The sequence below is a fragment of the Dreissena polymorpha genome, chromosome 11 (genome assembly GCF_020536995.1).
Source record: "Dreissena polymorpha isolate Duluth1 chromosome 11, UMN_Dpol_1.0, whole genome shotgun sequence".
NCBI lineage: Eukaryota > Metazoa > Mollusca > Bivalvia > Myida > Dreissenidae > Dreissena > Dreissena polymorpha.
The window spans coordinates 29,639,749-29,702,576 of record NC_068365.1 but is presented as its reverse complement, the minus strand read 5'-3'; the positions used below and the strand labels follow the sequence as shown (position 1 = coordinate 29,702,576).

The window sequence follows — 62,828 nt, the reverse complement described above, 5'->3', positions numbered from 1 at the left end:
GCTGCTATATATATGCTTTTTTGACTGAATATACTCAATTGACCAATAATTAATGCCATTTTATTTTGAATGACACTACATAACCCCCATAGACATAGGTTATTTATGTTGTACCACTTGTAAATAGGGGAAATACCGGTTTCCTTACCGAATAACAACTATTATCATGCTTAACAAAGTTAAATGTCTTCTATTATGGCATGAGATTTTCTCCAAATACTAGTATACTCAATTCGATATTGTGCCGTGTCTCTGCATCCGGGCAAAATGCATTTTTTTTGAGAAGTAACATTGTTTTTATTGGATTTTTCTTAAGTGGATTTTGAATTGCACAATCAGAAATAAAGAAAAGGCAAGAAAATTCCTCCAAAGTTTGCCGTTTCATAATTGGACACTATGGGGAATTATTTTATTGAATGTTATCTGACCTTAGTCTTAGATTGGATCGATGTATTTTGGCCTTGAGGTCTTACTTACTACTTTACATGTAAGTGATTTTTTTCTCATATTTATTTTAATCGCCATGCCTTGTATAATATTCATATAATAATTGCAATTTCCAAATCTCTTCTTTATTCACAGTCGTTTGATGCTTTATAGTACATTGTTGATTATGCAGGTGAATTCCAATATCTTTATTTGTAGTGTGTTTTGTTTTTTAAAGTAAGTGGTAATTTGAACATGATTGTGATAAAAATTAAATACAAAATTTACCAACATATCAGTTTTGTTTATTTTAATTATTAAAATGCAATAATTTTACTTATTTGTACCACAAGATTTTGTCGTACGATTTTCAGTTGCTTACATATTTAATTTGATTTTGTATAGTTTAGTGTAACATAAGGACATATTCACAGATTGGAAATTTGAAAAACTATTAACTTTCGTCACAGAATTTGAAAATAAAAAAGTATGTTGCAAAATGAACTTACATGAGGTTAGCTCAAATAATTACAAATCAAATAGGTTTGGAATTATAAGAACTGTAAAAAAATAAAATATTCATGAAGTAAAAGATTTGATTTATCATTAATTGTTCATATTTGCTAATTGCATTTGGAAAAACGAATAAAAGATCCAGTAATAAAAAAAACAGTATAAATTTGATTAAAAATATTTCACAAACAAATCTTTCGAGAAAAGATTTCTGAAAGTTGCTTAACTTAATTCCATATGACATGTCATTGATGTTATGTATTGATACTTTTACTTTTATTGTGCTTTTTATGGCCCTCGAAGGAGGGCATATAGTGATCGGACCGTCTGTCCGTCTGTCTGTCCATCTGTCCTTCCGTCAACACTTTGCGTTAGGTTTCGCGTTTAGGTTTCGAAAAATGCTCATAACTTCTATGTCGCTTCAGATAGCAACTTGATATTTGGGCATGCATGTGTATCTCTTGGAGCACATTTTGAGTGGTGAAAGGTCAAGGTCATACTTCACAAGGTCAAAGGTCAAATATACGACTTCAAAGTGGCGCAGAAGGGGGCATTGTATTTCTGACAAACACATCTCTTGTTTTTAAATAATTTTAAAATGTACGCCTATTAAATATTATGTTACTGTATTAAATGTTTATACAAAATTTTTTGTAAACTTTTCTTTGAGTTGCCTAATGGAAGCCTACAAATGCCTGTTTATGATATTAGTCCAGATTATAAGTCAAAATTACTTGTCCAAATACCAATAATTAAAGATATGTTGGCCAAGAAATCAGATTGCTTCGTAGTTGCCAGGTTTTCATAATGGGGTAACTGTTTAATATAATACATGTTATGTATGAAGTTTAATTTAAAAGACGCCCATGTCAACAAACTTCAAGAGTTTATCATACTTTTTCACAAAATTTCGTTGAACAGGATTTGCTTTGAAATGTCATGATTGTCATACCATATTTTGGTAAATGAATGGCTCGGTGTGTAATGATATTATTTGACTAAGTTGTTCACCTACTAGTATAATGATACAGGATTGGAAAAACATGCTTGTAGCATAAAACCTTTTTTTTCTGTTGACACGCATTTATAAGCCTTATTTGGTTTGAATATTGAATTTGTCCATAATAAAAGATGCTAAGAAATATGAACATTTGTCAGATCCTATAGTTACACAATCTGGAGGACCTTTCATAGAAATAATTTTTTGTTAAATTGATCCAAGGAATCAAGATCACAATGATTTGCATTGCTAGTTAACTAAGGCTCGATTGGTCATTGTAGGCTTTGGTACTACTTAAATGTAACCGTGTACTTTTAAGTAATACTTAAATGTATCCCGGGTACGGAAAATATACTATCACGTACCCCAGACAATTTAGACCATATCCGAGTTTTATTACAGCCCAAGCCGTAAAACTAGCTACGGAATACGAAACATAATTCTCCTTTGAACAAAACCTGCCATCAACATGCTTTATTGAGTGGGAGTTTCGAGGCAATTTTACAGAATATTGGACATAAATATGTACATAATTAAGAATTACCTTATATGTTTTTTTACTTGTAAATCACCAAAAAGATATCTTGCACTGGTTACCTCACCATAAGGGTAATTAACAGCAGACACTGCAAGTAAAATTCTTCCAGATCTGGAAGGATTTCTAGTGTTGTTTTTTCTTACTTATTTTAGAAAGATGGATGTTAATTTCTGCATAATTGAACATTACATATTTGGATGTACATTCAACATGTAGAAATAAAAATACAGACTTAAAATAATAAGGAAAATGATAGATGTGATAGAACTGATAGATAGGCTTGGAACCAGTTATATCTCCGGGCGGAGGTTATTCCAAAGATATCACAACTAGGAATGGCGCGGCAGAGGCCGACGCGTATCCCCACGCCGCACATATGCTATATTAAAAGGCAACTTTGGGTGGTGGCAAGGCCTATGTTGGTGGGGCCCTGTGGTGGGTAATGTGGAATGGATGGTCGAGATAGACCGTGTTGTCATAAGAGAGATTCAGTATAAATTTGAAGACAATTGGTGAATAAATTATAAATAAGTTATGTTAAAACAACATTTTCTGTGGGAGTGGTCTATGTGGGCTGGGCGCCCCAGGGTTGATAATGGGGCCATGCATAGTTGAGATTGACCGTATTGTCATAAGAAAAGTTCAGTATCAATTAGAAGTGAATCGGTGTAGAAATGAAGAAGTTATAGTAAAAGGCAATTTTGGGTGGGTGTGGCCTATGTTTGCGGGGCCCTGGGGGTGGTTAATGTGGACATGGATGGTCAAAATAGACCGTGTTGTCATAAGAGATGGTCAGTATTAATTTGAAGTTTATTGGTGAATAAATGAAGAAGTTATGTAAAAAAAAATGTTGGGTGGGCGTGATCTATGTAGGCGGGGCGCCCCAGGGTTGGTAATGGGGCCAAGCCCATGAATAGTTGAGATTGACCGTATTGTCATAAGAGATGTTCAGTATCAATTTGAAGTAAATCGGTGTAGAAATGAAGAAGTTAATGTAAAATAACCTAAAAAAATGAGCGAAAATCTCTGGCTTAGCCCCATCCCAACCCCCATAACTTTTGATCCAGGGGTCAGATCAAAATTCCAAATAGTGCACTGTCGCACATAAGCTCATAGCTACCGTGTGTTTAGGTTTCAAGGTTCAAGTGCTAATAGTGTAGGATGAGATTGGGGTTAGGGTGGGACCGGGTCAGAGATTTCACTCATTTTTTTAGGTTATTGTACATTAACATGAGACCATTAAAGGCACACGCATGCGGCGCCCTCGTCAACGACGAGTATGAACGATTAATCGTTACAGGTTATTGCTGGGCTGCACGAATTCCAAAACATTTGACAACAACAACAACATCCAAAGATTGCATACACACTAATATTAACTGCTTCTCGGCCAAATATTTTGCAAACTTTATCTGTATATATGTGATATACAGATAAAGTTAGGGCAAAGTACAAATAATTGAATCATCCGATGTTCTATAAATGGAAAAACCAATAGATAAATATCTCAATATTCAATTATCTACATTCACTACACCTTCAATGATGTCATGTCATACAATCACCTGGCATGAATAAACACGTTAAATGTTAGAACGTCCATAGGACATTTTGGGTTATCAACAAAATTTATTGTCGAAACATCTTTGGTCAGATTGTTGACCTTGAATATTTATCTCAAACAAAGATAGCTACACTATGGGATTGAATTTATCAGTTTGGTTACATATGACATACCATAACTTTCAGTGACCTAAAGTAAGTAAGTAAATATTTTATTAAAGTGACATGTGCAAACATATATAGAAATAACAACAGACAATTACAAAAAGGCATGCACCCGGCCCAAACGGGCCTATAAGTCACATAATACATGATAAAAACTTAAGCATGAAAACAGTAAGCGATTCAATGGTCAGTAACATAGTCAGTATATCAAGAATTATCAATATGGTCATATCACAAAGTCAGACGTCAATCAAAAAATATATTCTTCATTCTAATTAGGCAATATATATGTGCTAAATTGTCATTAAGTTAAGTAAATTAGTATTTTCCTGCTAAATCACATTCCATAATATTTCATGTAGCGCCAATAATAGCGGCATGTAAGTTCTGACTTCAATGAAGTTACATTTGTACATAATTTGATTTTAATCAAAACTCATACTTTAAAGTGTATGTAGTGATCAAAATATTCATCATTGTACGAAAATTTAAACTACAAGGATGAAACATGAAAACAATCTAATATTTATTGTAATATTTAAATAAAAGTGTATTCTTAATCGAGCCGAAAGATCAAGATTTACACTTCAAGAAAATAAACAATATCAAGGGATTTAAGTATGCGACTGATGAATTCAGAACATAAAACAGTAACAAAACGCCACATGTATACTATACTAATGTGTTATACATATACTTAACATGAATGAAGTGTAACTGCAACATGCATGTAACGTTCAACGTATCTTATCAATGCTTTAATTAAAATGGTATGGCATCGACATTGATTATGATATGATTTTATAAAAACAGTCATCATTCACAACAAAAATGGCTTATATCAATGGATAAACATTATAATTGATTCATATATGGAATAAATTGCTCCTACGTTTCAAATATGAGGCTACTAAATACTTTGCTAATCTTCTGGGGTGATATTTTACAAGGTTAACAAATTTATCACAGTCTCTCATGTTCATAAATTCATCACTTGTGAGAATTTCACTAAGATAACATAGTCTTTTATCCTGGTATAAGGGACACTTCAATACAAAGTGCATTTCATCTTCAACTGAAGCAGTGTTACATAGTTTACAGAGTCTCTGTTCTGGCGCCTCACCAACATACCGCCCGGTTTCTATGCGGAGTGGCAGAATACCACATCTGAGCTGTGCGAGAAGAGACCGCTCATTTCGCTTTAAATTAAGAGTAAGATACGATTCCTTTTCAAAGTCAGTCTTAAATTGGATGTACGTTCGTAATTTGGAAACCTGAGTAACTTGTAAGCGCCAATCAGTTTTATGAAGTTCAGTGATGGATTGTTTGGCTTCTTCTAGATTTATTGGTTGGCGGCTAGTGAACTGATCATTTAATCCAAGTTTTGTCATAATATCTTTAACTTCACTACACCAGTTATTTTGACAACGGATGTAGTCCATATTGAATACTTGTTTAGTGATTCTATTGTCATCGAGTAGCACGAGTCTATTCCACATTCTTAACATGTTTAACCATCTTCTATAGTTGGTCGGGATCCAGCCACCGGTAATTGCGACTATGGGCGCAAATCTGTGTACGCCCAGATAGTATCTGATCGCACGATGCTGTACGTTGTCCATTGCTTGGTATTTCCTATAACCCCAGACGCCCGAACAGTAATCCATAATTGGCACAACGCAGGATTCAAACAATTTTTGGAATGTATTTAACCCAAATTCTTTAAGGTCTCGTTATTTTACTATTATCTTGCCAAGGGCTCTTCCGGCGCTTTTTCCTAGAATTTCCGCATTTATTGCAAAGTCACCTCTGCAATGGAATGTCACGCCTAGATATTTGTAGCTATCCACCAGTTGTAAAATGTTTTCATCTATTTTAAATGAAACGTCGGTACATGCTGCACGGCCTCTGCGGAAGTGAATGCATTTCAATTTTTCTGTATTTATGAGCACGCGCCAACGTCTACACCAGTCACGTAACGTGTCTAGGATGCATTGTATGTCATCTTCTGTCTTTGCTATACAAACAATATCATCGGCATATAATAATAATGACACCTTTTTCCCGTCTAGTTCAAGGCCAATGTCAAGGTCATTCACCTCTTAAATGAGGTCATTGGCGAATATTGAAAACAGCGTCGGCGACGCCGTATCACCCTGCTAGACTCCGGTCTGGCACGTGAACCAGTCCGTTAACTTGTTATTGACGCGGACACTAGCCGTCGAATGTTGGTAAATGTTTTTAATTGACGTATATATTTTGCCATCAATGCCGTTTAGTAGCAGTTTGTAAAGAAGCATGTCAATGGCGATGAAGTCGAAGCATTTACGCAAGTCAATGAAAGCCGTAAATACCGTCGTATTATTTCGTATGATGCCGTTAAGTGAAAAAACGTGGTCTTCGCATGAACGATTACGCCGGAACCCGTTCTGCTCGTCTTCAAGGATTTCATTTCGTCCATATACCGTGTCAGTCGTTTATTAATGAATCCGGTATAAAGCTTGCTCACACAGGATAGCAGACTTACTCCTCGGTAGTTCAAAGGAATCCGCGGATGAGATAACGGGTCCTTACGGATAGGACAAATAATTGACTTTCTCCAAATAGAGGGAATGATGCCAGTGTCGAAAATTAGCTGAAACAGTTCTTTCAGCGTAGCGATAATTGCGGGGCATTTCAGCACAAAGTATGGTATTTCATCATAGCCGCAGGCGGAACGGGATTTAGCTTTCATTACTAGGTCATTTATCTCATTTAACGTGATATTACCGTTAAGGGTTACGTTCGGCGTGTACAAGGGGTCATTTATGTTGTTTTCTTTTAGTATTTTGTGAATTTTTGCTCGGTTATAATGTTCACTATTAAATTCACTATTGTCCGTGCGTTGTATAAACTTTCAAAGTCTCGCTTCCATTTTCCAAGAACTGCATCTTCGTCACGCACAACGTTACCATTATCATCGATAATTTCACAGGGGATTGTGTTATTACTTCGGGGGCCAAGCTTGTTAATCTTATCCCAAAACTCATTTGGGTTACTTGTTGATATAGATTCTATTTCATCCGCTTTTGCCTTTCTATACGCGCGTTCTGCTTGATGTAAAGATTTGTCGAAATTGTCCCGTGCAAGTATGTATTCTTGTCTCAATGCCGTTTTGACTCGCTGATTATCGCTGCATCTTAAAAAATCACGTTCCCGTTGACGTAATAATTTCCACTGATCGGATAGAGTGTCATTCCAGTACGGTTTCCTGGTTTTATAGCGTTTACTAGTCGATCGCGATTCATATTTTGGTAATGTTCTGTTCATTTCGTCGGTTATTGCTTCACATAGGTTGCTATATATGGTATCCATTTCGTTTTGTGTTTCTCGGCAAGTTTTAATTCTTGTGATACAGTCAATAATTGCCAATCTCGCGATATCGCTATCCATGAAATCATCTGGAACGGTTCTCACTTTGTACCGTTGTCGTCTGACCTCCTGACTAGCAGACGAATGATGACCCTCATTGTTTGTATACACTGTGTGGAATTCCGTTATAATTGCTGAGTGATCAGGTAATCGTGATCTTTCGCCCAGTAGCTCTTGTAATCCGCAATTATCTACAATATCTTGCATTGGTATAACTTTAAATGAAATGCACCTTGTGAATTGGTCGTGTGGAACACAGATATAATCTACTACCGCTCTACCTCGCCGGGAAATTGATGTCCATTTATTATCATGATATCTACCATTTAAAACACAAAATTTAGCATCGTTTAAAAATTCAAGCAAATCATGACCATGTTGGTTTATAGACTTATCCAGCACGTTCCTAGGTGGGATACTGTCAAAATCACCGATTATATCCGACATTGAACCTATTCGAGCATTGAAATCTGCTGCTATGAATATTCCGTCGCTTTCACTATTTATGTAAATTTGCGACAGCAAGTGAGCGTAAAACGTTTGGGCATCACGACCACGAGTTGAGTTTTCTGGTGGCAAAAAAACATGCAAATACAATGAAATCGTAATCTGTACTTTTATGAACAAATTTAACGCCCAGTATTCCATCCAGTGATTTGTCCACGATAGAAATTTCATATTCTTCATACATCCATGATTTGACTAACAGACCCACACCGCCCGACGGTTTTGGTGCATTAACATGTATATCTTGTCTATTGTAACCAATCCACGTGTAACCTGGTACGTTTAATCCATTGCTTCCGCCTAGATGCGTTTCACATTTGATATAATATCACTATTCAGACCATTCACTAGATTAATCCGTAAATCATTATTGCATGGCGTCCAGCCACATACGTTAAGATGGGCAAGACTAATAGATTTGGGTCGGGGTGCATCCTAAAGACCAGCGTCCTGTGCCTGGCCTCTGTCAATCTGTATTGGCTCATGGGTTGACTGTTGCTGTACGCGTGGTTTAATGCGTCCACTGGCGTCAACGCGCAATGAGCGCCCATGAGGTAGATTTCGCAAAACTGCACGTTCGTTCGTCTCCAAGATACGTTCTATTCTAGATTTACTGCTGCGAACCTGTACATGTTTATACTGTTGTATGAATCTTAATTGGGGTTTGTTTCTTAGCAACAACACTTTCTGGTCAAGTGAACCAACACTGAATTTCAAAATTGGTGGTCTGTCATTAAATCTTGAATGTAAACGGATAGCATCGGTAACGGTAACCTGTGACTTGACCTCCTCTCCTAGCAAATTTACAAGTTCCTGTGCTTTTTGGATCAGATTTTCATTGACCGTTACCTGGATTCCGCTAGCTGTCAAGGAGCGATTTGGGTCATGTAAAGGATTACCATGATTAGCGGTGGATTGGTCAGGTATTACGTTTTCTTGTAGGGTTGATCTTTGTTGCTCCAGGGTGTCCAATCGAGACTGCATGAGCTGAATTGTTGTCAATACCCCATTGACCCGGCGGGTTTCTTCTAAAATGCTCTCAGTCAATTTTAATTTCAGTGTTTGTACTTTAGAGTTTATATTTGTAATTAACTCTGATTTCAAATTGTCCAATTTAGCCTCAAATAAAGCTTTCATAAAGTCCTGGCCATCTTTTATCTTAGTTACAGTGCTAACAAGAAATGATAGCTGTTCCATTTCTGTCATGACATGTGGTTGGTGAGAAATTTTACCTGGAGATACAGAGTGAACTCCCGCCATATTTTAACGTCGGCGTCTTCCGTTGGCGACTTGTTGCCGGGTTGTTGCACTGTTTATGCTATATGATCGAAAACTGTATCCTCACATTCACTATATTCCGAATCACTGTCAATGTAACTCTCAATATAACTCTCATATAGAACACTGTGTACTTCACCAAGAATGTCGCTTGGCAATGGTCCGCCGTATTTGAATTGTTTTGATGACCTGTTCTCACTATCGGATTCGCTGCTCTTTTTGCGTTTTTGTCTATCCCTATGCTTTTTTCCACGGCCCATGTATAATATCCAAATCTAACAACATTTAGACACTGTTATTTATAAAAATCTAGGCCGAAAAGTCGCTTGAAATATTTTTAAATCCAATTTTTAACAGGTGTTTATCGAGACATTACCGCCATTGCCCGCTCACGTCACACCTAAAAATGATTTAAGATGTGAATAGAAAACCTTTAATTGTTCACAATTGTTCAGATCACAAGCAATAGAGTATATAATGCAGACTGTTGCTTGCTGACATGGAGTTCACCGCTTGTAACGACAGGCTCTTATGTGCCCAAAAACTGAGAATTATCCGATATAGACATTAAAGAGGTCAAGCAATTTCCATACACATGTATAAACAAGCCTTTTATGTGGTCTAATGACCTCTGAATTGCTACTTTTTACTAAGTTTACCACATACAAGGCCCAATATGACAAAAAGAATTTCTTTCGGAATTCTAAACACCCTGTGTAAGGATACGTGTAGCGCCACAGAGAATAGTTTTCACTTTTGGTGTTATGTTTTGCAAATGCTTGCATTTTGTAAAGCAAAATCTCTGCTTAAATGTGATTACCTGAGTTGTATAAAGAGGTACCCTTGAAAATAAATTGGGCTAAATTCTTGTAGGGAAATGCAATTTTATATGATGCTTTTAATCTTATTTTCCCCCATAAATCTATGTACCAGGGTCATAGTACTTAGTGTTCTTCCTTGAAACATATTATTTGTATGAAATATATTGTTATTATTCAGATTCAAAAGGTAAGTGTTCTCTTAATGGTTACAGATTCTCAAGCACGACGTCCTGACAAAAAGGTTACATGCTGTCAGTTTGATATTAAGCACCCATAGAACGTTTAAACTACAGTTTAAATAATGTGCTTTGGTATACATTAATACCATTTACAAATGTATATATGTAAGAATTAAGGTAATAACTACTTTCTTTGCACTTCATTTTTAGTTCTTCGCGTAGCGAACAGCTCATGTTGTTGCTAAAAATTTCAAGTCGGTTCGCTGCTATCTACGGAAAGCATACTACGCACCACACATGCCGTATCCGCGCGAAAAGCAGTTGTATCATTTATGCAAGAGGTTTGAGTTCTCCAAATAAATTCATTCACAAATCGAAACATTATGTGAATATCGTGTTAAATGGAATCTAATTACGAACGGAGCTAATATAGAAAGAATCAATAAACAATGATTTTATTATACGTGTCGCGGAAGATATTGTTTATGAATGGTTAAAATAGTCCACTTTCTGCTGCGTCTTCATGACATAGTACAGGTCATTCATAATCTGAGGCTATTAATAGATTCGGGAAAACAACGCAATAGTATTAGGTTACGCTTGTTTATATTCTCAATTTATAAACGTTGAACACGAGTTCACCAATAACTTCAGGGATACGATAGACAACAACAAACATGCTTCATAATCGCTAAAACCGAATATACAAACAATTAAATTTAACACGAATGATCTGTTTCGTAACCTCGTTCATGCGTCTACATCGGGGATTTCTGGGAAGCGTTCCTTCGTTCTCGACAGATAGCGGCGATCTTTTGTACTTGCGGGTGCTAGCAACGCAATAATAGAAGGTTAAGCTGGTTTATATCGACAGTTCTCAATTTATAAAACGTTGGACATGAGTTCACCAATTACTACAGGCATACTATAGACAACCTCAAAAATGCTTTATAATCGCTAAAACCGAACACAACTTAATATATCAAGAAATATCTTCAAAAAAATGTAGTCGGCGTAAACGCTGACTTGAATAAAGTTTGTAATTAACTTTTCTAAATACATAAATAAAATGAAAACAAAAGTTTTTTTTACTTTCAAGTTGCATATTCATCGCATGAAATGTGTGTTATCATTGTCAAACCACACATTAGTGTAAGTAGATAAAAACAATATACTACGGTAGTGCACATCATATGTGTCCTCACATGCCTTATTATGAGAATATTTATTCACTGTCGAAAAATATCGTATGTAAATATTTGATTTCAACACAGTTTTCTTTCGACACATTTAAATCACACTTTCATAGCCGCGTCATGCGAAAATGGGTCTTATGCGTTTCGGCCAGCGTTTCTTAAACCCAACATGTGCATTTGCGCAGTCAGGTCAGAGGCGATGTTGTTCGCTATAAAATCACTCAATATGTTATGGTCTCATGTATCTCCTGACCAGACTGAGAGATGCGCAGGCTGAGTGGGCTATATTATATGATGGGCGCATATGGAATAAGTCCATTTTCGCATGGCGAGGGTCATTAAAAATCTAATTGCGAATTGTAAATGGCACGTTTTAGCACAATGGTTTCCGATACATTTTGAATTAAAAATAGCAAACTTGTAAATAAGGGCAGCCTATCCAGGCGTTCAGGAACGATTTCCAGACGTGCTGACCAAGTACGGCAATCATTGTGGTTGGATAATTTAACGATTTTCCTCTTATCGTTACACTATACTATTTGGGTAATGATTGTTTTCTCATCTTGAAAGCAAAAATGAAATTCTTCGAGATGGATTTTAACGCGTTATTGTAACTGGACCATAATTTGTGTCGTTTGAATATACCGAGAGTAGTCCGGAATTCCTTACACTGAACAGTGCTACATCCTTTGCGCTGAGCACAGACACAGTGATGTAGCCAAAGTTCAGAGGTTGTATCTCGAATCAGCCTATAAAATCATCGAAATTATTCATGCGTGTCTGCTGGCGTTATGTAAAAGTCATTAAGATGAAAAGCTGAGAAAAACAGCTATGCCGAAAAATTGCATTAGTGCTCTATGCCTATGTTTAGGTCAGAGTTGTTGACACCGTGTGACCTGTTAGGGTAACAAGTAATGCATAAAAAACAATGTACGGGTCAACAGGGCTGTCTTGATGACTACCTTATTCGTGAGTAAAAAGTATTGCTTTGCTTGCAGATTTGTATGTCCCCCCACTATAGTAGTGGGGGACATATTGTTTTTGCCCTGTCTGTTGGTTGGTTGGTCTGTTGGTTGGTTGGTCTGTTTGCGCCAACTTTAACATTTTGCAATAACTTTTGCTATATTGAATATAGCAACTTGATATTTGGCATGCATGTGTATCTCATGGAGCTGCACATTTTGAGTGGTGAAAGGTCAAGGTCAAGGTCATCCCTCAAGGTCAGAGGTTAAATATAAGTGGCCCAAATCGCTTATTTTATGAATACTTTTGCAATATTGAAGATAGCAACTTGATATTTGGCATGCATGTTTATCTCATGGAGCTGCACATTTTGAGTGGTGAAAGGTCAAGGTCATTCTTCAAGGTCAGAGGTCAAATATATGTGGCCCAATTTGCTTATTTTATGAATACGTTTGCAATATTGAAGATAGCAACTTGATATTTGGCATGCATGTGTATCTCATGGAGCTGCACATTTTAAGTGGTAAGAGGTCAACGTCAAGGTCATCCTTCAAGGTCAAATATATGGGTCAAAATTACTCATGTTATGTCACTTCTGCAATATTAAAGCTAGCAATTTTATATTTGAAATGCATGTGTATCTCATGAAGCTGCACATTTTGAGTGGTGAAGGGTCAAGGTCAAGGTCATCCTTCAAGGTCAAACGTCATATAGGGGGACATTGTGTTTCACGAACACATCTTGTTTTTGATTTTTTTTTATCAATTATCTTATTGTATATTTTGAATTTGTATATGGTGTCAAAAACAGGGAATTTTCATCATGAAATTATATTCTTAGTGAGTTAGGTTTTCGATATTCCAACAATATTCATTTAATATAATGCTGAATGCAAATTGTCTTGTCAAATTGTCAGTTCTCATTACCATTTCCATCATACTTTTTATGCTTTCAGAACGTCCAAAGAGGGCCATGTTGTTGTTATTTTGTCTAAGTTATCTCTATGAAATAAATAGGATGATAAAAAGTTTACACAAAGCTCGACCCGTGCGTTATGACACACTCTTTATAAAATTGAATGGCGTGTGTTCATTTCAACTTGCGATTAATTTTGAAAAATGAATTGCGTCTTAAATTATGCAATAGCGAACACCTTCAGCGCCTTCAGCGCTTTGATTAGTTCTTCGCTTGCGAAGGACTAACGTTATGAATGTGCGTTTCAAGTCAGTCTGCTTTTAGCTACGGTAGGAACGACAACCACCTGAACTACGCTAGGTATGATAATCTGCCTGTTTATACTCTACCAGTCCACTGGTACACTGCAGACAGCAATGTGTGTATGTAATTAATATGTGTTTAACAGCTTGTGGGACGACATTGGCCAGTTTGGCATTGAAATCTATACATGTACATATTGGCTGCTTTCAGGGAAAACGGGGCTTAATGCATGTCAAATAAGTGGTGTCCCAGATTAGCCTGTGCACACTGATATGCCTGTGCACTGCACACAAGCTTATAAAGGAGGACACTTTCTGATTTTATGGTGGTTTTCGTTTAAAGAGAGTCTCTGGTACTGGGATGACAAGTAATGCAATTATGCATTAAGCCCTACTTTTTCCAAAATGAAGCTTAAATTATATTTTCTATTAATGATTTGAAAAACAAAAGATTAAAGTAATAATAGCTTCAAAGTAACCTCGCTGACAAGGAAAATCACTTTTAAATCAAATAAACAACAAATGAGTTCTAAATTGTTACCTTGTGGCGTATTTAAGTAAACATCTAAAAGGGACCTTTTTACAGTTTGTCATTATATCCTTAATATTAATTATGCAAACATTGGATCATAAAAGCTTCATTAATTTTTTTTAGAAACAAAAAAGTAACCCTCAACTGGGCTCGAACCACTGACCCCTGGAATAAAAGTCTATCGTTTAGACCACTCCGCCATCCGTGCTCATACAATGAGAGATGTATTTTATACGTTATATAAACAAAAATCGTAGTATGAAAAAAATATAACGACAATAACAGAACTCTCCAAATGATAAAATCGTTTAATTTTGTCAATTTACCAAAACGTGAAAAGGTCCCTTTAATGTCTTAGGACTTGCAAATTGAATGAGTTCAATACACTGTCAGAATTTACATCATGAATAACTTACATGTTTAGTTGTTGCCTGTTAGCCTGGGGCCAATAGATTTAAGCCCAAGAAACTAAATTTCAAAAGTTGGTTACAGTGGGGCTAAAAAGCAGGGCAACTTTTCAAAGCTTGAACAACTCAATTTAATTAAACATAGAGTACAAATTGGCGACTGTGGATCAATAAGGCCTAGGAAATGATTCAATTCCGGCTCACAACACGACATGATGCATTTAAAGTCTGTCATGTCGGCAAAATTGTTGCTCAATAATTAAAAGAAAATTAATAAAGTTATAGATACACATAACACAACATGAACATAATTCTAGGCTTGTTATTCTTTAGCAAAGCAACCGAAATTCTAAAGATGGTTGCCAGTGCAGCAACCATTTGCGAAAAAAAGAGACAGTATTGTTGTTATTTTGTCTAAGTTATCTCTATTACATAAATATGAGGATAAACAGTGCACACACATCTCGACCTGTGCTTTAAGATATACTCTTTATAAATTTGAATGGGTTGTGTTCATTTCAAACTTGCGATATAAAAGTGTATAACATAATTTTGAAAACCGAGTTGCGTCTAAGATTATGCAACAGCGAAGAACTTCGGTGCCTTCGGCTCTTTGATTACACTTGTTTCTAGCCTTACATCTGTTGGGTTGATTTTTCTTCTTAAAATGGCAGCGTTCATTCCACTGAATACCAGTCTGTAAATTCTAAGATAAATATGTTGAGTTATTATGCATAATATACATGTTAATTAAGCTTACCGGCGCAAAACAAAGGTCATGGTGAGCTTTTATGACCCCCTTTGTCTGTTGTGCGTTGTTTGTCTACAATTTGCCATTTTAACTCAGTAAAGGGCACATTTATTCATAATCTTCATGCAAATTTGTAAGAAAATGTTTCCCAATGAAATCTCGGTCGAGTTCGAAAGCGATAACGGGCTGTTTAAAAACATTGCCCTCAAGGGAGTTGAGCAGTTTCTCTTATATAGTTATATTGAAACATTGTTTTGTTACATACAATGCCCAATCTTAATGAAACTTTTTTCAAAATGTTTGTCTCAAGGTTTTCTCTGCCCATGTTTGTATATGGTTCCAGTCCATTGAAATACTTGGCCACCAGGTGGCGTGACAGTTTTCTTGGTATGCCTATAGTGAAACCTTCTGAACACTCAATAATTGTTTTGCCAATCAGTATGAAACTTGATTACAACATTTGGTCTTATGATATCTCAACTGAGTACAAATGTATATGGTCCATTGGAAATGGCAGTATTTCTTATAATACATTGAAGTAAAAACTTGTGAACACTCTGAAAGTCATTTGCTGAAACTTGGTCGAATTAGTATCCTAGTGATATATTGCTTGAGTGTTAAACTGGGTCACAAAGGCTCAAAAACTATGTAACTATATACTGTGAGTAAAACTTGTATACAGTCTAGTGGCCTCATTTATTTCCAACCTTCATTAAACTTGGCAGCGATGTGTTTCCTTCTGTATAAAGTTCCGGAAAACGGCACGTTCCAAATTGTAAAAAAATGCAAATTCCCAACTGCTGTCCAAAAAAATCCCAATTGCAGGTTTAAAACATTTTATAATGCAACATTTTGTTATTTTCCCTATGCAACCCTATGGATTGAACCAACGTAAATATAATATTGGCAACTTGACAACACTTAGTTATCAATTTAAAAGTATTTGTGAGCAAAAAATCAAATACACAAAATTCCCAATCTGAAGACTTCACGGTGCAGAATTTTCCAATTTCAGGGATTTTTTTTGCACACATTTTTTCCCAATTTGGCTGGTACTGATACTTTTCCCAATTGGGCAAAAAATTCGCTGCTTAGCAGGGGTCGGCATATCGGGCGACTTAGGCAAAAAAAAAATCACCCACGGGAAGCAAACTTCGCTTTTTTAATACATTAGGGAGGAAAAACTTCGCCCTAATTTCAGTGTAACAATTTGCAAACTATAGATAACACGCGCATGATCACAGTAGGGAGCGACTTAGCACGAGGATATTTAAGTGCAAGATATACGTGTCAATGACGCTGGCGAGTCCATAGACTCCGCCCGCTGTAACTGACCTGGATAAATCAGATTTGCCAATACATTGTTAACGTCGCTGATTAGCTAACAGATCGCTATCTATCCAATCAGATCTTTAATAACATACGACATATGGTCTTCTGCAACTTCAATCATTATAAGCGCTCATCCTGTGTAAATAAATCAATTAAAGAATAATAACAAAAACTGATTAGCTTTGAAGTTCGGGTGGGTTCATTGATTGTTATTGAGTAAAGAGTTTTGTCATTTCATTGTTTACTTACTTTTCACACTTAACAATGACTTCTTTTATTTTAGAAAATAATTATCACAAATTGCACCTACTTGTTATTTAATTCGTACTGAACAGAAGAAAACGTGTGAATGTTTCCAATTATCAGTTATTGTAAACAAATAACACCATCAGCGTACATATTAAGAAGGAAAAAATTGTTGACGATCATTTCTCGTTTGTATTTGCAACTTTCAAAAACTCCAAAGCATTGCAGACATGCAAAATGTAAGTATTTTTGTCACCTACCGGTTTCACAGGAGGGGACTTGTGGTTTGCGCTCATTGCGCCTGTCTGTGATATTCTTCATATTTTTAATGAAATTTGAAACATGGTCAGATGGCAATATGTAGATTATGCACGTTTTTTTCATCTTGTTCCTACGTCAAGAATTCTGGTTGCTATGGAAACACATAAAAAATCTGACAATGGTGGAGCCGGTAGGGGACATGTCTTGTTTTTTTTAAACTTTTGCTATTTTTGTGTTGTTTTCAACATTAATTAACTTAAGTTATATAATAAGTTACATACTGGTGGTGTGGGTGATTCCGGCCACTTTTCGATGTTTTACTTTTCAAGATCTTATAAAGTTAAGCACTGTTCCCAATAAAACTATACAACAATAATCATTGGTACAAAATCTCATTGTTGAGGCATTTAAGCCAAACTGGCGGTAATGAAAGTTACACTTGTAATTGAACATAAACGACATTTATCGTGTAGGCTAGAATTTGGTACATTACAAGTATATATATTTCATATTGGAGAATTACTCGAAAAGTGTAAACATAATAACGTATAATCGTGAATCGAGTCTGAATTTTAATACAATCCAATTTCAAGGATATCTAAAATCGCAATGAACAGAACGCGTATTTATTTTACATTTGCATATGCCATGGCCAGCTAAATTTAACGAAAAACGTGTTCATAATTAAAGTGAGGTGGTGTATTTTAACTCACGCGCTGTGACGTTATTTGATGTAAACATGATAACACTTTCACAATGCCGAAAGTTATCTATATATATATGATAGATAATTGTCATTGCGAAAGTGTTATTATTGGAATAAATGCTCACTATTATGTAAGATCCTCTGTTAACTTGTAGCGTTTGTAAACAGTTATATTCTAAACCATATTAATGTCATACTGTTTGAAAAACTCAATCATAACGTATTTCTATTCTTCATTTGTGAGCAGTTGGTGGGAAGGGTGTAGCAGGAATGATTATCAATATGGACTATGAAGCAACAATAAACAATAAAAACAATAAAGATTATGTAATTGTATTTGTATTAATTGGATAAACAAGCGCTGTGTTTGTGAAACACAATGCCCCCTACTGCGCTTTGAAGCCGCACGGCAGCTATTTTAGAAACGAGGTTATAATGTGAATGTAAAGCTCACAGTGACTTTGACCTAGTGACCTTAAACAATGTTTGATTGTAGATCTCTTTGAGATGCATGCACTTTTGAAGTTTAAATGACATACACCCAAGAGTTTTAATTTTATGAGCAAGGTTAAAGTTTTGGGACAGGCACACACATACAATGACAGACAGACAGACAGGCCAAAACAATATACCCCCGATCATTCGATCCGGGGCATAAAAATAAACATATGAAGTACTTCTAGAAGGCATGCATATAACAATTAAATAATACAATAAAAGTCGTGTATAACAAGTCGGAAAATGTCACTTCTCACTTCTCCCTGATCCATACTGACTTCTCCCTAATTTCCTGTCGAGAGAGAAGTGAAATCTCCGTAAAATACGACCCCTGTTACGAAGATAATACAGGAGACCCTCTAAGACAACAACACTTTCATTTTCATTGATGGCAGACCGATCTCGAACTTGAAATTAGCTGATGATATTATTAGCATGGATGGCGCAAGCAACGAACTCCAAGACCTCCTAAGCAGACTCTATGATAGACCAGCATACGAGATGGGGGTCAGCACGGAGAAGTCGATGAATGGATTGCCACGGCGACCACAGCGATGGTCAGACTAAGCAGGTTGTGGAAAAACAGCTTTATCAGATTTCACAACAAGCACATGCTAATAATCAAGCCCTTTGTAGTCTTTATACTACTATACGACTGCGATACCTGGGTACTTCACCAGACATATAGAACGCAAGATGCAGGCATCTGAACACAAGTGTCTACGAAGACTGCTCCGCATCTCATCCATAGAGCATAAGACCAACGAGTATGTCCGGATCATATGATAGATGCATTCGTCGGCACAAGAACCCCGTCTGGCGACCATCAAAAGATGGAAGATGGCTTGGTTTGGACACGTCAACAGGCACGACTCTCTGTGCAAGGCTGTGCTAAAGGGCATGCAAGAGAGAGCTCAACGTCCGGTCATAATAAGAAAAACTGGATGGACAATGTGAAAGAGTGGACTCATGGAAGATATACTAACGGCCACCCCGGTCATTGACGATGACGACGACGACGATGATGATGATGATGATGATTGTTCTAATATTATAGAGTTTACCAGGTTTAAGTCACGTGATGTACATAGCTGACTGTACCTATAAACATGCATACACTGGAGCTCTGCGCTCTCTCTCTCATACCAGCTGTCCATCGTGTTAAATCTATTGTATTAACATACTCTTATATTGGTGCGTATTAAAAGTAATTAGAACACTTCAGTGTCGTTCTTTATTAACACCAACAGACAGATAACAAAACATGGTGTCAGCAGCCTAAATAGCTCGTCAATAAAAATGGATTTAACTGGTGTACCTACTCCGCGGATGGACTGGGATAGTGCGAACCTTTTAGAGGCATTCCGTCGTTTCCGTTAAGTACATTACCCATTAATCATTACATTAACTCTATCGCGTTAACCCGGTGAACATGACCAGAAATATCTGTATTGCAGATATTAGGCGATATAATTATGGTATGTCAATAAAATATTGTTTTCAATAATTCCATGATAAGTAATAGTTTTTATTAATTTAATTAGAATTATTCCACCATAGCGACCAATTTATTGAGCATGAGCGGAGGATTCACGATACAATTAACAATCGAATCAAATAACTAAGTCCGAAAAACCACTACACCATATCTGTTCGGAAAACGCGAGTATTTATATTTTAAATACGTACGGTTGATTCTTGTGTTGCAATTGACTCGTTAATTTTCATTAAATTTCCATTCTTCTTGTGTATTTCTGTTCTATATCTATAGATATATGGGCAATAATATCTAATAATTCGAAATAAGCCACGAAAAGCTGGCGCAACGTAATTGATTCGCATGTGATGCTGTTAAGAACTGCGCAGAAAAAGGCATTTGCTGTCTCATTGGTACTACTCTTTATCTTTCATCAACCACAAGCACAATCAACGCCGTATATCTTTTTAAAGATATTTCTTGTTTCCTCGTGTTTGGATGTACAATCGAAACCTGTTGGCTCAAACTCGCTTCGCTCGAATTTACGGTTGGCTCGAACTCTCATCGGTATCCGGAGAGCCCCCCCCCCCCCGCCGGATAGAAGTGCCCCCGGAGAGGTGATGCCTTATTTTAAAGGGGGCGGAGAGGTGCCCTCCCATCAAATCTGGATGGGCGGATAAGTGCCTCCCTCCTGTCAGAATTAAGTAGGCGAATATCTGCCCCCTCACAATAACTCGTTATCATAGATAAGGATGGTGCGGTAGGCCTCCGGGAATGGAATTGACATGACGCCTTATCAGTTATCGCTCCGCCCACTTAATCACGTGGCTCAGCGGGAAGAAAACCTAGACAAGCTAACACCAAAATGGCTTCTTTGCCTATAGACTGCATATAGATTTACGCGATATTCCGGATGATTTTATGGACTTGTTAAATACCATATTACACTTGTAAAAGGGTTGATGCCATTAAGTTATTCTGCAAATGCAAAAAATATACGATTAAAGAGAACATCAGCTATTTATAACGGGTAAATCGGTACATAAAACACACTCTCAAACGCTTGCGCGCTTACCGAAATCGAACCCGTTATTACGTGTAATGGTGGTATTTGCAATAAATTAACACTTCACCGGTATTTACCCGTGTTATTAACAAAATTATTGCCGAAACATTCCCCACTACCCGTGTATTTGACACGAAATAGCGCTTTATAACTGTGGATTCGGTGAAGTTTAACGCGCTTTCTGACGCCGGGTGGGTACCTCAATCCCACATGTTATTGCGTATAAAAGTGATATTAATAATATTAAACATTGCTTATGGGACATTTATCAATCACTGTAATTGAAAGTGCAAGACAGCACAATAAGTTTGGTCATTGTCATATATAAAGTAGCGCTGTATGAAGGGGAATTCAATAAAGCTACCTGTATCAGACGATGGCGCAGGTACCGACTTCTCCAAAGTTCGGCATTTATTGGTTTTATCAGTAATAATAAATCTTATTATGTGGCATTTATCGATTCGATTCTAGTAAAATGGAAACATATTATCGTTTTCACACACACAAAACTCGATTTATAACGGGGATTTCGTTAAGTTACGCAAAGTTGGTACCAATCTTCTCTATTATTCTACAAGCACACGTGATATAATTCATACTTAATAATGCATAGTTATTTCTAACATAACATTTCCAGTTTTTTAAATAAATAAATGCTCCATAAGGGTGATCTCGGTAATTCTACACATTGAAGCTTCCACTTGCTCTTGTCAAGACCGCATTTCCGCGTTTGAAATGGTATATATTTAATTAATCTAACTTATGGATACCGAATGTCAGAGTTACATAAAACCTATTTACAACATTTTTGCCTTATTTCATTTCCGCGTTTTTTTCGATCAAATCAAACGAAACTCGTTGAAAAAAATGAGAACTAGGCATTCGATCTCAACGGTGGATTAAAAGCGTTCATTGGTGACATCACATGCCTGCACATGTGTAGATACCGTTTTTAATATAATATATCACGTGTCACCTTCTAATAACATGTATAATGGCAATAAAGTGCATTACAGAGTAATTAAACACAGCACAAATTAGGCTTCATGCTGGGTTTCATTTCTCTTTAAGTAATGCAGATGAACCTCGCTTCTGTATATTAATGACCTAGTAACTGATAAAACTATTTTTTTTTAACGTGAAATATTATGTGATAATCAGATCGATAACATAAACTATTAAAATCTGCTAGTATATCCGATAAAAATATATTATAATTGTCTTTGACAGTGTTGACATTCAGTTGTTCGTGGTGACGACCGCATGCATTTATACATCTCTTACACTTCTCAAGATCTCTTTTCGGCTTTGGAAACGATATAAATTAAATGTCACCAACTAATCTTTCAGGAAATCGATTGTCCGAGTTACATAGTCCCCATCGACACCGTTTAACCATTTTTAATCGTTTTTTTAAGAGAAAAACAGATAAACTCATTGGAATAAAAGTGAACCTTAACATGCAGCTTGTCTAGAAAATGGCGGACAGGTTGTTGCTAACAAGTGCGCCCGATTAATCGATCGCTGATTGGTGGATCAATTCTAGTGGGCGGAGCGATCATAGATCAGGCGTCATGTCAATTGGTATGTCCTCGAGTTGCTCAGGGTTCTTTGGTGTCTGCCCTGACTTCTTAGGACGCATATGTCGTTTGATGGTCTCTGTAGTAGCCGCTGCTACTCGGATCTGGAAATAAAATAGACAATAATAACAGCACGAATATTTGTGTATTTATACTCGTGGCGGCAAATTAATTCCTCATAGTAATTAACTAATTATATAAGTATGTTTTACATAGAAATGAAAGATATGTCAGTATAGCTCGCGTGTGTATCATAACTTCAACTTACCTCCACTGGCTGATGTACCAACCACCCACAAATCAATATGTTCTTTATTAATTTGCAATACAAATAAAATAATCAATTTCAGTCAGGTGTTGATCACACATCGTCATCTTTGAATTTCGTTTATTGTCTTTGATCCGGATCCGGTGCGTGATGGCTGTATAATCTGCAACACACTCGAAATACATAATACACAATGGGTAATAAAGTTGATAACAATTAGCACCAGTAATTACTATCCTACCTAAACGAGGTCAACTCATTCCATAAAGCTATTCGCATTTTACAGCAATGTCACGAGTATCGTATACTGTACAACGCTTTGTGTCAAACCCGGATTTATCTGGATACAAAACCGACGATTACGATGGATTTTAATCCCTCATGCCAACGGTAATACAGTCTTCGTTAGGATCTTTAACTCGTCAATCATTCCACTGAAAAATAGACGAAAATAAATGTCTGACGAAAAATAATGGTTTTACAGTATTTGAATTGACAGGACTTTGTCTATGCTGTGTAGTAACTTTGCATTTGTTTATTCGAAACCAACTTGTTTTGATTAGTTAACATGAGATATTAAATACTTAGCCTAAGTCAAAGACCATTTTATATTATTCGAAATGAGCCGTGCTCTGTGAAAAGGGGGTTTAATGCATGTGCGTGTGGCACTTCTACCCTTATGTGAATTGATTAGTGTTCAAAGGTTCGTTTAAGTCGCGTTGTGTACGTTTTTGTTTTGACTTAAATGTTCCAGGTTCGTTTAACTACTCATCAGACTGCGAAGGAAGGCAACAAGTCCTTTTATAGAATATATCGACTTTTATTCTTGGTTAAATGTTCGTATAGATTGTATTGTAAATGTATATAATTCTTATTTGTATTGTAAATGTATATAATTCTTATTAAGTAATTGAAACAAGATAGAAACAAGAAAGAAACAAGATACTCCAACACAAATATAATCCGTCCAAAAAGTAAATGTCCGTCTCCAGCACTTTCCACTGAAGCCTTTTAAATTGGGAAGTATATTGTGCGATTCGCCATCGAAGTGGCTCAAACTTTGAAAACATGCACCTCGTTTTGTACAGAATGGTAACCTTGGGGAAAACACAATGGTTAACCCACTTGCTTTAGGAAGTAAACAGCGTCATCCATCACTTTGACATAAAGTAATAACACTAAACAAAATTGGTATAAACTGATTATAACAATGTCCATCACTTTGCGGTCATTAAATAATTTGGTCCTTTTTAGGCTACTTTAACCTGTTTATCTATGCAGTTCGTGTATAATTAACGCAGGTCTGACCGCTAGATATGGTCGAATGTACGTCATTGTTTTCCACAATTCAGTTCAGATATGACTATGCACAATCCAGTTGTCAGTACAGTGATAACTTAACAGAAAAGTGTTACATGCGTTAAGTGTCGTCCCAGATTAGCCTGTGTCTGTGCAGTACACACAGGCTTATCAGGAACGAGACTTTCCGCTTTATGATATTTTTCGTTTTAAGAAAGTCTCTTCTTAGCAAAAATCAAGTTTAGGCGGACAGTGTTAAGTGACAGTGTAGTCCGCACAGGCTGATCAGGGACGACACTTTACGCACATGCATTAAACCCCCTTTTCATGGAGCACGGCTCAAATGGTTTTTTTATATTAAACGCGTGGTAGTATGAGTAACTTGTTTTAAAGCTCAAAGTCTGATTAAATATGTACATTCATGTATTAACATGTTTTTGATATCTCATTGGGTAATTATGAAGAGCACTTACTTTTCTTGAGTATAGCAGTGACGTGATTATAGGCCTTTCCATACACGACTATCACATTTAAATTAAAGGAATACTATCCAATGACACAATTCTTATACTTTGTACACAAATAGCACGTGCGTTTTCTTTATGATTAAAAAAGAGTATGTGGTTATGTTTGCGATTTTGGATTGATGTAAATAGTTTCTTTATTAAAAGCTTTTGATGATTTTAAAAATTGCGTTGACAATCCTGTTGAAAAAGTAAGCAAATTGTGAAACTTTATTTTCTTTGTCGTAGTCGTTTGAATTTTAAAACTGAATATTTTGTCTTACTGCTTATACAATTTCTTTGCAAAATTTCAAAGCCTGAAACATTATATTCTGCGCGTTTGCAGATGGTGTAATAAGCGTCATCTTGTGCAGGCCGAAATAATTCTGAATATTGAATGATCTAGGGATTTTCGTTAAAGGAGTTTATTTTCGCATTGGCCGAGTTTTAAAATATATTAGACGTTGACTCGTATTTCTTCACCATCGAAATATATCGTATATTAATATTTGATTAACACGCAGTATTTTTTCGACACATTCAAACATTAACATTTTCAAGCCGCGTCATGCAAAAATGGGTCCTTTTGCGTTCCGGCCAACGTAGCTCAAGCACAGCCTGCGCATTTGTGCAGTCTACTCAGAGGCGATGCTGTCCACTATAAAAAAAATCACTCAATGTGTTTATGGTCTCATTATGTATCTCCTGACCAGACTGCAAGATGCGCAGGCTGGATTAGCTATAGCTATGATGGCGCGCATATGAAAGCAAAACTGTGTTTATCGATAGACAATTATGTCTTCCCCTAACGATTTAGTGACCGATTACAGACCCCGAAATTCTGCGAGATGGAATTTAACGCATTATTGTAACTGGGCCACAATTTGTGGTGTCTATGTGTCGTTTGAACATGCATAGAGTACCGCGTAATCCGGAACTGTGCACAGACACAGTGGAGTAGCAAAAGTTCAGGGGATTTCTCTCAAAGCAGCCTATTAAATATTCGAATGTATTCATTTGTGTCTGCTTGATTTATATAAAGGTCATTTATGGTCTTACTGTATATTTTGAATGTGTAAATGTGTCAAAAAAGTTTTGTAAAGGGAATTTCCATCATGGAATTAACATTCTTAGTGTGATAGGTATTCGATATTCCAACAATATTCATATAATATGATGGTTAAAGCAAATTTATTTTATATTGACTGGTTCTCATTATACCATTGTCTTCATATTGTTTATGCTTTCAGAACGTCTAAAAGGACATGCTGATGTTATTTCGACTAAGTTATCTCTATAGCATACATAGGAAGATAAACAGGGCACACACATCACGTCCTATGCGCTAAGACACTCTCTTTATTAATTAAATTTGCCACAAAAGAACAATCGGTGATCATGCAATTGATTATAAATCACAGTTGTCGTATGCCGTCAAATGATTTAATAGAAAAGCAATCATAAGATAAAACTATTCTAGCTATCTTATCCTTTTTGTTTACGGCTCGACCGCTTATTTAATCAAAATAGTTTAAGCTTGTGATAAATTCACCCCCCTCAATACATTCCATCCAATAGAAATCTGGTTACCGGTACTTCGTTTTTACAATCGCCTCAAACTGATAATAATACTGATGGCTTGTATATAAATAGAACAGAAGATAATAATATAAAATTATGTTTGAAACACATACTTGTTCGCAAGGCTAAAGGCATTTAGTGTAATATGTTTTCAAAGATTGGAGATTTTCAGGACATATGCTATAAGGTGGACCCTTGTATAGCAAACTGTCATACATTTGATATGAACGCTTTTCCGAGATATAAATACACAGCTGTCAGGGTAGAGAGTTTTAATCAAAGATTGAAATCTTTAAAACAAGGCGAGTTTTTTCAATACAGCTTTGGAAACGTCAGGCTAGAACTCATTTGCGACGGCTTGAGTCGCAAGTGCAAACAATTTACTGAAAATGCATTTGCTCACATTAAAGCTGTAGAAAGCAATATTAAACACAACGACGGAACTAAAATGGAACCGACAGTGTGCGTCGTCCATACCCATTGTTTCAAGAACGATGCGGTACGAAATCTTTCGGAGTTGATGTTATTAACCAACGGCAACCAAATGGTAATCAATAACTTAACAGAAGAACATAAATCCAAATTAATTGTAGTTTCAAAAACCGAGGATTTAGAAAAAAACACAAATTTGTTGTTGGAGCGTTATGTTTGTGGGGTACTCGGAAAAATGGTAGATACATGGTTAATACAGCAAAAAGATACCAATGTACTGCAGGATATTGAAGCACCAGATCCATTTCAGAACCATCAACGGCTTTCCCCCAAAAAGACGATTAACAATTTTACAACCGATTTATTATTTGATTGTGATGACCAGCAGACTAAAGAGAATGGCTTTCCACTCAAGAAAAGAAAGTCCAGTGAAGACCAAGGAGGATCTTTAAGATCAGGTTTGTTTTTTTTAACTTTTTTTACACTGGTCCCCACGGTGTCATATAATTTTATCTGCGAACGTGACAGAGTGTCTATATATTTATATATAGACCATGAGCTGACACAAGACGATGCGCATCCCAATAGGTGATTTCAGATACATTGGTTAATGACTAATATTTTTACGACAAACTGACCACAATCTAGATGTTAAAACCTCTATTTATAACGAAATGTCTGATCGTTCTATATAATCTCGATTGACCATTTTTTAAACGGAAGCTTACAAATAAAACTGAGCGCAACACAGATACAAATCAACATGTAAGAAGGCGGTAACACTTTACTCTAATATTTAGACCTGTTACATTCCCCCCCCCCCCCCTCCATCTCAGAAAATCAAGTCGTCCGAACGTGAATGCTAGTTAGTACCCTTATAAATACCAAACTAAACATAAACTGATAAAGACATATTTTTGTACAGCTATCATCTTCTTCCGCGTACAAATAGTGAACCACTATTTACTATTCTATGTCATACACTTACAATAACTGAAGTAAACTGTCATGACAATCATTTTCAAACAATCAAATATTACATAAAGTCAAAGTACTGTCCTCGGCCATTGTCAAACTACATCTTTCATTATCTTCATTCTATACATAGATTGTGACGTCTTTACGTGATTGTCACCTCTATACTAAGACGCATCACATTCCACTGGTTTGGGGAAATATGCTTCCGCCAAAGTAGTTCTGCGTAGGAATGAAAATGTAAATAATGAAAGAAAAATAGTTTTGTATTGTGTGTTTAAAACAGAATGTTGTTTAGAGAAATGTTATTTAATTATGTTTAAATGTGATTTTGAATCTCTATTAAGACTGAGAGCGATTATCAGAAGCACGATTACTTGACCTACTTTCGCTTTCACTTTTCACTCGTAAAAGAAGTGCTACCCTCAATTCCTTTCGCGTTAATACACAGATCAGTAAGACCGGTGTGTACACAATGTCATTATTTTCAATTAAACAAATGTAATTATTAAAAACAAAAAAGTACACAACGTATTACTAAACTAAAATTAATTGTTTAAGGGGTGTTGCGGCAGTTTTGCTGATTTTTTTCCATCTAATAGATTTTGTCCAAAATTAATATTTAAGAGATATATACAAATGCTATATAAAAAATGAAATAAAAACATGTACTTTTTCAATAAAACTGAAAAATCTCTCATTGCGTAAAACAAATGAAAACCTATGAAATTGGCAACATGTAGATATTATATAAGCTAAGATACATCAAATACCATTTAATTAAACCACACACTACCAATAAAATGGAGTACACAAGTTAAGTTTTAAGAATTATTTTTTTAATTTTTCTGTCACCCAAAAAACCATCATTTTTTACTATTGTAACAACATAAATGGAATTTATCTGTTTAATAGAATTCTGCGAAACTGCTTAAATATGTTCATCTATGTATTGTCATCATAACAGACAAATAAAAAAAGGGGGTCACCGCACTTTTAACAGAGATTTTTTGTTTTAACAATCCCTACCGTCTACGTCAAATTTCATAAAATACTGCAATTAGGCAAAACCCATGTACCGGTACATAGATTGTTAGAAATATGCATAAACATTAGAAATTGTTTACAATCTTAACTGGGATCACAACAGCTTACCAAAAGACGTTAATAAAAAACAAACAGACCATGCAGTATCAAACTCGACCTTAATCATTCATAACTTACTTATACTTGTTCACAGATTTCGGCATGTTTTGAAGTTTGTTATTAAATGCTTTTAATTGCTAAATGTAAACAACAGGACTAAAGAGCCCCAACACAAAACAAGAATGAAATTAAAGAAAGCAAAAAGAAGTAAAAAAATTTAGCCCAACCTGGAATCGAACCACTGACAATTGTATTATGAACCAACTCGGTCATTTCTTATGATACCTGACAACAATAATATTGAGTTGTGATAATAGCATCATCGGTGTTGCTATAAATATATCCTCGTTTAAATAAACTGCCACAACACCCCTTAAGTGTGTTGTTCACCCCAACCCGTCTGATTATAATTGCTTATAAAAATAATAGAAAACATTATAAACACAATAACTCGGACCTAAGACCGTATAAAACAGCGACTCAATAACGGTTGCTTGTAAAAAGAAAGTATAATATAGCTTGCATTTATATAAACTTGTCTTTAGATTCAGCACTTCACGTAATATGGCGATCAGAATTTATAATTTAGCAACACTCAATTTACTAAGACCAAAACTTCCATTGAATATTACTCAATATGTTTTCTATAATTAAATCATTGTTTTCAAATACAGGTAAACGGTTCAGACCATCAGAAGGGACTTCAAGAGACAGAGAAAGCAAACTAGAAATCCTTCTGCTGGATGTTATGGCGCTGTACGAGAGAAGTGAAGTTCCAAAGTCGGAGTGGCCACAATTTCTGCGCCCCAAAACACAGTACTTAAGCCGAAAGGTAAATCAATTATTTTACCAGATTAATACTGTCTATTTAATTATACAGTCCACTCTCGTTATCTCGACATCGGATATCTCGATATTCTCGATATGTCGAAGTAAGCTCAATGTCCCATTTTTTTTCCTTCTTTATCTATATAAATAAACATCGCTTATCTCGATTTTCGTTATGTCGAATAATTCGATATGTCGATATAAAATTTTGTCCCGAGTCCCGATTTAACATGTATTTACGGTGGTTTATCTCGAAGTGCGAATAACTTTCCCAGTGTCGGCAAAAGGTGAGAAACTTTTTCTTTGATATTTCACCGTCCCGCTTCGCCCGGCTGCTCCCGATATTGTGCGGTAAGAAATTGATCCGTTAATTGCATCAATGATCACACGTGTGTCATGTCGTTAGCCATTAACACTTGATTAAGGCCTGTCACTCTAAGTGTCACTTTAACATCAATAACTGCAATTAATACACAGCCTGCCGAAAGGCCAAAAGACTAATTGTTTTTACAAACAACATTCCAAAATGCATTGAGTTATATTTTTGCGTATATACACCGTCGTTTACTCGACAGTTTAGAAAAATTATAACTGCATGTGTTTTATGCAATTCTGTAATACTTAAAACGTCATTTTAAGCATTTAAATAGCAAAATTAATCGTGCCTCGTAAAACGCGTATATATCAGGAAGAGAGTATTATGCCACACGGTGACGGCTTTAGTTAGATCACTTAGCAGGTATTAAGATGTTAAATACAAGGTAAATTTTCGTCTAATTTTTTCTTTGAAAACGCCTAATCGGATTTCTCGAACTCTCGTTATCTCGATATTTGTCTTGTTCCCGCCGACTTCGAGATAACGAGAGTGGACTGTACGTACAATTATTTAACGCTTATGAGCTTATATTATTTGACTATATTTTTGTTAAAGAATATTTAGTTTTAACTAGTCCATATAGTATACGTATATCTTTCTAGTGTACTAATTGTCAAGAACTTCTTAATTTGGTGTTGAAACTGTTATAATATGAAACTTTTGTATAATGCGTCAGTGTGATTTTTTGTAGAATGTTTCGGCTCTATGTAAGACAGACCCCAGCATTATCGCTTGTGGTTATCAACACCATATTCTCGAAATATTTTTGAATAGACCGGAAAACTCGGCATTGGATAGCGCTATCATAAAAACATTACATGGACTTCGTATTGTATATTTTCATCTTAATTACGGACCGTCCACATATCGTCCGTTAGCAGGAATCGATGTTGGCACAAAACTTTCCGGAAAAAATGGACGATTTGGTACTTTAGGAGGATTTGCATTTGGTGGCCAAGATGTATACGCATTAATATCTCGTCACTTTGCCGATGAACAAGAAGATGGATTTATATACTACAGGAATGCCAATGACTATTCCGAGTGCATCGCAGTAAGGACGCGTCCAGCCCAAGACGGTAGGGATGAACTTGATATTGCAGCAGCGAAAGTGTTACCAACCATTCAAATTAAAGACACGCGTTTTAAAACATCAACAGGCGCGCTTTCTAATACTTTGTTGTTTAGATTTCAAGGCAAAACTGACAAGGAGGTGCAGCGTTTATTACAAGGAGAGATGGTCTTTGCCTGGACTGCCAATTCGTCTGCTGGGTTCCCCAGCCTTGGAAGAATAATCGTACCTCTCTGTATTAGACCAAATTGCAGATATAAGTATGTAGTCATTGTAAACGATGCTACTTGCGACGATGACAATATTCAAGCGGAAAGCCAAAGAGGTGAGATGTTCGGTAAGCCAGGAGACAGCGGAGCTATTGTATGCGCGGACGACAAGGATGGAAAAGGTGTCCACGTTATTTCAATGTTCATGGGAGAACTTCAAGGACGAGATGCCACCCAGTTCATGACCTTGCCATTGCAACAAGGATTACAACAGATAAATCGGGAACTAGGCCTTAATCTGGAAATGCGTTAAATTGCGCAGTGCGTTTATATTATTTGTCATACCAGTACACGGATATACATTGGTGTCTGATATACTTTTATATAAGGACAGAATAACTGGACAGAACTGAATACGTTTTTTGAGAAAACAACAACATTTGACACAATGCCATATTGCATTTTAAATACAAACGCAGCAAATATTTGTGTCATAATTAATTTTTTAAGAATAATTCTCTTCTCAATCGAAATTAAAATGCATAGTAGGTAGTGATTATATGTTAATAAATAGGATCGTTATTGTATGATTTACATAAAACAGTTTACTGCCCTTACGTCTTGTACTAGATCAAGATTGGCAAACCTCGACGTTTACTTATGTGAAACCCCACGAAACGATAGGACAATAACCCGGTGATATTTATGTAGAGTTTAATTAGCTTTCGCTGCATTGGCTGTTGCAAGGCATAAGCCAGTGAGTTAAGTCATGTTTAAATTGACTTACTTATATTTATCGTTCTGTTCTTTGTACGCAGTTGGCCACTACCCAACAATCAAGGACCATGTCATTGTAACGAGTTTTTTTCCTTATGGTGATGTATATGGATTTTTGTTGTAAAATGTTTAAATGAATTTTGTCTTTGTATTTGTTTTTGCGATGATTTAATGCAATATAACTAAAATGATTTTCTGTAAGAAGTTGCGATGCTATCTCTTGACGGAAGTCTACGAAAAGTTTAGTGTAATATCTTATGTGATGCCATGTATGAATCGTAGTCAAACTGAGTTTGTGTCGTAATGCAAGAACACTATATAATTGATGTAAATGCATAAATGTGAAATTTCAAAGCTGGCTTAATGTATCATAACAAAAATATTGTAACGTCTTTCGTCTTGAAAATTGTAATAATGGTTATTTCATTTTTGGATATATGAATGTACACATAATTCTCTGCTAAGTTGTTTATGATTGTTTTATGCTTGATATGACTTATTTAACTTTAAGCAAATTTTCAATGTTTATGCCATTGCTTTTGAATGTATTATAAATTATAATGATATATATATATATATATATATATATATATTTATATATATATATATATATATATATATATATATATATATATATATATATATATATTTATATTTATATATATTATAGCTTACATGAGCAAATACGTGTAAGATCACGTAAACAAGAACACATATCTGCAATTGTGTGTTAAATTTAGATTGTGACCATTTTTTTACTGTGTATGCATGTTGATATTTAATTAAATATAAAACAGATGGAACGCCTTTTTTACACAAAATTCAGTCAGTATCATGGTATAGTTAATGAATTTGTGTCGTGCTATGTATCGAAAAAAAAACTTGCAGAGTGGTAAAATGTTGGAATGGAAAAAGAGTTTCTTAGTAAAACAAAAAACCGTCGGAGACGGGTGATGCTCCCCAAAGTTTTTTTTGTCACAATATTGCACTATATATTCAGATAAAAGGAAACGTCTTGAGGGCACAGTAGTTGGGGGGAACAATATTTTTTTTTATAGAAAATTTCAAAGAGCCATAACTCTGTGAAAAATCATCCGACCAGAACCCGCTGATAATATGCACATCTCCTCTTGGTAGTGAAGCTTCCCATAAAGTTTCATTGAATTCCGGTCATTAGTTGCTGAGAAATAGCCCGGACAAGAATTGCACTATATGTACAGTTAATAGAAAATGTCAAACGGCCATAACTCTGTGAAAAATCATCCGACCAGACCCGGCTGATAATATGCACATCTCCTCTTGGTAGTGAAGCTTCCCATAAAGTTTCATTGAATTCCGGTCATAAATTACTGAGAAATAGCCCGGACAAAAATTGTGCACGGACGGACACACGGACAGACAGACGAAGCGGCGACTATATGCTCCCCCCAAAAATTTTTTGGGGAAGCATAAAAAGGTAAGAATACACCCACCAATATGGGAAAATTATATTGGTTATATATTAACCCTGTCAAAATCGGTCTTTTGCCATATGCGGCCAGTGAAGCTCGAGATAAGCCAGTGCATCCGCGAAGTCTGGTCAGTAGCGACGTTGTTCTCTGTAAATTCGCACATTTTTTTCCTAGTCTCATGAACGGACATGGTATTTCTTTACCGGACTTCGCGGATGCGTTTGTTGGTCTGCAGCACAGGGACTTACACAAATATGTTTGTATATATGAGAGGTCCATGTTTCGCAAGACGCGGGTCAGATTGTACTTTTGAATCTAGTCGCGTTTATTAAAAGATCTTCAATCTTATAGAAACGTTCATGAGATGAATTCTGTTTAATTAAAACGAACACGCCATCCATTTTATTTCAAAACTCACTTAAATTTAATAACTCAAGTTCTTAGAAAACAAGACATGGTTCAGATTCCATTTTAAAAATCTCAAGAAGTTGCTCAATGATAAGTCACCTTTAGGAAAAAAATCCTGCAGATACAAGTCTTATTATTTTATCAAATTACTCAAATTTCAATTTAAACACGTTCCAAAAAGTTGTTTATTTATTAAGTTTTGTTTATTTGTACTTGAGTTTAGTTAAAACCTATTTATTTTAGCTCGATTGCATCAAAAGCCTAAGGCTTATATAAATACTCTCGAGTCCGTTTCCTGGGCCTAGAACCAGTACTTGGTGTTTTTAGGGGGAGATCTTAAGAATGCTTTCACAGTGGGGATCGAACCCGTGACCTCCCGGTCGCTAGGCGGACACCATATACATATTTGGCATTGTTTCAGACATCTTTACTAGTTTGGCCTGCATTGGATGCGTATATCAAGGCATTGCAAGTTACATGATGTTCGGTTGCTGGGCTCCTTTTGTTATTTTAAATGTTGTCGCTAAAATAACTGCTGCTTTAACGAAACATTACGGGCCCATGATAGCTGTACACAATCAATTTTCGCGATCTCCTTGGTGTGCCATTGTTTGATAAAACTATAATTACCTAGAACTAGATTTATCCAGATTTCATTCTTTCCAAACTCCTTAAGTGATAAAGTATTGAAAGGATCGCGCTTATCAGCAGCTAACATTCACGTTTAAGAGTCAAGCAGCATTTTTTTACAAATGACAAATTTCGTGGATGGCGCCCTTACTGATTTGTGTGTGTATGATATTTGATTTTCCTTAAACTCACAAATAATTCATGTTTAATGCAACAATATCAACTGACACACACACCTCACAAATACGAAAGAGTCCATTGTTTAAATACTTCTGCTTTTAAGAAATGTTTAGGTTATAAGGTCGTGTTTATGGGAAAATAACGTTTGTGCTACAAATTAAACTCGTATATTGCCATAACAACAGTCAGTTAATGAACGGTTATTTATTACATCATATGTATTTCAATAAATTTTCTAAAATTCATCACATGAGCCAACACAACAAATATATAGGAATAGCTTTTGAAGTAATAAGTCGACAAGTAAAAATATCAAATGTAATCGTCATTTAATTTATATTTCTTTTGAGTTCAACACAAATTTCACGAAGGAATATTGGATTTGAATGCGCGAACAATCAATGTAGAGTAAGTTGGTTCCTTGTTCTTACTTCCTTATTCCTTATTCGAATAAGGAATAACGAACTGTTCCTTATTCTTTCTTCAAGCTTAACATATTTGATATAGGGTTTTAAGAAAAATAATGCATACAATTATTAAGTAAATCAAAATAAAAGTACTCGAATACATTTACTTTATGTATTACGTTACATGTTCATGTTTCTTCATCGCACTTGCATACGATTTCTTGTTTAAACCGAACCGATATTTTCTAATTCGAATACCAACTTCACATCCACAAAACCTACAGCATATAACATTATTTTATATGTATGTGATATAAAAGTGCAATCTTGTACATTTCAACATGTCTGTTTTTATTTATAATCTAGTTCCCTTTTCGTTGCTGAATAAGGAAAAAGAAACCAGTTCCTTATTTTCCTTTTTCAAACCGAATAAGGAACTGGCATTTTCTTACTTAAACATCAACGAAATTGATCCAAAGTAAACCACGTATAAATGAACATCATTATATATAGGTTGTATATTTAAAATACTTACTGCAATACATTTGTACTTAGTTTTAAGTAATGATAATCCAGTTCCTTATTCAGTTTGAAATTCAAATAGAATAAGGATATGGCATGTTCTTTCTATAAATTATAAACCAAAATGAACCAACGAGACGAATATATCAACGAAAATTATTTTTAATGTAGGAAGGGTATAAAAATATTAATTGCAGTGCATTTCTACTTTGTTGTATTTAATTATACCCTAGATCCTTATTCGATTTGAATAAGGAATAAGGAACTGGTTCCTTATTCCTTATTAAAATCGAATAAGGAACTTGCATTTTCTTACTTAACAAATAAATTAATATGAATAAAGAGACGCATAAATCAAGAAAATCACTGTAAATGTAGGTTGGGAATATAAAAAAAAGTATTTATTACAGTACATTTCTTTTTAGTATTCTTTTTTAATGATAATATAGTGCCGTTTTGCGGCTGAATAAGGAAATCGCGACCAGCTGCGATATCTAAAAATATCACTTATAACTAACGAGAACAGTGTAATTTTGTCGGTTCGCACGGCTTTTAATCGTGCGCCAATGTTGAAGGTCGCCGGATGTAACGTAGGCATCCTAGAGCGAGAAAACGCGCTTTCGGAGATAGAAAATATATTGAAATAAAACCACCCAATTACAGCTATGTAAGTTTTGGTTTTTAATTGAAAAAAAAGAACAGCAAACACGAAATACAGAGGCATTTCGATGAAACTTTCCAGTCTAATATCACCCCCTGTACGTCGATAATCCAAACTGTGTAGGATAATTCAAACTGAAGAAAACATCGCGACAGAAATAAAGACCCCAGTCATTTATTTATAAGAACACGTTTATTTAAGGTAAGTTGTGACATTATAAACGTTTCTTTTTGATGAAATGTTATTTTCCGGATACAATGCGCTAAAAACCCAATAACAATTAAAAACAATTAAATCGAAATAAAATGAATATGTTTGAAAATCTGGAAAAAGTAAATGAAATTGTCGAAAGTTTGAAGACGAAAACAATTATAATCGAATATTTTTATGTTTTAATGCTTGGACTTATGTATTTGCCTTTCATATATGTATTTACAAAATTTGATTGGCGTAAATGCTCGAAAACGCAATATATTCGTATTTGTTTAGGACAAGAATATACCAATTGGATAATGACCTAACTAGTGTATGGATAATTCCAAACTAACATTAGGAAGTCGATGGATAATGGCCAAACTGCAAGATGTCTTTATGTAAAGCTCTATGTAAAATAAAGACTCTTGTAAAATATTTCGAGATTTATTTAATTGCTGACAACGAAAGCATTGTAGCACAATGTTAAACAATCTACATAAAAATGATTTCGTTTTCTTTTCATGTAAAAGAGAAGATAATTGAAAACTACAGATGTTATTATTGTACAGAGTTCTTTAAAGGCCTGAAAGAAATACTAATCCATAACACAACTAACCATTACGTAGAAAAATTAAAAATTAGAGAACTTACCTTAGATGAAACAACCGGCAATTATATTATCGGACAAAAATATATGCTGATATTACTCCACAAAACATAGATGAACAACATCAGCAACTCGCTATTTAAAATGGCGTTATCAAAGTGATAGAAAAAGTTAATCAAAGTGCCTGCCCATCGCCCCGGCTCTAAAATTATTTGTCATCAGTTTAAAGGAGCGAATCGACGGTATTTCCCTATATAATGAAATATCAAATATTCACAATTACAAAAAGTCCAAATTGTACTATCATAAAATCGGAAGAAATAATACGTAATTGATGAAATCGGAAAAAAAAAGTTAAAAGTGCACAAATATTTTTCCTACCAAGGTTTCAACAGGCTTCAAAGTCAGTCCATATATAAGTCGCAAGCTTTCTTTGCTTAAATGCCGTTAATTAAAAGTCGTTTATCGTAAGTGAGCATGCGCATAGCGGGGTACCGTAAAATTCACTCGTAAATGTTTAAATACTACTTCAATTTTCCCGCGCCGGCGAAAAGGGTAACGGGAAAAACTTGTTATTATTATTAAAATACATCATTTACAAAAGATTTTTAATATCTATGCCTGTGTATTTAGAAATCATTTAAAATGTTCTTTTTTAAATGTGTAAATTTATATTATTTCGGAAAGTAAAATGCTACACTAGCCGTCGATATTGCCTTAAATATTTGGGTACAATTCGATGCAATCTTTCTGATATAATCTATAATGAATCAGATCAGTTATGCCACGAATAATATTGACAACCTCTAATATGGTGACAAATACACGAATCAGCAGGGCAAGTGCCACTTTAACATGCAGCTTCGACTCGAATTCCTTTAAATCAAGTGACTATATAACAAGTAAGGACATTTTTAAATTTCTTGCTTTTCATGCTATCCAAAATGACATGGAACACGTGCTATGGCATCTCTGTGTACGTGGAATGCAAATCTCGCATGCTTATTTTGCTTCTAATCTCAATCTAAATGGTATATAAATGCGAATTCCATTGACATTGATTTCACTAATAACAAATAAATGAATGTTGATGTTGGTGGAAAGTATTTTTTATATTCCATTATACACATCGTTTGATTTTTTGGTTATAAATAGTTGTTTTCAAAGAATAATATCCAACCTGTCTTTGGAAAACATATCAAATACATCGCAGTTTGTGCATTATCCATTTTGAGTTTGGTTATTATCCACATAAGTTTTCTTATCAGTTTGGATTTATCCATAAACTTTTATGCCCTTCCTGCAAACACATGATTTTAACACAGAAACATACAAGGTGTTAAAAGTAAACTTTTAAAGGACATTCATGATATAATTTGGCATATCTTTGTTAAAGTTTCGTTCGCTCTTTTGTCAATTAACTTGTAAATAATTCAACACATAGGTCGCATTCCATGAAAATTAGCATTTTCCGAAGACAAATATATCGTTTTTTACTAGAAAACTATTAAATCATTGCAGAACTCAAAACGCATGTGTGTGTCAGACATTCATTATCACATGTGTAGAACAATAACGTCCTTATAGTTACTAGATTAGCAAAAATGATAAATTAATCACCTACCTTTCAGTTTCAGTTTCGGCCGACATTTTATTCTTCAGTTTGAATTATCCAACTGAGTTTGGGTTATCGACGTACAGGGGGTGAATATAGGCACCTTGGCCGCTGTTCCAGTCCAGTCTCACTTTCATGTGACATCAGTGACGTCGCACTGATGAAAATGCTGTCCAGAACATTTGCATTCGTCATGTGCCGAGGTTTAAAGTCGTCAAATGTACCGTTGGTCTGCATGAGCGAAAAAACGCGTATTCGCACTAAAAATATATAAAACGAAAACACACTTTTACAGCTTGGATGCGCCCTTTTTCGTTTCAATTCTAAAATAAAATATTGAGGCATTTCGATGAAACTGTTCAATCTTCTAGAGGATTTGGACCGCTGCTTCCGGTGCAGTCTTTCTTTTATGGAGGTGTGTTGATATCATTTTTCATTTTTATTCATATCCCTTCGTAACAGATTTCGTATGACAACGGAACAAGATATCTAAAACATGTTTAGTTTTTAGCTATAATATAATCTTGACCAACGTTCAGGGCCAGATAAGACTTCAAGAACTAGCTGTACCAGAGATATAAATAACAAATCGTACACTAAACATCGCCAATAATAAGGAATATAAAGATGTGCTATTCTAGAATGTTCCGATTTTAAGTATCCGAAATTATGGCCTCTGAATAAGGAATTGGGCGTTAAGTTATTTCCTTATTCGGAAGCCTGTATTTCGGAAAATCACTTTCGGATATGTTATATTTTAGATGGTTAGTGGGTTAATTATGTATGATTATGTTATGCGGACGTATTCTGTCACATTTCTATTTATATTCTATGTGATAATATACGCTGAACACAAATATTATGAAGACGATAATAAGGAAATGGTATTGCCTTACTCAAACATAAATTGAAATTAACCAAATAATAGTAAATGTCGATGAAAATCGTGGTTTATGTAGGTTCAAAGTTAAAAATATTTATAACAATATATTTCTACCTAGTATTATTTAATAATAACATAGTTCCTTATTCATTGTGAATAAGTAATAAGGAACTGGTTCCCTTTTCCTTATTCATATCGAATAAAGAACTTGCATTTTCATACTTAACAAAATATTAAAATGAACCAACGAGACCAAAAATCAATGAAAATCATTGGAAATATAGATTGGGTATCAAGAACATCAATTGCAGCACATCTCTACTAAGTTTCATTTAATGATAACCTAGCTCCTTATTCTGATTGAAAACGGAATAAGGAATTGGTTCCTTATTTCTTATTGAAATCGAATTAGGAACTGGCATTTTCATACTAAACAAACTATTTAAATGAACCAAAATCATTGTTAATATAAGTAAGGTATCAAAAACATTAAATGCAGTACATCTCTACTAAATTTCATTAAATGATAACCTAGTTCCTTATTCGGATTGAAAAAGGAATGAGGAACTGGTTCCTAATTCCTTATTCAAACCGAATAAAAAACTATGTTATCATTAAATAAAGAAACGTAGAAATGTACTGCAATTAATATTTTTACATCCGACATACATTTACAATAATTTTCGTTGAGTTATTCGTCTCGTTGGTTCATTTTGATTTATAATTTATAGAAAGAACATTCCAGTTCCTTAAGCGATTTGAAAAAAGAATAAGGAACCAATTCCTTATTCACACTGAATAAGAAACTGGATTATCATTACTTAAATCATAGTAGAAATGTATTGCAATTAGTATTTTGTAAAATAATAGTATATGCTTTAGGTTTTGTTGATGTGAAGTTAGTCTTCGAATTAGAAAATATCGGTTCGGTTTAAACAAGAAATCCTTATCAAGCGCGAAGATGAAACATGAATATGTAACGTATACATATAATAAATGTATTCGAGTTATATTGTTTTGATTTACTTCAGAAATGTTTTTATTATTTTTCTTTAAAACCCTTTAACAAATTTGTTACGCGTGAATAAGGAACAAGGAACAGTTCCTTATTCCTTATTCGAATAAAGAAAATGGAACTAGGAAAAAGGAACCAACTTACTCTCCAACATTGTTTTGTGTATTTTACTGGCGTGTACTTGGACGTGATATTTTTTGTTTGTTTGATGGGTTGGTACCTTTTGCTCTCTGTATCGGTACACACTAAGTAATGCTTTCTTTTTTACTCTTGGCATCCTAAACGTCTATAAATGGCGTCGGGTTACCTGAAAAAATAGTAAGAATAGTATTCCGTTAAGTAAGCATATTATTCATTTTTAGGCATATTCAAATAGAAGTCTGCTCACATGTGTTAAAATAAACATGTAAAAATTACACGGGGTAAATAATACCGTCAATGTCTTATATTACGCACACCAGATGTTAGCGTTAAACGTGAGACATCGTTTAAACCAATTTTATGTCACCTTTAAGCTTATGACTTAAAACTACACAACTCCTCATATACTACATACTGGGTCAACTACAAAAGAATACAAAATATTCACTTTCGACCTCGAATGAGAACAAGTTCTTCAAAACAATTTATTCACAAAGTTACACCGCGTAAAACATTCTAACATGATATACAGACATCCAAAATCTCGAAGGTAAAAGGGATTGGGGATTGGAACAAAACAGCCGAGGGGAGCACAAACACCGTAGAGCCGAAAGGGCTTATTCATTTAAATGTCTGTTTTTATTATCTAAATGATTTAAAATAAATACTTGTACTTATTTGTAGCACAAGATTGAGCTTGTGACTGTTATGTTTGATTTTGATTTTGTATCATTTTTGTCACAAAAGGCCCCATTCACAGATCGGCATTTTGAAAAATTATTATTTGTGTCAAATATTTTGAAAACATAAACCCTTTTTCTAATAGTATCGGCCCTCCTCATAGTATCGTGGCTTTAACAAAACACCATCAAGAAGTGATGGAAAGTTAATGTCGTTTTCATTTTAAGAAGTTTTAATTTATTTCATGGTTGTCCATGACTATTACGACGATCATTCTCATGATTTCCGGTGTTCATTGAAAAGTAGGTTATGTTGATTCCAAGGTGATGCTATAATTTTTAAACTACGTAATACATAATTATGTTTGTTTAGGGTATTTTAGTAGCTTAATCAAATGTTTTATATGCCGCTTTTTTTTTTTAAATGTAAAATTGTATAAGATCAAAATGAGCAAGAATTTCGTTTTTCCATTTATAGAACAAGCACATGCACATAGTCACACACCTTAGCAACCAGTCAGAAGGGCCAGAATGTAGGACATTTGCCCCTTCGGACATTTGCCCGTTCATGAAAGAAGGACTTAACGGACATTTACCCTTCACCCAAATTCTCAAGGTGGACATTTGCCCCTTCACTCAAATTCTTTGTTTGTTCCTCTATTTCTATAGTGCCTATGATTGTGAATTCAATGGTGGTTTGAAGAGAGTTCATTCATGATATGCTTATAGCTTGTACAGGTCATTCTCCTTTTTTTATTAACTTGTGTTACTTTCAAATGATTTTAATTGTAACAGAACTCAACGGTATAATTTTAATTTTGTTATCTGTGTCATAAAGTAATTTTATAAATATTATTTTTTGTAAAAAAGTATTTTATAAAAGGTAATTCCATTATTCTATTTTATTTACGTTCTTTGACGTTCTTAAGCTTTGATGCTCTAGATCAAAACCTTTATTAATTGAATAATTGCATACCACCTCTTTAATGGTTAAAAACTGTCACATTAATTAGTTTAAGTATTCTTATTATCAATATTGAGTGGTACTAGGTAATTTTTACAGTTATTTTCACAGTTATACAAGAGACATTAGTTTATTAATTTATAGAAATGATATCAAAAACATGCAGAAATGTACTTTCGTCATAGCTCATACTTTCATCGTGGACGTTATTCTCTGCACCAGCTCTCAAAAACTCTGCTATGAGGGTCACTTGTATACAAAGAAAAAGTCATTTAAGAGTACAATTCGTTGGGAATGCTGCAAGCGTCAAAGTCTCCAGTGTGTTGGTGTACTTGCTGCAGACCTAAATGTGAGTATTGCTTTGTTGCATATAAATTTTAGTTGTGAAGACGTATTGTTTATGCCCCCTTTAGGAGTTCGTAAATATATCGGACTATCCTTCCATCTTTCTGTCCGTCCGGTGTTCATTTTCGGGAGTTTTTTCTAAATAATTCCATATACTTGCATGACTTACAGATCAAGTTTGAGTTTAGTGTTGAACCATTGATTTTTGAAAACGTTACGGGTTTGGATTGAGAAATGTTTTAAAAATAGCAGTTTTCCAAGCATTTCGTATAATATTGAAATAGAAAAAGCAATATTTGACATCTTTCAAACATGTGAATATTTCAGTGCTTATAAAATAAACTTTTAGTTTGTGTGTGTTATTTATTTATTTAAATTATTAATTTATTATTAATATTATAATTATTATAATAATTTTATATGATGTTTATAAATTTTCAGACCACAGAGGTCAAGAGCGCTAAAGAACACTCGCACAATGCTGATCCCTTTTGAGGTTGAGGCTCAAAAACTCAGATCAGACAACAAATTCCATGCCAATACATCCAGCAGGGGTAAAACTAAGCAGATCATCAACGAAAAAAAGAAAAACTACAGTGTCCAGGTAAAAAGCATATTAAATTTTTTGTCTATAGTGATATCATTAAGTTTTCAAAAAGACAGTTTATTACAAGATGCGGTTGCGTCCTTTTCGATCGAGACCGACGATATGTAAACATGTTTTTGTTGTCTGCTGTATAAATAAGCTGTACATGTAATTTGCCACAATCAGTATTGATGAACTTTTTGAGATTGTCTCTAAGTTTAGAAACTCTCACTATATTTTTTATAGGTGGCGACTTAAATATAGACCTTAGTGCACAAACCTCCGATAGAAAACGATCCTACATTAACAATTTATAGATGAGTTTCAATTAGAATATATGTGTGTAGGCTCTACGTTCTTCCACCCAAGTGGGACATATGCATCTGAAATAGATTACTTTCTAGCGTCAAAATCTAACTGCTTTGTATACAGAAACAAAGAAGTTCTTCCAGTAGTGTCAAATGTCTCCGACCATGTGCCAATCACAGTTACTATAAAACTCGAGCTGACCGTAAAACCATTAGATGATTGTAATAAGGCTAAATCGACTACTGTGGCTATTGTAAAGTGGTACAAAATTGACAAACAAACCTATGCTGATCTTGTTGCTTCAAAGCTTGATAGTGTTTGATCAGGTATAAATCAATCGGTAGAAAAGTCAGCTACTGAAATTTGTGACAGTATGTGCCATGCGGCCCATGAAGTACAAGGGGAAAGGAAAAAGCCAAGAAGCACTAAACCCAAACTAGCCGTATTGAATTAAAAAATATCGCAATCCTTAGAGAATCTTAGAGTAATACATAAACAATGGAAAGCGAATGGTAGTAAGAATGACTCATGTGACCCGATATTTATCGAAAGAAAGAGTGATAAAAAAGAATTTAGACGTTTACGTAGGGTTAGTGCTGCCAAGAAATTGAGCGATGAGAAGCAAAAGTTTATAGACTCTAGGTCATGCGACAAGAAACTTTTTTATAAACTGATTAATAGACAGAGAGGATCCTTAAAAAAAACAAGTGGTTGAAGACCTATATGTAGGAGAAACACTTTATTCGGGAACGGAGGGTATTTCTCGAGGGGTTCAAAGAGCACTTCGAGCGCTTAGCAAAAGACTCAGATAACACCGATTTTGATAAAACCTATAACAGCCAGGTTAAGATATCCGCAATCACCAATATTGTTTTCAACTCCCCAGTGAACCATGTGACATTTGCTGAACTTACAAAAGCTCTGGAAACCATTCATAAAGGCAAAGCGGCGGATATTTTTGGTGTAAACATCGAGCATGTTGTATTTGGTCCGGATAGTTTAAGAACTCGTATTCTTGAAATCATCAACACTATCGTCAGTAACAGAGAAATTCCTACCTGTTTGAAAAGAGGCATCCTAACCCCGGTGTTTTAAAGTAAGGCATTCCAACCGAAGTAGGTTATTAATTACAGAGGAATAACAGTCGAGGAGTACTATCGCGAGTGTACAGACTTAAAAACCTCTGCTCATGTTGTGGTCCTGGACGCCAAGTCCGCATTTTACATGGTAGACCACTCCCAACTTTTGCGCAGACTCTACCATGCAGGAATAAGTGACGGTCATTGGCTCCTCCTGAAATCTTCCATGAAAATTCAGTGTTGTAAAGTATAGGTCCCAAATCAGTTATTCCTTCAGACTATCACAAGGAGTACGACAAGGAGGTATCCTCTCCACGGACCTCTACAAGCTTCACGTCAACCCTTTGTTGGATAGGTTAGTTGACACTGGACGAGGTGGGCGCATTGGGACCGTACTTGCCAATAGTTCGGCATGTGCAGATGACGTATGTTTAATGGGTAGAGACCATGCAGATGCGCAGTTAATGATAGATATGCCCCTATCATTTGCGAATGAAGAACGTTATCTCCTCCAACTCACAAAGACCGTAGCCCTGAATATCAAACCCTCTAGAAGAGCAACAATCCCACAAAGTGAAAGTTTCAAACTGGGTGAAATTGACCTCAACTCTGTGGATACCTCAGTCCACTTGGGGATAACAAGAAAAACGTCTGTCTGTGAAACAGTTGAAGTGAACGTAGAGACGAACATCTCAAAGGCAAGACGTGTTCTGTACAGTCTTCTTGGAGCCGGATTGCACGGTCACAACGGTTTGGACCACAAGTCGATGCTGGATCTCCATTCCAAAGAAAAACTATTAAACATATACGTTTTTACCAAACAACACTGTAGACCCCTGTGTGTTTATCCTTACAGGGCTTCTACCAGTTGAAGAAATCTATCATCTGAAAATTCTGAATTTATTCATCAACATATGTGGTTGAAGTGAGTCTAGTATTGAACGCCAAATTGTGATACGGCAACTATCTGTGAAATCAGGGAAATCTTCATCTTGGATAAACTGTGTGCTCCCTCTCCTTGTGGAATATGACCTAGAAGAGGTTGATGATTATCTGCAAAACTCCCTTAACAAAGCTCAGTGGAGCTTACAGGTACACAAAACGGTAGTGAATTACTGGAAAGACTATATTTACAGGATTGCCCCCACTTATTACTCCCTGAAATTCATGAACATTCAATACTTACCTGGAAAACTTCACAAGTTGGATGTTCCTCAGCACTAGAGGTACATGTAACTAGACTCCCTACAAGATTCGGGCTAGTTACCGGCACCTATTTACTCCAAGTGAATAGGAGCCGCATCAACCAGTATACCATAAACGCAGTGTGTCCAAACTGTAAAGAGGAAAACGAAACAGTGGAACACTTTTTGCTACAGTTTTCTGAACTGAAACATGTAAGAGACCCAATTATGTGTGAAATTTGGAATACACTGGAGTCTATGGATCTCACCACACAAATTACTTCCCCTACACTACTTGTCCAGACCCGTATTGACTGGTCAACCATAGTCCCAAACCAACCCTCATATAGAGACAAAATGTGCACACTAGAATTCCATGTGCGAAGACTGTTCTTCCGCTTACATACCACAAGATATAGACTTTACAAAGAACTGCCTGAAAACTGAGTGCTTCTTGGTTGAATAACTTGTGGTCTACATACTTGTACAGAAATATACAACTCATTCTTAATGTTTCGGGTACATTCCAAAGCTGGTGCCTTAAAACCTATTAAACGTCAGGTCCACCGAGTGAAGACTGCCGGTACTACGCAAGAACCAACCTCCATAGACAACATACCATAACCGATACCAGAACAATATAGAAAAACTTGAGGTCCAGATTATAGAGAGTTCCTTATCTATTCGTATATGAGTGATATGCAATTGATCTTTGATAGCCAGACAGGGCTCGAACTGTCAGCTCAGACTGACTCGTGGTTAATGGACGGCATGTTTGACGCTGCTCCAAAGCAGTGCGCTCAGCTGTTCATCATCTGTGTTCCGTATCTGCTGTGTATGGGTTTCTCCCGTCAAACTATCTTCATCCGAAGAAATCCAACATTTCCGTATACCGAAGGACCGATATTATGATAAATTGCTTAAAAATTGTTCTTTAAATATTTAAATACAAACTGGATACAACGCTCGTCAATTGTCGCAACAGTCTAGTGACTTGTGTTATGCCGACTGACACTTCCAACAATCTGCTAGTGTAACGCTCTTATTTTTATGTTCCCTAGTCTATACACTTATCAGAGTTTTATTCCTGCAGAATGTTGTAAAACGTGCAACGGAATACGAGACAAAATTCCGTTTGAGCAAAACCTGCATCAACATCCTTTATTGAGTAGGAGTTTCGAGGCCATTTAACAGAATAGTGACATAAATATGAACATGATTAATATGAAAAAATAGCCTACAACGACTGATTAAGCGTTAGAATTCCTGGGTACGTTTAAGTATATTTCACGTACACAGGGTTCATTTAAGTTATTTATGAGTACCCGTGGTACATTTAAGTAGTACCCAAGCCAACAATGTCCAATCTCTACACGGAGGTTAGTACTGACATCAGAAATATGATAGAGCTGTGCCTGGAACCAGTTATATCTCTACACAGAGGTTGGCACTGACAGCAGAGATATTATAGAGCTGTGCCTGGAACCAGTTATATCACTTCACAGAGGTTGGTATTGACATCAGAGATATGATAGAGCTGTGCCTGGAACCAGTTATATCTCTACGCGGAGGTTGGTACTGACAGCAGAAAATGATAGAGCTATGCCTGGAACCAGTTATATCTATACACTGAGGTTGGTACTGACAGCAGAGATATGATAGAGCTGTGCCTGGAACCAGTTATATCTCTACACGGAGGGTGGTACTAACAGCAGAGATATGATAGAGCTGTGCCTGGAACCGGTTATATCTCTACACAGAGGTTGGTACTGACAGCAGAAAATGATATAGCTATGCCTGGAACCAGTTATATCTCTACACTGAGGTTGGTACTGACAGCAGAGATATTATAGAGGTATGCCTGGAACCAGTTATATCTCAACACGGAGGTTTGTATTGACATCAGAGATATGATAGAGCTATGCCTGAAACCATTTATATCTCTACACGGAGGTTTGTATTGACATCAGAGATATGATAGAGCTACGCCTGGAACCAGTTATATCTCTACACGGAGGGTGCAACTGACATCAGAGATAAGATAGAGCTATGCCTGGAACCAGTTATATCTCTAGGGTGGTACTGACATCAGAGATATGATAGAGCTATGCCTGGAACCAGTTATATCTCTACACTGAGGTTGGTAATGACATCAGAGATATGATAGAGCTATGCTTGGAACCAGTTATATCTCTACACGGAGGTTTGTATTGACCTCAGAGATATGATAGAGCTATGCCTGGAACCAGTTATATCTCTACACAGAGGTTGGTACTGACATCAGAGATATGATAGAGCTATGCCTGGGACCAGTCATATCTCTACACAGAGGTTGGTACTGACATCAGAGATATGATAGAGCTGTGCATGGAACCAGTTATATCTCTACACTGAGGATGGTACTGACATCAGAGGTATGAAGCTATGCCTGGAACCAGTTATATCTCTACACTGAGTTGGTACTGACAGCAGAGATATGATAGAGCTATGCTTGGAACCAGTTATATATCTACACTGAGGTTGGTACTGACAGCAGAGATATGATAGAGCTATGCTTGGAACCAGTTATATCTCTACACGGAGGTTGTTACTTACAGCAGAGATATGATAGAGCTATGCTTGGAACCAGTTATATCTTTACACTGAGGTTGGTACTGACAGCAGAGATATGATAGAGCTGTGCCTGAACCCGTTATATCTCTACATAGATATTGGTACTGACATCAGAGATATGATAGAGCTATGCCTGGAACCAGTTATATCTCTACACTGAGGTTTGTATTGACATCAGAGATATGATAGAGCTATGCCTGGAACCAGTTATATCTCTACACGGAGGTTTGTATTGACATCAGAGATATAATAGAGCTGTGCATGGAACCAGTTATATCTCTACACGGAGGTTTATATTGACATCAGAGATATGATAGAGCTGTGCATGGAACCAGTTATATCTCTACACGAAGGTTGGTACTGACAGCAGAAAATGATAGAGCTATGCATGGAACCAGTTATATCTCTACACTAAGGTTGGTACTAACAGCAGAGATATGATAGAGCTGTGCCTGGAACCAGTTATATCTCTACACGGAGGGTGGTACTGACAGCACAGATATAATAGAGCTATACTTGGAAACAGTTATATCTCTACACTGAGGTTGGTATTGACATCAGAGATATGATAGAGCTGTGCATGGAACCAGTTATATCTCTAAACGGAGGTTGGTACTGACAGCAGAAAATGATAGAGCTATGCTTGGAACCAGTTTTATCTCTACACAGAAGTTGGTACTGACATCAGAGATATAATAGAGCTATACTTGGAAACAGTTATATCTCTACACTGAGGTTGGTACTGACAGCAGAGATATGATAGACCTAGGCTTGGAACCAGTTATATCTCTACACGGAGGTTGTTACTTACAGCAGAGATATGATAGAGCTATGCTTGGAACCAGTTATATCTCTACACTGAGGTTGATACTGACACAGAGATATGATAGAGCTGTGCCTAAAACCCGTTATATCTCTACATAGATATTGGTACTGACATCAGAGATATGATAGAGCTATGCATGGAACCAGTTCTATCTCTACACAGAGGTTTGTATTGACATCAGAGATATGAAAGAGCTTATGCCTGGAACCAGTTATATCTCTACATGGAGGTTTGTATTGACATCAGAGATATAATAAAGCTGTGCATGAAACCAGTTATATCTCTACACAGAGGTTTGTATTGACATCAGAGATATGATAGAGCTGTGCATGGAACCAGTTATATCTCTAAACGGAGGTTGGTACTGACAGCAGAAAATGATAGAGCTATGCTTTGAACCAGTTTTATCTCTACACAGAGGTTGGTACTGACATTAGAGATATAATAGAGCTATGCTTGGAACCAGTTTTATCTCTACACCGAGGTTGGTACTGACAGCAGAGATATGATAGAGCTATGCTTGGAACCAGTTATATCTCTACACGGAGGTTGTTACTTACAGCAGAGATATGAGAGAGCTATGCTTGGAACCAGTTATATCTCTACACGGAGGTTGTTACTTACAGCAGAGATATGGTAGAGCTATGCTTGGAACCATTTATATCTCTACACTGAGGTTGGTACTGACAGCAGAGATATGATAGAGCTGTGTCTGAAACCCGTTATATCTCATTACAGAGGTTGGTACTGACAGCACAGATATGATAGAGATATGCTAGGAACCAGTTATATCTCTATACGAAGGTTGGTGCAAAATATGTCACAACTAATCAACTGCTGCTGTAAGATTTTTATTGAACACCAAGGCACAACATACATACATATTATATATAAACAATTTATGTACATATCATGTGATCAGTTTTCCTACAAATTATATGATACATTTGTGTACAATTTATTTGATAAGTTTAATTTTGAAAAGTTTATTGACACTCTGGTTTTGTTCAATATAACAATACTTCATATAAAATGTATGCATCCGGAATATTTGTTTACTAAACATGCATTTAATCTGTTAATCATATGAAAATTAAGTCACTTATATATCTGTTTACATTAACAAAATCAGGAATCACAGAAAAAATACTTGATTTTGTTCATCATTGATATTATTACATGTAAAAGTATCTCACATCATAGCTCATTGGGTCATTGTCGACCTGAAATGGCCCACAAGTCACCCGGGGGAGACTAGAAGCCGATTCTTGTCTTGTCACCTTAAGGTGACTTCACGCCAATTCATGTCACCCTGGGGTGACTTCAAGCCAATTCATGTCACCCTGGGGTGACTTCAAGCCAATTCATGTCACCCTGGGATGACTTCAAGCCGACCGGGTGATAAGAATCGGCTTGAAGTCACCCCAGGTTGACATTAATTGGCTTCTAGTCACCCCTGGGTGATTTCAAGCCATTTCAAGTTGACAATGACCCAATGAGCCACATCATAATGTACCTATAATGTTTCATTACTTAAAAAAATATGTTTATTTGAACAAAAGTGTCAATATACATCTACATTCAAACCTCAAAATGGAAAGCCCTATTTGCTGTTAAATTTACTAATTAAAAAGAAGAATTTAATATTTGTTAAATAACATCTTAAAAATTAAACATATATTCAAACATTTACAATGTTATACATGAATAAATGCATCTAAATGGAAAGCCAGTTTCACCAATATACATGTACCTATTCCATTGATTAAGCTATCCGATGATGTAATTTGTGCTATTTCCACTTGGCTCCTATATTGGTTTGCCAAGATGAAAATTCAACACTGTAAAGCTATTGTATATGTATTACGCTAATGAAAATATGTTTGAAAGCAATTAAAACTAACCCTCATTTCTTGGCAAATTTTATAAATGTATATAAAGATGATTACCATAGCTAAAGACACTCATTTCACGCTCGTTTGCAATAAAATGTGCATTACTAATGTTGTAAAGAATGGAAATCTAATAAACTTGAAATTTCTTGTTGTTACTTTAATTATTAAATGTATGCACTTCTTGCTAATGACGGAGATTCAATCAATTTTCCACAGGAAAATACAGTAAAGAAATTTGTGACTTGAAAACTACAAGTAAAATAGAGGCTTAGCTATCATTAGGTCACTATACTCATAACAAGTCAATTTTTCAATAAACTGATATTATTTTTGTTTGTGACCTCATTATCTGAAAATAGTTTCAAGGGTCGCCTGAAAATTAAACTCTGACTATTAAGAGCAAAACTATTTTAACACTGTACATTTATTATTCAATAACAGTTCTTCAGTATTGCTTTAAGCCAATCATATCAGTATTAAATATTAAATACTGTTATTATCAAATAATTTAAGAATAAAACATGCAGAACATTATAATATGAACACACAAGATGTGTTTGTGAAACACTATGTCCCCCCCCCCATATATTTGACCTTGAAGGATGACCTTGACCTTTTCACCACTCAAAATGTGCAGCTCCATGAGATACACATGCATGACAAATATCAAGTTGCTATCTTCAATATTGCAAAAGTTATGGCCAAATTGTTTAAGTTTGACGCAAACAAACCAACAAACAGACAGGGTAAAAACAATATGTCCAAAAAAAGTTCATTACTCTCACAATTGTTGTGGTAGGCACTTGACAAATGTGTTGCGTAATTTCTAGTAAACTTATTTTTCATCATTAAAACTGTCATCTTAATGATCTATCAATTAAAGAGCACACAATATTTCATCAAAGATAATAAATTTGTGCACTATAGCACTTGTATGGAAATTGACCAGAGAAAACCAAATATAGAAATAAGGTAATGATTGCAATAACTTAGAAGAAAATTTTGATGATGCTCCTTTACAAAATCTTTGCATTAATTATAATAAATTTAAATATGGTTCAAACAACTATTAAAGTTAACTGCATTTTTTTCATAAAGAAAAGTTCACAATGTCACTATATGAAATAACTGTATAATAAGAAATTAATAGTATCCAGTCATCTTTATATTTTAAAGACACGCACATTCCTATTGAAACATCACTTAACAAAAGTTTATAATCGTTCATACACTTTTTGTCCTTAATATTTTGTATTTTTACAACAACAACAACAACAACAACCATGTACACAATTCTTATGGATCTAACTCGTGTAAGTGCTTAATACCAAACTCATTAGTTTTTGCAATGTCTCAATTTCGCATTAATTTTTAACAAGGACTAACCTGATCAGTGATCTTTCTATTTTCAGGAATGTTTATTTTAATAATGTATGTAGTACATAATAATCCTCTGGTATCATCCATTCAACAAAATAATATGTCAATCCTTCAAAACCGTTCATCCCTGTATAACCATGCACAGTTTTTACACAGACTTCCCATGTCAATAAGTTGCATTTAATTCTATGGTATGAACCCAAATCCAAATTGAAGCGATTAAAGTATAATTTAGCATGAATTCTAGCAGTGATTTCATATAGCTCACTTTATTCAAAATAATCTGAACTACCAGTATGTCATCCAACAATGTTCTAAAATAAAGGAAAGCAATGTAATAAAAACATAGAAACTAAATTGTACATTTTATGTTGATGGATGTTATCCTCTACTACCACGATTGACCCTATACAGAAAACATTCAACATATATTGAGTCCAAAATTACAAGCTAGTATTTCAAAATACTTCAAAATCTGTACTCCATCAAAATCTATAGTTATATAGGTAATTTACATATATCCCATTATAATCAGTCCCAACATGCACTAGATAGTTAAGGCCATACAGGATCAATGTATCTGGTCTGCTCAAACCTAGATAAGGTCTTCAAAGCCTCCATGGATACATTTATTTGATAATCTATTAAACACAGAGTTGGATTTTTCAGTACAAACTATAATCTATACATATGATACTACATTTTCTAAATAAACAACTTTAGAAAAACATGAAAGACTCGTAAAAAGACTATCACATAAAATGGGTAAACCAAATCAAATATTATTCTTTTGTAACTTTTTAATTACTGTATGCATTCAACCTTATATTTATAAAAATTGGTGTAACATGCAATACAATTTTGTACAGCATGCATCAGCAAATGACACAAAAAATGATGATAGAAATAAATGTACAAACTGATGTATTTAACAAGATTGAACTTGCAACTAATGCCACAGATCTGAGAGAAATCATATTATTACTGTATTCTACAGAAATATACTCACTATTAATACAAAAATATAAAGACTTATAAATTGTCTAAAATATTACAATTGACAGAAAATAGGTAAAAGTGGCATACATTATGTCAAAGTGCCATAAAATATGTCAAAGTGGCATACAATATGTCAAAGCGGCATACAATATGTGAGAAAAATATCAATCAAAATGTGTCAACATGCAAACAAGAGAACCATGATGGCCCTTATTTGCACACCTGGCTATATGAACACCAAACGTTGTAGACTTGATATGGTGCTCCTTTTTTTGACCCCACTTGACAAAGATTCATACATGAACAAGATATTATACAGATCAAATTTTAAACCAAGTTTCATCAAGATTGAGTCTTATTTGTGCCCTCTGGAGTGATCTTTGTCACAGGTCTTGTAAAGATTTGACTTGGTGATCTTGTTTTTGGACGCACCTGACCTAGATTGAAACTTAGACTAGACAATTTCAAGATAAGCATTCTGACAAAGTTTCATCAAACTAAGGTCATAAATGTTGCTCCTAGAGTCATAAGATTTTTTTCATGATTTTACCTGGTTACCAAGTTATTAAAAGCCCATAACCTTGGCCTAAATATTGTAAAGATAAACATTATGACCAAGTACCATAAAGATTGAGTCATATACATGGCCCCTAGAGTGGAAACAAGGTTTTTTATGCCCTCCAGATTGAATGATCGGGGGTATATTGTTTTTGGCCTGTCTGTCATTCTGTCCAAAAACTTAACCTTGGTCATAACTTTTGCAATATTGAAGATAGCAACTTGATATTTGGCATGCATGTGTATCTCATGGAGCTGCACATTTTGTGTGGTGAAAGGTCAAGGTCATTCTTCAAGGTCAAATATATGGCTTCAAAGCGGTGCAGTAGGGGGCATTGTGTTTCACAAACACAGCTCTTGTTAAGAGTTGACCTGGTAAGAAAGTTTTTTGACATGCATGACTTAGATTCAAACTCTGTCTAGATATTGTCTTCAAACTCTGTCTAGATATTGTCTTCAAACTCTGTCTAGATATTGTCTTCAAACTCTGTCTACATATTGTCTTCAAACTCTGTCTAGATATTGTCTTCAAACTCTGTCTAGATATTGTCTTCAAACTCTGTCTAGATATTGTCTTCAAACTCTGTCTAGATATTGTCTTCAAACTCTGTCTAGATATTGTCTTCAAACTCTGTTTAGATATTGTCTTCAAACTCTGTCTAGATATTGTCTTCAAACTCTGTCTAGATATTGTCTTCAAACTCTGTCTAGATATTGTCTTCAAACTCTGTCTAGATACTGTCTAGATTTTGTCTTCAAACTCTGTCTAGATATTGTCAAGAAAAACATTTTGACAATGTTTCATTTAAATTGAGACATATTGTGGCTTCTAGACCGTGTTTTTGGACAAAAATGGCCCAGATTCAAATGCGACCTATGTATTGTCCAGATTACAATTCTGACCGATTTTCGTCAAGATTAGACGAAAAATGTGGCCTCTAAAATGCTAAAGCTCTACAAGTTTATGACAGGCAATACCCAACACTCGACAACAGATGCCAGACACAAACATGACCCAATTTCAAACTCGGCCTAGATATTCTAAAGATAAAACATTCTGAAATGTTTCATCAAGATTTAGTCATAATAAGATTTAACCTGACGACCTTATTTTAGATTCATGGGATGCTACCTAAATAATGCCAAGATATAAATTCTGACCTAGTTTCATCAAGATTGGATGACAAATGTTGCTTCTAAAATGCTAAAGAGCTAAAAATTCACGGCCGGAAAACACACAATGCCACACGTCAGACATATGATGAAAAAAAAATCATTGGTTTGCCACTTCATCACTGGATTTTATATTTAATCCATAATTTTGTATAATGTCACTTTTAAATATATTGTTCTTAACAATATTATAAGCATGATTATAAAGTAAAGATTTTACAAAATTGAAGATTTTATGATGGGTTGTTACCTAATCAATAAGACTGAATTCATTAGATAAAAGTATTTCTCCAAAAAAAAATTTTTATAAAAAACACTGTCATAATTGTTAGTACAGAAACATGAACATGAAGACACACAAAAGAAAATTATTTTATAAATCTGTACATTTTCTTGCCTATATTTTTTATAGTAATTTTTAGAGAACGCTAAAATAGTATAGCGAACATAACATCGTATAATTATACCTATATCTGAGATCAAAGACTGGATTTAAAAATGGCACTATACATCTACTTATTTAAATTGAATATATGTATACAATGAACTTACTGGTAATCTAACAATGCCAACATAATTTTGTAAACCACTTGACATTTCTTGAACAGAAATATTGCAACCATATTGCATACTATGCATTTTGAATCGAATAGAGAATATAACATCAGTAACTTTCTTTTTCACTGTGACATTTCTTGTAATACCAATTTGCAAATATGTTAAACACAAACTAGCTATTTATGACTTCTCTTATAAAATATATTTATTTAAAAAATCACTAAATTAAAAAATAAAAATAAATAGATAAACATACAAAATATCACTAATACAGCTATTATAAGTATCAAATCATGCATTTTTGTCTTATGACCTCAAACATCATGGGTATGCTTTATGTATACATACATAAACAAAAATTAAACAATTTTACTATAATGTAAAGGAGCAATAAAAGTAAATACTTCAACAAAATATGAAATATTAATATTACAAAAGTATGTAAATAAATTGAACTGGATGAGACATCACAATGTATTGTTGAAGAGAAGGACAATTTTATAATAAAGACAACATATGTAACAAGAGTGGCAAATAGTCAGGGTAATAATACAATTGATACATAAATAACCATCAATATTAGTAAATAATTGTTAATTCAGTACTAAATGTAAATTCAAAACGTATCTTTTTCAAAATAAAGATCATTACAAAGTCATTAGAATGTAACATTAGGACCTGTATAGCAAACTGTATGTTTTATTGTATTATAATGACAGAGAAACACAGCAACATTTGAGGTTAAAATGACTAAGAATAGTTGTATCTTCAATTGATAAATCAGTAAATAAAAACAACTACAACAATTGATTAAAATAATGTATAAATTCCATAACCACAGTTGATCAATTGTTAATATACAATTATCAAGCAGTATACATTATGGCATGATTTTGAACAGCAAATTTGAAAGTATTTGGGCACAGACAATAAAAATATCCAACGATTTTGGCCTCAATCCCAGAAAATGGAGTTAAATGCATTTGCGTAAAGTGTCATCTCAGATAAGCCTGTGTCATCTCAGATAAGCCTGTGTCATCTCAGATAAGCCTGTGTCATCTCAGATAAGCCTGTGTCATCTCAGATAAGCCTGTGTCATCTCAGATAAGCCTGTGTCATCTCAGATAAGCCTGTGTCATCTCAGATAAGCCTGTGTCATCTCAGATAAGCCTGTGTCATCTCAGATAAGCCTGTGTCATCTCAGATAAGCCTGTGTCATCTCAGATAAGCCTGTGTCATCTCAGATAAGCCTGTGTCATCTCAGATAAACCTGTGTCATCTCAGATAAGCCTGTGTCATCTCAGATAAGCCTGTGCAGTCTGCAAAGGCTTATCAGGGACTACACATTCCACTTTTATTCAAGGCCTGTGAAGTATCGTTCCTGATTAACCTGTGTCTCATTTGTATTCAGTTGACAAGCATACGAAGCATACAGTTGACAAGCATACGAAGCCTCCAGAATGTTGCTGAATAACATGTAGTGAATTTAACTTGATCTTTATATAGATTCTAATTCTAAAAAAAGAGCTGGCTACATAAAGTATACCCAAATTGATAAGATAATTAACTATTGCTAGTTTTGGTGTTAGAAGATTAATAGGATATAAGAAACTTAAGAAAAATTACTGTCACATTTAAAAAAAAACAACAATAACAAACAACTCTAGCAAGATTTTGGTTAAGAAGAGACTTGCGTAAATGCCAAAAGTGTCATCTGTGGACTGCACAGGCTAATCTGAGACGACACTTTACACACATGCATTAAGCCCTGTTTTTCCAGAGCACAGATTACATACAAATGTACAAGATCCATTAGCAAGCCTTCATTTTCACAGACTTCAGTTCACACTCGAGACCTCCTTGTATAACATGACGGATCTTCTTCTGTACACCGTTCTTACAAGCATCAAACTCACCCCACGGGCCGTAGAAACAACGCACTGAAAGAAACCATATGATCAGAAATTATCAGTCTGAGACAAACTCCAAAGCCTTGCTGTTTTTTTTAAATAAATTTGTCAGAAAATTACACAACAATGTTTAACCAAAGATCTATTATTAAACATATAAATATTTATGTACAGGTCTGTGGTTTGACTACCACAAATGTATAACAAGAGCACTACATAACGGGTGCCACGCTTTTTTTTAGAGGTCACAGTGACCTTGACCTTTGACCTAGTGACCAAACAAGAGATGTGTTTGTCAGAAACACAATGCCCCCTACTGCGTTGCATTAAAATAACATTTCTATTTATCATTTGGCGGGTATAGAAATCATCTCCCTTTAAAGGTTATTACTTCCCTTGAATTTTTTCCAATCCAAACCGGGGGGGGGGGGGGGGGGGGGGGAGGGTCTCACAGTCAATTACGACCATGTCAGACATCACTAACAATCAAGGCCTGTGGTTTAAAAGAGATCATAGCCAGAGTTTATCATGAATCTATGGACATAAGTCCACAGGTATGTAATGAACATTAAAGAAATTATGAGTATATCATTTAAAAAAAAAACTTTGACAAATCAATCATTTGGGTTATAAATAATCAAAATAATAAATCTGTACAGTAACTGTGAAAAGAACTTCAATTCTTGGTAAGGAAATATATAATATGATATTTATAATTATATAAATTACTTCCCTTGAAAATAATTGTCTGTAACAAATCTCTATTTTTAGTAGCAAATAATTAAAAGCCACTACCGTGACTGTACATTCACAGATTCACCACTCAAAATGAGCAGCTCCATGAGATACACATGCATGCCAAATATATAAAGTGGCTATGTTCAATATTGAATAATTTTCTCCCTTTTTAATGCTTATTACTTCCCTTAAATCTGTATTTTTTACCATAGACCGTAAAGGATGACTTTGACCTTTTACCACAATGTGTTTGTCAGAAACACAATGCCGCCTACTGCGCCGCTTTGATTTATTTAACAAAAATATATACGTGGGCAGGTCAGATAACTATGTCCATTTAAAGCTTATTACTTCCCTTGACTTTGTTTTTTTTTACCCTAGACCTTGAAGGATGATGTTCACCTTGAAATTTTACCACTCAAAATGTGCAGCTCCATGAGATACACATGCATGCCAAATATCAATGTGCTATCTTCAATATTTTAAAAGTTATGGCCAATGTTAAGGTTTTAGCATGACGCCTATGGAGGACGGCTGACAGCAGACGATGAACTGGCTATGACAATAGCTCGGGTTTTCTCTGAAAACAGCCTCGCTAAAAAGAAGGTTCATTATGATAAAAGGAAGAGAACTCGAGAAAAAGCTATTTATTATCATAAAAGTTCCTACATGAGAAACGGGCACTGCAATTTTTTTTTTACAATAAATGTCTTAAACTCCATATTGGAGGGCCATTGAAGCATCTTACTAAAAGTTAAAGTTGTCATTAGGAATGGAATACTGGTATATGGGAGATAACTCAGATATTATAAAACACACCAAGAAGGGCAAGATTTTGAATCAGATGTAAACATTGAAAGCTTCTCTTCCTAATATACATTTAAAGTTTCTATATTTTGAGTTTCATTAATAGAGGGTATTAAGCTTTTGCATATTTCAAAGAAATGAAAGTTAAGGATCTATGACTGAGCTGTTGTATGTTTTAGTCTTGTAAGCAAGCATTTACTAAAAAATCTTATTGTTTGAAAAATATATGTTACAGAATGATAAATATACTGTCAGAATACCATTGTGTTACTAAAAATGTTTAAATTTAATGTACAAAACAGAAAGTTTTATATTTTGTAAATTTATGAATAAACCTGTATTAACCTTTTGAAACATGTCCGTAATTATAAGAAAATCATACAACCTTGTCCGTTTTTCTTCTTGCACGATTTCTTGGTTATCTTCTCTTGTTTGCAGTTGGACCCACCAGATATCAGGATCTGTGTACGGGTACGCATTGGGTTCTCTGTTGTGTCACACTCTGACCAGGTCCCTGTCCCGTACACACACTCTGCATCAAAAGCAAACAAGAGCTTTGTCACAAACGTTTCTACTGATAATACCCTTGGACTGCTTTCTCAGCAATGTCCCAGGGTAGATAACTCAGGAATGCGTGGATAATAAAGGATACAAAAAGCAGAATTTGATTATGGTGTCATATTAAAATTTCCAATTTAATTGTTTGAGGAAGAAGAAAACAACTATTCAAAATAACAAACAACTTCTTTTATTGGAACAAACGACTGACTGGCTGACGGGAAAACTGACTGATACAACCAACACAGACACTCAAATATAACCCCTCATTGACAGAGGGCATAAGGGCATAATTAAAACAAGAGGGCCAAGATGGCACTAGTTCGCTCACCTGAGAGAGTCGGTTCATTCAATCTTTACCAAACGTCAAACTTGACCTAGATATTGTCCAGACAAACATCCTGGTCAAGTTTTATCATTATTGAACCAAAACTGTGGCATATGGAGTGGTTTTGTTTTTGTAAGATTTGACCTGGTGACCTATATTTTGAGTTGACCCCCCCCCCCCTTATCAAACATCAAAGTTTGCTTACAACAATGAATATTATGACCAAGATTCATAAAATCTGAAACAAAATTGTGACCTCTAGAGTGTTTACAAGGATTTTGTATAATATAATGAAAATTTTGACAATCTAAGGGCAATAATTATGGCATTAATTATGTGATATATATAAAACCAATCTTTGTACCAAGTTTCATGATGATTGGGCAAAAAATGTGATTTCTAGAGTGTTCACAAGCCTTTTTTACTATATAAATATAAGAAAACTGCCCCCCCCCCCTCCCTGCAGCCATGTTATTAAACTGACCGAAACCATTTTCAAACTCAACTCTCATATCAAGGAAACAAATGTTCTGACCAAATTTCATGAAAATTGGGCCCAAAATGTGACTTTTAGAGTGTTCACATGTTTCACTATATACATATAGAGAAAAATTCCCCGCCCACTGGCGGCCATGTTTTTTCACTGATCTGGACCATTTTTGAACTCGTCCGAGATATCAATAAAACCAATGTTTTTACCAACTTTCATGATGATTGGGCAAAAATTGTGACTTCTAGAGTGTGTACAAGGTTTCTCTATAGCCAAATAAGGAAAACTGCCCCGCCCACTGGCGGCCATGTTTTTCAACCGACCGGAACCACTTTTGAACTCTACCAACATATCATTAAGGCAAACATTTTGACAAAGTTACATGAAGATTGGGCATGAAATGTGACTTCTACAGTGTTTACAAGGTTTTTCTTTTTTTTTACCTAGTGACCTAGTTTTTGACCCAGCATGACCCAGTTTCGAACTTGATTGAGATACCATTGGGACAAATCTTCTGACCAAGTTTCATGAAGATCCGACATGAAATGTGGCCTCTAGAGTGTTTATAAACCAAATGTGAACGACGGACGGATGGACGGTCGGACGGACGGAAGACGGACAAAGACCGGTCACAAAAGCTCACCTGAGCAATCAGGTGAGCTAAAAATGAGTAAAAGATACTGCGGTTGTTGTTAACTTTGTTTCCAGGCAACAGGAAATTTCAGGACACTGTATTCAATAAACAGTGACCTCTAAAGAAATTGGTGATACTGTACTGCCCATTTGAATTAATTTTAGTCTGAATTAGGTCAACATCAAAATTAGGTCAAGGTTAATGTGTGAATGGGTGACACCAGTAAATTAGGAATGATGACAAGTAAAACTGTCCATTTTAAAAATTAAAGTTCTTAACATTAAGGTCAAAGTTTGAATATGTAACTAGAAATGGTGATAAGCAGCAACTGTCCGTTTGAATTATTCAAATTTTAAACTACCTCAAAGTCAAAGTTAGAATAGGTTATGTGGGTAAAGTCGAAAGTGAGGTCAAGGTGTGATCAGTTGATATGGTTGGATTAGGGATGGTGATAAGTAACAACTGTATCAATGAAACAACAGTTTAATTATTTCAGGGGTTTGAGCAATTTTGGTCATATGACTTTATTTAAGTAAGCAGATCAGCACACAATTTGTTATCATCTCGTTTGAGGCAAACTCAATTTGAAGATTTATTTTATTGTATTAATGTTGCTTAAAGAACACATTAGCCTTTTTGTATTTAAGAGCAATTTTTAACACACCTGTGGTTTGCCAATATCTCATATTGATTAACGTGTTCTTTATGTGAATAGAAATTTCTTTAATTTTTTAACTTGTTAATTCCTGCTCAGGTACAGACTGGGTTATCTATTGTGCCATTTATGGACCCCATACCCAATTATTTATCATTAACCTATCTTAACTTTATGATTGATATTGTTATTTACTGACTTAACTTATCACATCAACCCTTTTAGCGCTGGAACCAAATTTTAAAGGCCTTTGCAAACAGTTTTGATCCAGATCAGACGCCACAAAACGTGGCGTGTAATCAGGATCCAAACTGTTTGCTATTCTGATATAGGTCTTTTAAAACAAGTGAAGAAAATGATTATTTGAGAAATTCAGCATACACCAATTTAGCAGACGACAAATATCCCAGCATGCATAGGATCAATGTCACACAAGCCCATACTTTTTTCACCCTTGCCACATTTCTTGGACAGCACGCGGGCGCTAGGACATGTGGCCAGAGAGCCAGGCCGGAGTCTGTCCACTCTGGTGGTCTGGTAAGTCTCCTTGTCACATGCTGACCATTCCCCGCTCTCAAACCGACACTCTGTAATACACATTCAGGGATATGCACCACTGTGAGCCTAGGTCATGACAAATTTGGCTTAAGGCATGTGCGTAAAGTCGTCACAGATTAGCCTCTGCTGTTCAGATAGGCTAATCAGGGACCACAATTTCTCCCTTAACTGAATTTTCATTAAGAAG

General features: G+C 35.2%; 2 protein-coding genes across 51 annotated transcripts in view; one reads left to right on the top strand and one right to left on the bottom strand.

Annotated features, from left to right (window-relative positions):
* Positions 1-26,369: 26,369 nt before the first annotated feature.
* On the top strand, positions 26,370-32,491 carry LOC127851207 (uncharacterized). The gene is made up of 3 exons (XM_052384833.1): positions 26,370-27,174; positions 29,512-29,669; positions 30,733-32,491. Exons 1-3 carry the CDS (start codon positions 26,430-26,432, stop codon positions 31,633-31,635), a joined length of 1,806 nt encoding a protein of 601 aa, XP_052240793.1. The 5' UTR covers positions 26,370-26,429; the 3' UTR covers positions 31,636-32,491.
* A 17,744-nt stretch (positions 32,492-50,235) lies between these two features.
* Positions 50,236-62,828, bottom strand: part of LOC127849548 (uncharacterized) — a 130,527-nt gene continuing 117,934 nt past the window's right edge. For all 50 annotated transcript variants that reach the window (XM_052382231.1, XM_052382228.1, XM_052382236.1 and 47 more), the window contains 3 exons: positions 62,527-62,670; positions 59,804-59,950; positions 50,236-57,903 (listed from right to left, as the gene is read on the bottom strand). In XM_052382231.1, the coding sequence (XP_052238191.1) occupies positions 57,776-57,903; positions 59,804-59,950; positions 62,527-62,670 (419 nt within the window). In that variant the 3' untranslated portion in view covers positions 50,236-57,775. The remainder of the gene's footprint in view (positions 57,904-59,803; positions 59,951-62,526; positions 62,671-62,828) is intronic.

Bases quoted from the DNA above. Each gene is read 5' to 3' on its own strand.
- LOC127851207 (XM_052384833.1), top strand. From the start codon at position 26,430: ATGTTTTCAAAGATTGGAGATTTTCAGGACATATGCTATAAGGTGGAC. The intron at 27,175-29,511 runs GTTTGTTTTTTT...TTTCAAATACAG, and splicing joins AGGAGGATCTTTAAGATCAG to GTAAACGGTTCAGACCATCA. The intron at 29,670-30,732 runs GTAAATCAATTA...GATTTTTTGTAG, and splicing joins CACAGTACTTAAGCCGAAAG to AATGTTTCGGCTCTATGTAA.